Source organism: Lepisma saccharinum, chromosome 5, assembly GCF_977018435.1.
Source record: "Lepisma saccharinum chromosome 5, izLepSacc3.1, whole genome shotgun sequence".
NCBI lineage: Eukaryota > Metazoa > Arthropoda > Insecta > Zygentoma > Lepismatidae > Lepisma > Lepisma saccharinum.
In genome coordinates this window covers 73,749,134-73,821,222 of record NC_139233.1, presented here as the reverse complement: position 1 = coordinate 73,821,222, position 72,089 = coordinate 73,749,134, and the positions used below count along the sequence as shown (strand labels likewise).

At 37.9% G+C, this 72,089-nt stretch overlaps 1 protein-coding gene across 1 annotated transcript; it reads right to left on the bottom strand.

Moving 5' to 3' along the window:
- Positions 1–11,610: 11,610 nt before the first annotated feature.
- LOC145988075 (long-chain-fatty-acid--CoA ligase 4-like) lies at positions 11,611–59,799 on the bottom strand. The gene is made up of 11 exons (XM_083122911.1): positions 59,523–59,799; positions 37,674–37,812; positions 33,659–33,874; positions 32,378–32,558; positions 31,096–31,347; positions 27,371–27,568; positions 26,875–27,011; positions 24,632–24,771; positions 20,576–20,748; positions 13,805–13,930; positions 11,611–11,672 (listed from the first exon to the last, which is right to left on the bottom strand). The coding sequence occupies exons 1-11, from the start codon at positions 59,531–59,533 to the stop codon at positions 11,611–11,613; spliced, it is 1,635 nt and encodes a 544-aa protein (XP_082979037.1). The 5' UTR covers positions 59,534–59,799.
- Between the last annotated feature and the right edge of the window lie 12,290 nt (positions 59,800–72,089).

Sequence of the window (72,089 nt, the reverse complement as noted above, 5' to 3'; positions counted from 1 at the left end):
GAAAGTTAAAAATGTACTTACGTATGTGAGTATAGTGCTCTTATTGTAGAACGACGTTTCAGAGATTGACTATCTCTTTCCTCAGGTTCGTATAAAAACTAAGTACTTGGCATAGTACTGCGTCAAAAATGTAATATGAGGATTGTGGTTAAGGGTTGGTTAGGGTACATTTAAAATATTAAGTTTTTGCTATTAGAAGTACGTAAAAACCAAGTCGTTCCCTAATAAAACTTGTACAGTAGACCTATTCACAGGTAAAAAAGTTTAAAAAGTTAAAATTCTAAAAAACCTGCATAAATCACAATGCAACCTGCAGGTTTGGCCTTTCCTACCCAACTGTGCTTATCTATCCACATGAAGGTCAATTCTCAACGAATATTTCCCCTCCCCTTAATTTTCTCGTTTCCCCTTATTACGTCACAAATCCAACGTGAATTCACGTTCCTCTCTTGCAGCTTGCATAACTTCCGGAGTGACGTGGAAACCGATATTGGGTTCAATCTTCCAGGCTTTATCCCATTTTTTGAGGAAATTGATCCACCCTTCTTCCAAATTTCCTTCGTCCCTATTAAGATTACTCTTCCCCCCCCTACAAATACTCGCTGTCTCATACACATTTCTTCCTAATTTCCTCCCCTCTTTTCTGATTACCTCTTTTTTTGCGATTCTATGCCCACTTTCCAAAATATGTTCTGAGAGACCCGTTTTGGGAACTTTTTCCCTTATGTCCTTTTCATGCTCGCTCCATCTTTTACCCATATTTCGGCCCGTCTGTCCTATGTACTCCTTCCCGCATTGGCATTCTATTCGATAAACCCCCTTCTGTTTTTCCGGTATTTCCCTAGTTGTCTTTCCTTTCTTATAATCGGTGAAGTATTTTTCTACATTCTTTGGTGCTTTCATCCCGCAAACGATTCCAAAATCTCTCGTTATTTTTCCGATTTTTTCCGATACGGATTGATGGTAAGGGATGCCAACGTACTTTACCCTCCTATTTTCGATTTTTTCCCCTTCTTTTTGATCCCCTTCTTTCCTAATAATTTTCCGTGCTCTCTCCGCTATCTTATCCATTTCTCTATTTGTGTATCCATTTTTTAATCCTGTTTTTCTTATCCACCGAATTTCGTTGTCTTTTTCTTTTTCATTATTGCATAGTCTACCGGCCCTAATAAAAAAGTTGAGGAATACGTTTTTCTTTGTTATTTCGGGGTGCGCCGATTCCTTGTTAATATATAAGTTCCCCGATAGGGGTTTATGATGTACCCCTGTTCTAATCCTATTCCCTTCTTTCAAGATACTAAGATCCAGGAAATTGATTTTTCCATCGCTTAAGTTTTCCCTAGTGAAGTTTATTCTTTCGTCTTGTTTTTCTAATTCTTCAAAAACCTTGTTCAGTGCTACCCCCTTTCCTATAATCAAGATATCATCAACGTATCTCCCATAATATTTAATACCCATTCCTGTTTTTTCCAAAGCTGCCTTCTCAATGAAGTGCATAAAAATGCTCGCTACTATACCCGAAATGGGGTTTCCCATCGCCAAGCCTTCTTTTTGTCTATAAATACTGTCATTGACATAGAAAAAGTTATATTCCGTTACAAGGTTATACCATCGTACATATTCCCAAGCAGTTAGGATGTCTATTCCTTTTTCTAACAGCCACCTTAGTAAACAATCTCCCGCCCGCCCCCTCGGTACACTTGGGTATAAGTTAACAACATCAAAACTACTTATTGTATCCTCGTCATCAATTTCCAGATTTTCTATACATTCTTTAACTTCTACGGCATTCCTAACGCTATATTGGGTGTTCTCATTTACCTTCCTTATTCTTTTTACCAGCAATTTTGCTAGCCCATATCCAGGATGTTCGTATGTTGGTATAATAGGTCTAAGTGGTATGCCTTGTTTGTGTGTCTTAGGTATTCCAAAAGCAATTGGTATGTTGCCAACTTTAATTTCCTTAATAAGGATTTTCTTTTCGCTTGTGCCCAATGTAATGCTTGTCTCTACCCCTTTTTTGATCTCTCTTCTAATCTTATTAATAGGGTCTTTCTCTATTTTCTCAAAATCGTTACCTTTAAAGCTATCTTCTAATTTTTGGTGATATTCCTCTCTGTCCATGATAACCATCTTGTTTTCTTTATCAGACCTAATTAGAAATACGTTATTCGCCTTCACCCATTTTCTTACATTTTTTAAATCGCGTCTTAGGTTTTCGTTTACTTTCTCTTTCCATGTTCTATCTCCCCCTTTCATGTTCGTTTCCTTTTTAATTTCTTTTTGCAAGTGTTGTTCTACAATATTACGTATCCTTTGTCTAACCTCAGTTTTATCCTCCCTTTCGTCAATAGTTGTTACGATCGTTTCTGCTGCTATTATGAATTCCTCTTTTTCAAGTTTCTCTACCCCTATTGCAAATTTCTGCCCCTTGTTCATAATCCTAATCAACTCTTTAGGTGGTTCGTGGGTGGTTAAATTTAAAATGTTCTCATTATTTCCCCACTCCTCTGTTTTTTGTTTCTTATTCTCTAGATTATCCTTCCTATTCAATTTTAATTTCATCAATTTCCTCTCTATAGTATTACTATCCCTAAATTTGGCTTTATCCACAGCTCTAAAGTGTCTCTCTTCAATGCGGTTCCACGTCACTTCGTCTAGTTCCCCACTAACTTCCAAATGTAATCTATAGCATTCTTTATTAAGACGTTCGACTTGTCCATGTGCCTCCCTAATACATTTCCCTAGTATTTTAAACTGTATTTCTTGTTTTTGTTCAATCATGCCTACACTCAACGGTTTATACCCCCATTTTAAAAAGTTTGGTAAAACCCCCATTTTCCTGCATTGTTTTAAAAATCTAATCCTGATTAAACCCTTATTCAACTTAATCCTCTTATTTTCTAGTGCACGCACTTTTCTCCCCGTATCGGAGATCAATAGCATTTTATAGGTTTGTCGCGTGTTACTCACAAATCCAGAATATAGAAAAGGAAAGTTAAAAATGTACTTACGTATGTGAGTATAGTGCTCTTATTGTAGAACGACGTTTCAGAGATTGACTATCTCTTTCCTCAGGTTCGTATAAAAACTAAGTACTTGGCATAGTACTGCGTCAAAAATGTAATATGAGGATTGTGGTTAAGGGTTGGTTAGGGTACATTTAAAATATTAAGTTTTTGCTATTAGAAGTACGTAAAAACCAAGTCGTTCCCTAATAAAACTTGTACAGTAGACCTATTCACAGGTAAAAAAGTTTAAAAAGTTAAAATTCTAAAAAACCTGCATAAATCACAATGCAACCTGCAGGTTTGGCCTTTCCTACCCAACTGTGCTTATCTATCCACATGAAGGTCAATTCTCAACGAATATTTCCCCTCCCCTTAATTTTCTCGTTTCCCCTTATTACGTCACAAATCCAACGTGAATTCACGTTCCTCTCTTGCAGCTTGCATAACTTCCGGAGTGACGTGGAAACCGATATTGGGTTCAATCTTCCAGGCTTTATCCCATTTTTTGAGGAAATTGATCCACCCTTCTTCCAAATTTCCTTCGTCCCTATTAAGATTACTCTTCCCCCCCCTACAAATACTCGCTGTCTCATACACATTTCTTCCTAATTTCCTCCCCTCTTTTCTGATTACCTCTTTTTTTGCGATTCTATGCCCACTTTCCAAAATATGTTCTGAGAGACCCGTTTTGGGAACTTTTTCCCTTATGTCCTTTTCATGCTCGCTCCATCTTTTACCCATATTTCGGCCCGTCTGTCCTATGTACTCCTTCCCGCATTGGCATTCTATTCGATAAACCCCCTTCTGTTTTTCCGGTATTTCCCTAGTTGTCTTTCCTTTCTTATAATCGGTGAAGTATTTTTCTACATTCTTTGGTGCTTTCATCCCGCAAACGATTCCAAAATCTCTCGTTATTTTTCCGATTTTTTCCGATACGGATTGATGGTAAGGGATGCCAACGTACTTTACCCTCCTATTTTCGATTTTTTCCCCTTCTTTTTGATCCCCTTCTTTCCTAATAATTTTCCGTGCTCTCTCCGCTATCTTATCCATTTCTCTATTTGTGTATCCATTTTTTAATCCTGTTTTTCTTATCCACCGAATTTCGTTGTCTTTTTCTTTTTCATTATTGCATAGTCTACCGGCCCTAATAAAAAAGTTGAGGAATACGTTTTTCTTTGTTATTTCGGGGTGCGCCGATTCCTTGTTAATATATAAGTTCCCCGATAGGGGTTTATGATGTACCCCTGTTCTAATCCTATTCCCTTCTTTCAAGATACTAAGATCCAGGAAATTGATTTTTCCATCGCTTAAGTTTTCCCTAGTGAAGTTTATTCTTTCGTCTTGTTTTTCTAATTCTTCAAAAACCTTGTTCAGTGCTACCCCCTTTCCTATAATCAAGATATCATCAACGTATCTCCCATAATATTTAATACCCATTCCTGTTTTTTCCAAAGCTGCCTTCTCAATGAAGTGCATAAAAATGCTCGCTACTATACCCGAAATGGGGTTTCCCATCGCCAAGCCTTCTTTTTGTCTATAAATACTGTCATTGACATAGAAAAAGTTATATTCCGTTACAAGGTTATACCATCGTACATATTCCCAAGCAGTTAGGATGTCTATTCCTTTTTCTAACAGCCACCTTAGTAAACAATCTCCCGCCCGCCCCCTCGGTACACTTGGGTATAAGTTAACAACATCAAAACTACTTATTGTATCCTCGTCATCAATTTCCAGATTTTCTATACATTCTTTAACTTCTACGGCATTCCTAACGCTATATTGGGTGTTCTCATTTACCTTCCTTATTCTTTTTACCAGCAATTTTGCTAGCCCATATCCAGGATGTTCGTATGTTGGTATAATAGGTCTAAGTGGTATGCCTTGTTTGTGTGTCTTAGGTATTCCAAAAGCAATTGGTATGTTGCCAACTTTAATTTCCTTAATAAGGATTTTCTTTTCGCTTGTGCCCAATGTAATGCTTGTCTCTACCCCTTTTTTGATCTCTCTTCTAATCTTATTAATAGGGTCTTTCTCTATTTTCTCAAAATCGTTACCTTTAAAGCTATCTTCTAATTTTTGGTGATATTCCTCTCTGTCCATGATAACCATCTTGTTTTCTTTATCAGACCTAATTAGAAATACGTTATTCGCCTTCACCCATTTTCTTACATTTTTTAAATCGCGTCTTAGGTTTTCGTTTACTTTCTCTTTCCATGTTCTATCTCCCCCTTTCATGTTCGTTTCCTTTTTAATTTCTTTTTGCAAGTGTTGTTCTACAATATTACGTATCCTTTGTCTAACCTCAGTTTTATCCTCCCTTTCGTCAATAGTTGTTACGATCGTTTCTGCTGCTATTATGAATTCCTCTTTTTCAAGTTTCTCTACCCCTATTGCAAATTTCTGCCCCTTGTTCATAATCCTAATCAACTCTTTAGGTGGTTCGTGGGTGGTTAAATTTAAAATGTTCTCATTATTTCCCCACTCCTCTGTTTTTTGTTTCTTATTCTCTAGATTATCCTTCCTATTCAATTTTAATTTCATCAATTTCCTCTCTATAGTATTACTATCCCTAAATTTGGCTTTATCCACAGCTCTAAAGTGTCTCTCTTCAATGCGGTTCCACGTCACTTCGTCTAGTTCCCCACTAACTTCCAAATGTAATCTATAGCATTCTTTATTAAGACGTTCGACTTGTCCATGTGCCTCCCTAATACATTTCCCTAGTATTTTAAACTGTATTTCTTGTTTTTGTTCAATCATGCCTACACTCAACGGTTTATACCCCCATTTTAAAAAGTTTGGTAAAACCCCCATTTTCCTGCATTGTTTTAAAAATCTAATCCTGATTAAACCCTTATTCAACTTAATCCTCTTATTTTCTAGTGCACGCACTTTTCTCCCCGTATCGGAGATCAATAGCATTTTATAGGTTTGTCGCGTGTTACTCACAAATCCAGAATATAGAAAAGGAAAGTTAAAAATGTACTTACGTATGTGAGTATAGTGCTCTTATTGTAGAACGACGTTTCAGAGATTGACTATCTCTTTCCTCAGGTTCGTATAAAAACTAAGTACTTGGCATAGTACTGCGTCAAAAATGTAATATGAGGATTGTGGTTAAGGGTTGGTTAGGGTACATTTAAAATATTAAGTTTTTGCTATTAGAAGTACGTAAAAACCAAGTCGTTCCCTAATAAAACTTGTACAGTAGACCTATTCACAGGTAAAAAAGTTTAAAAAGTTAAAATTCTAAAAAACCTGCATAAATCACAATGCAACCTGCAGGTTTGGCCTTTCCTACCCAACTGTGCTTATCTATCCACATGAAGGTCAATTCTCAACGAATATTTCCCCTCCCCTTAATTTTCTCGTTTCCCCTTATTACGTCACAAATCCAACGTGAATTCACGTTCCTCTCTTGCAGCTTGCATAACTTCCGGAGTGACGTGGAAACCGATATTGGGTTCAATCTTCCAGGCTTTATCCCATTTTTTGAGGAAATTGATCCACCCTTCTTCCAAATTTCCTTCGTCCCTATTAAGATTACTCTTCCCCCCCCTACAAATACTCGCTGTCTCATACACATTTCTTCCTAATTTCCTCCCCTCTTTTCTGATTACCTCTTTTTTTGCGATTCTATGCCCACTTTCCAAAATATGTTCTGAGAGACCCGTTTTGGGAACTTTTTCCCTTATGTCCTTTTCATGCTCGCTCCATCTTTTACCCATATTTCGGCCCGTCTGTCCTATGTACTCCTTCCCGCATTGGCATTCTATTCGATAAACCCCCTTCTGTTTTTCCGGTATTTCCCTAGTTGTCTTTCCTTTCTTATAATCGGTGAAGTATTTTTCTACATTCTTTGGTGCTTTCATCCCGCAAACGATTCCAAAATCTCTCGTTATTTTTCCGATTTTTTCCGATACGGATTGATGGTAAGGGATGCCAACGTACTTTACCCTCCTATTTTCGATTTTTTCCCCTTCTTTTTGATCCCCTTCTTTCCTAATAATTTTCCGTGCTCTCTCCGCTATCTTATCCATTTCTCTATTTGTGTATCCATTTTTTAATCCTGTTTTTCTTATCCACCGAATTTCGTTGTCTTTTTCTTTTTCATTATTGCATAGTCTACCGGCCCTAATAAAAAAGTTGAGGAATACGTTTTTCTTTGTTATTTCGGGGTGCGCCGATTCCTTGTTAATATATAAGTTCCCCGATAGGGGTTTATGATGTACCCCTGTTCTAATCCTATTCCCTTCTTTCAAGATACTAAGATCCAGGAAATTGATTTTTCCATCGCTTAAGTTTTCCCTAGTGAAGTTTATTCTTTCGTCTTGTTTTTCTAATTCTTCAAAAACCTTGTTCAGTGCTACCCCCTTTCCTATAATCAAGATATCATCAACGTATCTCCCATAATATTTAATACCCATTCCTGTTTTTTCCAAAGCTGCCTTCTCAATGAAGTGCATAAAAATGCTCGCTACTATACCCGAAATGGGGTTTCCCATCGCCAAGCCTTCTTTTTGTCTATAAATACTGTCATTGACATAGAAAAAGTTATATTCCGTTACAAGGTTATACCATCGTACATATTCCCAAGCAGTTAGGATGTCTATTCCTTTTTCTAACAGCCACCTTAGTAAACAATCTCCCGCCCGCCCCCTCGGTACACTTGGGTATAAGTTAACAACATCAAAACTACTTATTGTATCCTCGTCATCAATTTCCAGATTTTCTATACATTCTTTAACTTCTACGGCATTCCTAACGCTATATTGGGTGTTCTCATTTACCTTCCTTATTCTTTTTACCAGCAATTTTGCTAGCCCATATCCAGGATGTTCGTATGTTGGTATAATAGGTCTAAGTGGTATGCCTTGTTTGTGTGTCTTAGGTATTCCAAAAGCAATTGGTATGTTGCCAACTTTAATTTCCTTAATAAGGATTTTCTTTTCGCTTGTGCCCAATGTAATGCTTGTCTCTACCCCTTTTTTGATCTCTCTTCTAATCTTATTAATAGGGTCTTTCTCTATTTTCTCAAAATCGTTACCTTTAAAGCTATCTTCTAATTTTTGGTGATATTCCTCTCTGTCCATGATAACCATCTTGTTTTCTTTATCAGACCTAATTAGAAATACGTTATTCGCCTTCACCCATTTTCTTACATTTTTTAAATCGCGTCTTAGGTTTTCGTTTACTTTCTCTTTCCATGTTCTATCTCCCCCTTTCATGTTCGTTTCCTTTTTAATTTCTTTTTGCAAGTGTTGTTCTACAATATTACGTATCCTTTGTCTAACCTCAGTTTTATCCTCCCTTTCGTCAATAGTTGTTACGATCGTTTCTGCTGCTATTATGAATTCCTCTTTTTCAAGTTTCTCTACCCCTATTGCAAATTTCTGCCCCTTGTTCATAATCCTAATCAACTCTTTAGGTGGTTCGTGGGTGGTTAAATTTAAAATGTTCTCATTATTTCCCCACTCCTCTGTTTTTTGTTTCTTATTCTCTAGATTATCCTTCCTATTCAATTTTAATTTCATCAATTTCCTCTCTATAGTATTACTATCCCTAAATTTGGCTTTATCCACAGCTCTAAAGTGTCTCTCTTCAATGCGGTTCCACGTCACTTCGTCTAGTTCCCCACTAACTTCCAAATGTAATCTATAGCATTCTTTATTAAGACGTTCGACTTGTCCATGTGCCTCCCTAATACATTTCCCTAGTATTTTAAACTGTATTTCTTGTTTTTGTTCAATCATGCCTACACTCAACGGTTTATACCCCCATTTTAAAAAGTTTGGTAAAACCCCCATTTTCCTGCATTGTTTTAAAAATCTAATCCTGATTAAACCCTTATTCAACTTAATCCTCTTATTTTCTAGTGCACGCACTTTTCTCCCCGTATCGGAGATCAATAGCATTTTATAGGTTTGTCGCGTGTTACTCACAAATCCAGAATATAGAAAAGGAAAGTTAAAAATGTACTTACGTATGTGAGTATAGTGCTCTTATTGTAGAACGACGTTTCAGAGATTGACTATCTCTTTCCTCAGGTTCGTATAAAAACTAAGTACTTGGCATAGTACTGCGTCAAAAATGTAATATGAGGATTGTGGTTAAGGGTTGGTTAGGGTACATTTAAAATATTAAGTTTTTGCTATTAGAAGTACGTAAAAACCAAGTCGTTCCCTAATAAAACTTGTACAGTAGACCTATTCACAGGTAAAAAAGTTTAAAAAGTTAAAATTCTAAAAAACCTGCATAAATCACAATGCAACCTGCAGGTTTGGCCTTTCCTACCCAACTGTGCTTATCTATCCACATGAAGGTCAATTCTCAACGAATATTTCCCCTCCCCTTAATTTTCTCGTTTCCCCTTATTACGTCACAAATCCAACGTGAATTCACGTTCCTCTCTTGCAGCTTGCATAACTTCCGGAGTGACGTGGAAACCGATATTGGGTTCAATCTTCCAGGCTTTATCCCATTTTTTGAGGAAATTGATCCACCCTTCTTCCAAATTTCCTTCGTCCCTATTAAGATTACTCTTCCCCCCCCTACAAATACTCGCTGTCTCATACACATTTCTTCCTAATTTCCTCCCCTCTTTTCTGATTACCTCTTTTTTTGCGATTCTATGCCCACTTTCCAAAATATGTTCTGAGAGACCCGTTTTGGGAACTTTTTCCCTTATGTCCTTTTCATGCTCATATTACATTTTTGACGCAGTACTATGCCAAGTACTTAGTTTTTATACGAACCTGAGGAAAGAGATAGTCAATCTCTGAAACGTCGTTCTACAATAAGAGCACTATACTCACATACGTAAGTACATTTTTAACTTTCCTTTTCTATAATTGTGCGCTGAGCGATTATTTTGTTGAAGTACGAACTATTCCGCAATAATTACAATCGCCAAGTATCATTTGTAGTAATCATAATGTCTTATAAGAAAATTGCTTTTACCACAAAAAAAAAATCAAACAAAAATCTGGACAACAAAGAATCTTTAAAAGGAAAAGAAGAATTGTTCCACTAGAAGAGCAATCACTGGAAAACTACAGCAGGATACCACTCAAAATCCAAATTGTTGGTCACTATCTGTTCCTTGGAGCATCCATGAAAGGAAGGAAAAAATGTGTAAAGCAAATCGCGAAAGAAGTAACAAATTTATGACAAAATTATTTAAATTTCCAAATCTTATCAATTCAAGTCGTAGAAGCACATCGCGCTGCGACGCCAAGGGTCCCGGGTTCAAATCCTGGTCGGGCTTGGTTGTTTGTGAATGTCCATTCATCAATTTCATCATTTCATCACTCATCCCCATCTTCGCAAATTAGCCAAGAGGCACAAAATGCGAAGTAAAATAAACTAAATCAATCAAATCAATCAATCAAGTCGTAGAAGCAAAACTGAATAAGGTGCTGAACACCATGATTAATCTGTAAAATGAGGAAAATATAATCAATTGAATTTAGTTTTTGACATCACAAAAGAAAATTTTGAATGGCTGCGCAGTGAGGACAGAAGGTTATATCATCTTCAGATTGAAAGCAAAGGACATGTTGGTTATACAACTGGGAAGGCTGAGAGTTCCAAAACTATCCATCCATCCAAAAGAAGAGAAATGCCCTTGCAGCCTACTTCAACAACAACAGCAACAACAACAACAACTACTACTACTACTACTATGCCAACTTCCAAAACATCAGAGAGTGAATATGAAGAGTCTAAAAATTCAGATGAACAGTCTACAAGGACAAGGAAGAAGTATAACAAAACCAAATTAGTAACATCTTCAAAGTTATCAACCAGCAAAGAAGAAACCATTTGCCGACAGTTATCTCAAGTTGGGATCGACATTGAGACACTTTCACACTCTGGTATTTACAGGTCCACCATTAAAGAAGCTGTTAAACTTAAAGAAGAAATCAAGAAAAAACAACACTTAGAAAACTGGTCATTGCATTTTGATGGCAAATGTATTGATGACCAAGAATATCAAGTGCTCGTGTTGAAGAATGAACGAAGAGAAGTTAAGTTAGCAGCACTAGATCTACCAGACGGGAAAGCGGATACTGTTGTCAAAGGAATAATAGCTGTTCTCGATGAATACAATTTATGGAAGAGTATAAAGATGATTGTTGCGGACACTACGAATGTGAACACTGGAAGAAAGAATGGGATTGTAATTCAGTTACAAAGACTGTTTGCTCAAAAGAAACTGGAAGAACCACAATTCATTGTTTGTCAACATCATGTTCTTGACAGTGTTTCGCATAATAATGGATGAGGAACCTTGGAGGAAACACCACAATGTCCAATATTGAATATCCATTTATCCCAGAATTTGTAAAGAACTACGAGTAGCTCAAGATTAATTTCGAGAATGGTAAAAAAGAAATTACTGAAACCACAGGATGGCGTGATGATATGAAATGTTATTTCATTTAACTTGGATTTTCTGCTTTTTTGAAGAAACTGGAGGATTTCCTAAGTGAAGTTTCAGAAAATACCTAAATTAAGTAATGCAAGATGAAATTCCCAAGCAATACTGGTTCTTTTGGCATTTATTCTTCTACCAGAGAGAAGAGACGCACTACGTGAACTTTGTAGATTCATCTCTTACAGATGGGCTGACCATTGGTTTACTGACCAAATCTACAATGCAGATGATTATCAGATGCTATGTAGCAGCTTGCAGGTTCATGAAAAAACATTAAACTGTGTGAAAAAGTTTTAGAATCAAGAACCATCGAGACTGCAAACTTGCAGAACAGGTAATTAAGTGTTTTCAAGATCTTAATAATGTTTGTAAAATGAAGGAGAAACTTCAGCTCAGATTTATTTTGACTAACAAGACATGATAATCATGTATTATGCTATTCCAACTTGTAAGTTTGTAATTGTGTATGTTATGTTATAACAATAAACTACATATAGGCTTACGCGTATATGGTAAAATAGATTTTTTGGTTTGGGGGTGACCTTTTTCCCAAACTAAATCAAATTATTTCCTTTCATTACCTTTCAACAAAAGTTCATCAATTTATGACCCAAACATAGGGTTACAAAAAAAGGCAGAACCCTGTGAATAAGTTGAATATGGTTTCAGATTTTTAAATTTTCTTTTAGTATGTTACACTTACATGTATTACACACAAACAGCACCAATAGCACCAATCAGTTTTCAAAATGTCCACGTTTTGCCCTCACACAGGCTCAAAATTTCGATGGCTAGGCATCTATTGCAGCACAGATGGTCTCGATGAGAAAGTCTGCCACTTCTGCCATCAAGGTGCACTTTCAACTTTCAATTATAGGATGCCTCTTCTTGTAGACAGTCCCCTTTAGCACTGGTCACAGTTTGCAGTCCAGGGTATTGAAATCACGGCTATCAGATGGCCTATCAACAGTGGACATGAAATCGAGTACAATGGTCTCCAGTGACCATCCTATAATCCTCGCCTTATGAGCTGGGGTAGAATCTTTCTGGAACCTCCTGGGTTCATTGTGAAACACTGTTTGGTTCACGAGAGGGTCCAGGACAATTTCCATACACTTTTGCAAGGGTTTTTAAACCCTTTTTACAAAAATGAGAGCTGGTGGAACTCTCATAGCTGGTGGAATCTCTAAACTTTGGGAACTCTCTCTCGAGAGCTTGAAGCATACACCCTTCAATTTTGGCGGTTAAAACTTTCTTCCGTGGTAAACACTTCCTCATCAGTGAACAGAATCCTGCGATGACCATTGGCTCCATACCACTGCAGGAGCATTCTCGATTTCAGTTCCCTCTGCTTCTTCAGGTGTGGCATCGGGAAATGTTTAGTACTCCACCGGGAAGCTCCAATTCTGATACACAAACCTTTTGTGGATCTTCAAGGTTTTTAGAGGCTGGAAAATGTTAGTGGGTGACTTTCCAACCATATGCAGAGCAATTACGGCTACTCTGTTTTCATTTTCGCCCCACTCCATGCTAAGCACAAGAAGATACACACTTACTCTTCCACAGCTGAACAAACAATGGTTAGGAGAGAGCATCAGCATAAGCATGGTTCATGAGCCTGACTACCGTATGTACAGTCCAAGCCAAAAGGTAACAGTATTTATGGCCAGACTAGGTATATACAAGTGTGTTTTATTATAACTACTTTTAATAAACTTTTGTTTATCTCTGAAGATACTGGACACTGCTCTGAAATGCAGGAGAAGAAGAAGTAGAAGTCAAAACACTTGTAACTACACCTCTTTTATATATTCTAGACTTAGTCTTTTTCTTTCTATTTTTAATGTTAACATCAGCCATTATGCAAATATAAAGTGTTACACTAATCAGTTGGCCGTTTCAACTGACACTTCAGACTTCAACTGACTAATCAGATCAATAATCAAACCTAAGACACCCTGATCAATGTTACAAACTTGATTACAGTTTCAGTTGACTGAAAATTTTTCCAGGATCTAGTACTCAGGATGGAGGGTTAGATAGAGTTGTCAGAGTGGTGGTGCTATGTCGTACTACTCCTGCCATTTCAGTTACCATGGAGCAGTGGAATGCTATGCATAGTGTGTTTTCCGTGGACACTTTTTTTTTAAAAAAGTAACTAATCTTCTGAGAATATTCAGGTAATCTTGATATTCACTGTGAACCAAAACCTTGTCAGTCTGCATCTATTTTTCAGCATGAACATGAAGTGAGGTTGAAATTGGCATGCACTCCTGTAAATGTAAAGACCTTACACATGTATATTATCGAGACAGAATAACAAGGCAACTCCTGCACTGAAACTCACCAATTACAATCTCACCACGTGGATATGGTTTATCAGCAACTCTGTAATTTCCTTCTTCCCAGTCTACAAGTTTAATATCGCACATTGTTGTTGGAGGACCAACTCTTCCCATGCTTCTGTCATCTCCTAAAAAAGGAAACTTCATGTTCAGACAATATCTCAAAATTAGTAAAGCTGTGTTTCTTGCAAGTAAAAACATACTCTCATGACTGGCACTTCAATCACAGCAGACATTAGGGATAGGAAAAATAAATCTGTTTTGGTCAATATCAGTAAAATTGTCAATAATTTGATCAATCTGATATACCTATAAATAGCATGTAATTTAATGTTAGTTTCTGTCATTTTGTTATTATTTTTATCTCCAGACACTAGACATCCTGGGGCTAATGAAAAAATACAAAAAAGTAATAGTATCTCAAAGAGTGGTACATAAATTCATGTAACTAGCTTTATACCATTGCATAAATCAATAACCTAATTTTCAATATTAACATACAACATTAGTTTTGCTATTGGGTAATACCTATTAATTATTTATTTTATGATAAACTATGGGACAATATTCAAGTATTCAGCATGATTGTAGGTACATCATAGTACTAAGTTTCGAATTTTTCTATTCACTTCAGATTAATGTGGTGGTGACATGGGGATCCCCAAAAAGGGATTTCTTGAGTAAATTACCTTTTTTCTTCTTGTGAATGCACCTGCATTGATTGAATTAATTGATTTTACTTCACTTTTTTAATTGTGAAGATGAGAATGAATGGTGATAAGATGGATACACATAGGACACAAAATGCGCCCACAGAGAATTATGCTGACCGAGTCCAGATGCCACAGCCTTGTTAGTCTAAAATGTAGTCCAGGATGTACTAAATGGAAGAAAGGTTGATATTTGGGTGCCTTCCAAGAAGGTCATCTCTTACACTCCTACTGCCTGTATCCAGATGGAATGCCAACATTGTACCTCCAGTGAAAGCACTAATAGGCATAGTAGGCAGCTTGTGACTTTTCTGTAGGTGATGCTGTTTCTTTCTTGCATTTACAATGACCCCCTGCCTGCCCCCCCCCCCCCTCACTCACTCACTCACTTGGAACCATTAGTAAATGTAGGATTTTTTTTTCCCCTCTGAGGGCTCTGTGATTGTAAAAGTTGATATCACATTGCTGCTTTCTAGGTAGAGGCAAGATACACTATAAAATATATCCTGGTGGAAGCACCCAAAATTTCCAGGTTGACCTGGCATCTTGAGGACAATTGAGGAGCTACTTCAAAAGAAGTAGCAGCTCCAATCTCAAAACCTAGAAAATTGCAGTGATCGGGCTTGATGTGTTGCCCATGCATGAACCAATTAAAAATACATTGGCAGGCCCTGAACCTTAGAGGGCTGTTGCACTGTGAGTATTTATTTAGGCCTCTATAACTTCTGAAGTATGGAACACTATTCAAGTTCCGGTGAAGAGATGCGCTTGTTTAGTTACAGATGTAGAGCTGAAATGTGTAATAAACCAATACATGCTCCATTAAAAATTAAAACTGCTGATGAGAGAGCTGAACTTTTTTCTTTCACGGAAAGACTCTTGTGGGAAGTGAAATATTTAATCTTCGAACAAATGCAGTTAGAAAAAGAAAATTTAAATTTTACCTGAATACATTAATTTGGCAAGTCAGTATTGCTCACTCAAATCTAACTGCTTTTGTATGAAGGTGTGCGTGTGTGCTCCAATGGAGAACATGCAGTGCCTTCCAATCTTTATGCTGTGCTGTGATTACTTTTACATTGGGTTTCATTTTTCAATATGGCTACTACTACAACCATGCATGCATTTTATTTACGGCTGAGGTCACTCTAAACAATATCAATGATTGAACTTCAAAACTCCAAAATAAAAGTAAAACTTACATTAAATATACATTGTATATATAACACATGCACAAAGGGTGATTCCAAAGCACAGGGCAATTCTTATGAGTGCACATAGTGAAAAATGGAAAGAGGGGAAAGTTGCTTGAAATATGTCCTTTTCAATCAATGTGCTGAATTTTCAACGTAGCATGCACAATTAAGGCTGTAAACTCGTACCAGTCTCAATGGTAGCTGAAAGTGCCATGTTGCCACATGTTTCATTTAGAATACCATGTCATCGAAATATCATACAGTACTGAGCAAATTAAGAATTGACAACTATAATTATCGGTATAAAGAAAGGAATATGTGACATGAGCAGCCCTCTCATCCTAGACCATTAGAAAAGGCTGAACACATGTTTACATTATTTTAATTTGCAACATGGCATTTTCGGCTACCATTGAGGCTCATATGAGTATACATACAGCCTCAATGGTGCATGCTACATTGAAAATCACTTTAGATTGAAACCAAGATATTTTCAACAACTTTCCCTTCTTTCAATTTCATTCTTTTACTATATGCACTAATAAGGGAGCTGTCCTATGGGATCAGACTTTTGATTCAACCTGTGAACATACATGCACACGCACACATATTTTATGGATGAATTGATACAAGTTTTTGCCGATACCGATAGAGCCAAAGTGGTCTAGCCAGTGGAAAAATTGACTGCCAGATTTGATTCCCAGGATAGGTGATCTTGGTTGTGAATTTTTACAATTACATAAAGTGGGTACCTGGGGGGATGGGGTAAAGGCAGTCAAGAGCATGGTGCTGATCACATTATATTTGTTTAAAATAGCCGAGATCAAGAATGTTATCAGTACAATATAAAAAAAAAGACTTTATAAAATACTTAAAAGTACTTACGTTGGTGAGTATGTGATTTACGTGAAACTACATTTCGGGATATAACTAATCCCTTCATCAGGTAGACATACAATGCCAATTTAATTATGACATTGGCTGCGTCAGACAAGGTGTGGATCAAGAGGTATGGTAAAAATAGGTAAAAAGGTTTAAAAAAAAGCTGATTTTTTCCCTTGTTGTGTCCCACATTTTGAACATTTTTATCTACTTTTCGTCAATGTTCCCATCTTCTCTTATTTATTATCCCTCCCTTTGCAGATATAAGCTGCCTCGTATACATTTCTACTTAATGATTTATGATCAACCCTCCTAATTTTCCACTTCTGAATTTCATGCTCTTCAATTAAGTGTTCTGAAAGTACGGTTCTTGGTGTTCCTTCTTTTATATCTTTGTCATGTTCCCCCCATCTAATTTTCATGCTCCAGCCGGTTTGACCTATATATTCTTTATTACAGGAACATGTAATACTGTAAACTCCTTTTTCATCTTGTTTTATTTTTCCTTTCTTTTACATCCTTTTTATATTGTGTGAAATATTTCTCAATGGATCGTGGTGCCCTCATCCTGCATTTTACGCCGTATTCTTTGGCTACTCTTTCTATCTTTTCTGAAATTCCTTTAAAATACGGAATACCGATGTATTTGTGTTTCTTATTCTCAGAGTTGGTTTCGTTATCCTGCGTCTTTCCTCCCTTGTTATCATTCATTCTTTCCCAATCTTTTTTGCATATTTTATATACTTTCCTATGTATCTTATTCAAGTTTTCCTCTTTATATCCATTATTTTTCCAATTCTATAAATCCATTCTTCTTCTTTTCCTCTCTCCTTCTTTTGACTGCATAGTTGTATTCCCCGGATAAAAAAGTTATGTTTTGTTCTTTTGGAGTGTTCAGACTTGCTATGGCTGTATAAATTTCCGGCAAGGGTTTTACGAAAAACCCAGGTTCTAATTTTTGTTCCGGTTTTGATCATTTTAAGATCTCAAAAGCCCATTTCATCCTTTACCATTTCTTCCTTTGTGAATTTAATTCGGGCATCTTGTTTCCCCAGTTCGTTAAATAGTTTCAGAAGATCAGCCTTTCCCCCTATTACTAAAACATCATCGACGTATCTCCCGAAATATTTAATACTTCCTACCATTTGATCTAGGGCAGTTTTTTCTATGAAGTGCATGAATACCCCTGATGCGATACCCGAAATAGGGTTATCCATGGCTAATCCCTCTTTCTGGATGTATACTTCTTCGTTGAAACTGAAATAGTTAAATCTTGTACATAAGTCAAACCACTGTATATATTCCCAGGCTACAACTATGTTCACTCCTTTTTCTCTAAGCCATCTGAATAAACAGTCTTCAGCTTTGTCTTTTGGGACACTGGGATAGACGTGGTAAATCTCTATCCCAGCGCCCCTAGATGCACCGCACCGCACAACTTCAGACATTCCATAAGAGGCATCCTCAGTTTAGTGAACAGCATCTATCGAGCCACTCCTGAAAAAGTAGTTTTCAACATGTTCCCAAGTATAATTGTTTTAGTGTTTTCATGGATACCCTCATCAGGATTTTAACGTAATGGTAGGAATAAGGCACTATTACGCGTTCAGCAGCATTAACTCATTATTTTAACCTTTTTACCTGTTTTTTACCATACCTCATGGTCCACGCCTTGTCTGACACAGCCAATGTCATAATTAAATTGGCATAGTATGTCTACCTGATGAAGGGATTAATTATATCCCGATATGTAGTTTCACGTAAATTACATACTCACCAACGTAAGTACTTTTAAGTACTTTATAAAATCTTTTTTTTATTTATTGTACTGATAATTTATACTACGTGAGTAAGTCGCACCTGCATCAACATGAATCAAGAATGTGTGCCTGAGCACACCACCTATGCCTTCATGGCAAGGTGCAATATACAGGAGATAGATTAATAGATACAAAACTGGTGACCATATTGGAAGTGATGTGATCAGCACCAACTCCAGCCATCTTTAACTCCAGGTACCGATTACTGTAATGCTGATTGTCACAGATCCACTTTGCGAGACATTTTTGAAAAACTTGAATGAATGCCATGTGATTGATTTGGTTTATTTTATTTTGCTTTTCTGCCACTTTGGCTAATTGTGAAGATGAGAATGAGTGATAAGATCAAAACGATGAAGGGACACTCACAAAGAACACCCATGTCCAGGCTGGGATTCGAACCCAGGAACTCTGACATCATAGTATGCTGTGCTAACCACTCTGCCACAGAGGTCAGCAGTCTCTCATACGAGTAGGGAGCATCATTACCTACTGAATCATCACAGCATGCCAGAATAAAACTTATTAATCTTTTTAGACATATGTTACAGTACACACACACACAGATGTACATGCATGCAAAAAGATGTCCCTGCACTTACCCAAGGTATTACCCATGATATTTTCAAACAGTATGATATGCAATACATTTTTCTTCAAACATACAAATGTGTGTGGCTTGAAAATGCTAAAGATTTGGAGGAAGGACATAACGAATGCTTCTCACCAAATTCTCGCTAACTGATGCAGTATTTTCAGCAAATTTCCCCCCAACTCTTAACAATACAATCATGGAATTTGCAGAATGTTGGTGAAATGTGTTCAAGTGTTTTAGTACAAACACTGATCCACCAGTGCCTGCATATATCAGGCTCTTAAGTATCACTTCAGTTCAGATTCTGAATAACCTACGAGATATCCAAAATGACAAGTGACACTGTTCCAGAGAACAACTATTATCTAAAATATGCACAGAGCATACTTGAAATAAATGTTACAGGAAGTTCTAATGGAGGGTTCTCATTCATTTCAGTTAATCATAACTTTGAAAAAGCAAATTCCTAGACTTTCTTCAGGTAATTTTAAAATAACATTTCCAAACATTCTGTGGTGCATTAACATTCCAAGTGTTTTAAATTGCACTGCTCTTCAACAGAATAAGGTTTAAATCACCACTGTGTGAAATACATGATACATGAAGAAATATAAAACATTTCTATCTAGAATATCTCCCATCAAGAAGCTGCTTTGATTCCTGCATCCTGACAAGTACCCAAAAGCATGGATTTTCTGACTTTTGTAGGTTTCAGGGAGATTCTTTGGTGACAAAACAGTGTGCAGTCAATAAATGTACTCATCTATCTCAGTTTGGTTCTCCAGGATTGTTACTCATTTTGAAACGCACATCCAGACCTGAAGACTGTTTTAAGTTATAAAAACTGTTGTCGAATATTCTTAAGGTGGAAATATGAAAACCTTGTTTCCAAATACAAGTGATGCAATTTATGAAAGCATTTCTTTTTCATTGTATTTGTTGTTTTTTTTATTTCTCTCCGTATGTTTGAAGAAAACAAAATTGTAATTGCCATGACAGTACAACTTAGCTTCCAGACTGAAGTAGCAAGCATAAAGTAACAAGTAGGAAGTGATAAGACACACTTAAAACTTGGAAATTAACCTTTAAAAATAAATACAACCTTTCATACCAGAATGATGCAAGCTGCACACATCACTTGAATTGTGTAGCCTCAGTCTGTTGGTTGCACATAAAAGTTAAAAAAGTAAAGTGTTTCCCTGTGCTTAGCACCATGCCATGAAGGCGTATAGGGGGTGTGGGGGTAACGCCCCACACTTTCTTGATCCGGGTTGGTTGCACATACATGGTGAATCCTTTTTTACAGTTGGGAGGGGACCACGTCACTGTACCTTTGGTGTGAAACTCCCATGTTACATTATCACATGTCACGTGTAGCTTGTTACTTCAGTCTGAAATCTCCCTTAGACAAACAAACAAAAAAAAGTGAGTATGTTATGTAGTAACTCACAAGTGAGTTCTGCACTTCCGGTGGAATGAATAACATCATCTACTGTATCTACAAGGATTAGAACACTGATTAGAAAATAAAACATGCATCTACATGTTAGTACTACTTGAAAGAACTTACTATGCATCACAGTTGCACACGAGCATGTTTCTGTTAACCCATAACCTTGAACTACTTTAATACAGAGACAAAGCTGGACAAATTCATGTGTATCAGGTGAAAGTGGTGCACCTCCAGACAATATGAGTCGTGGCCTACCACCCAACAGTTGTTTCACTTTGCCAAATATAATCCTAGAATTAAGGGAAAATAAACAATGTAATGGAATAAATATCATCACAAAATTGTAACATCTTGAACAAACTGTAGCACACTTACCCACACGAACTTACATGTTATATGTACCCTTTACAAATATGGATGCTGAATATTTATGTTTAGTCAATTTAGTCAATTTGGAAAACTTTTAAGTATTTCATAACAAAAAGATTAAAATTACCGTAAATACTACTACAGATTTCTTCATTATATAACTCTAATACTGCTTAACTTTAACTCAGTACAGGAAATATTCATACAGATATCAACTGATCTGTTGATTACAGGCAAAAATTAAGTATTTAGACACTAATCAAAACTTAATTCATCACTTGTTTGAAACTACTTACAAATCAGAGTACTTAAGAGATTACCAACTTTAGGTAGTGCACGTTACTCTTTTATCCTCTCATCTAATACCAAAGAATCTAATGGTTCCAATACACAAAACAGTAATTTTGCTTACCACATTACACATATGTGAAAAACTAGCCTTTTAAACCTAAAACCTTTTAGCAATAATTTTTTTGGAAAAAGTATTTGTATAAAAAAATAATAAACAAGTGAATTGATAAAGTTATGTAATACTGAAGTGTACTGTTCTCTTACTATTATTAGAATAATTAAATCAAGAAATCTTTGATGGGTGTAGTTAATCATTCTTAGAAAAAAGACTGGAGTCATTAGTATGGTCTACAAACTTAACAAATTATTGGCACCCAGTTCTTATTGTTCAGTAAGGAAGGACTTCCAGTTTTCTGAACTAAGACTAGTTACTAGATTACAAAAATGTGTGTGCACACTTTGAGAGGAACTAGTAGGCCAATTTAAGATATGTAATATAATTATCAAGCTTATGTTTCCATAAACATAGTCAAATATTCATCCTTTGCCTGCATGTTCTATAAACACAGTCAAATATTAATCCTATGCCTGCATGTTGTCACACTATTTGGATGAACAACTGTATTCAGCAGCAACACACAAATGTCACATCCATTCACGGAGGCTGATACTACTGTGCAGACTCTACTAAAGTGAGAATCATAGAACTTAAGACCTTCTGTAAACAAAAGCTTTGTACCCTAACAGTGTTGCAAACTTATGAAAATAACCCACAGAGCCTACAATGTGCAAAAACATTCCATTTGTCATGACCTGTTGGAAGTTATTGTACGTATGTAAAAAATGAATAATGTACATCTTGCCTCGTGGCAGACTTTCTGACTTGCCACCAAAGTTTCCTGGCTCCAAATTCCAGCACGGGTGTTATTTGTGAGTATCACTTCATCAATTTTATCTAATGATCACTAAATCTCATTGTCGGGATTAGCCAAAAGTGGAATAAAAGCGACACTAAATTTAAAAAAATCAAATACAAAATTTGCATCTTATCCCCTAGGAGGTAACATGGTTCATTACCAAAGGATTAATTTTTCTCATCTTTTACTAAAAAAAAAAAAACCTTGCTAGAAGAATATGTTTTAAAACCGGAGTTTCTTCATTAAATGTATTTGAAGTTTGAAAGTATTATGATTTATTATTATAGATAATAAAAGTAAGCTAATACATATGATTTGATTGACTAAATTAATAATTACACTGGGGAACAGTGAAATTGCGGCACAGTGTTTGAGAGCTAATTTAGGGCAATTTCATGCTGCTGAATAATTATATAATAATACATTTCCTGAATTGGCTCTAATTTATGAAATAAATGCAACTAAACCAAAATGGCGGCAACATAAGATATACATATAAATGAACTTCCAACAACAATTTAATATTTCTTTTTGTGATTACAATCATTATTATAAAAATAAATGTATATAGGCCTATAATCAAAATAATTAATAAAATATGTACACAATGAAGTAACAAACTATGTGAAATGTTTTCTATACGATATCCTGCTGTATTGCTTTTTAGGACAATCCCTCTGTAAGCTCCAACAGTAGTCGGCCATCACGTGGCTATCCCACCATCCCTGGTACCTTTCTTCCATTATCTTTATATCCTGGTGGAACCTTTCTCCCCCGTCTTTCACTAAAATCACCAACGTTCTCAGGGAATCTGTCAATGTGGCTATGTAGAAAATGTATCTTCACACTCATATTAGCTCCCAATTTCTCAAAATTTTTCAACATATTTCCAACTATATCGGGGTACTTTTCTGCTCTGTGATTCTCCCAAAAGTTTTTGACGACGAACACAAAGCTCAGCCAGGCCTCAGATTCGATGTAAGACATGTAAGTTGTAAAATTGGCATCATTTATAAGTGTACGAATTTGTGGTGGTCCGTCAAAGATTCCTGCCTTCAATTTTTCAATACTTAGTAATGGAAAAGTGTGGCATATATATTTGAAACAATCACCACTTGTATCTAAGGCCTTGACAAACTGTTTTATCAACCCAAGTTTAATATGCAGTGGCGGAAGGATGATTTTGTCCCTATCTATCAGCGGTTCATGAATGATATAAGCTTTTTCCACTAATATTTTCCCTTGGGGGCCAAACTTTTATCGTCCAATGCTTTTCTCTGGCACGACTATTCCACAAACATAGCAAACAGGGATACTTTGTGTACCCACTTTGATGTCCTAGTAAAAAAATCACCATCTTCAAATCCACACACACACTTATGTTCAGCATATTCAATTTTTTTCTAAAACCATTTTTATGTTTTGGTATTCTTCCTTAAGGTTTGTTGAGTGTCCGATATTTTGCCTAGCAATGCTTCATAAGTTGCCTAGCAACAATTTACAAATAAATAAATAAGTTTCTTATGGGAATTTCAGCCCATTATCAAATTTTGATATTACCGAGAGAAGCGTAGAGTAATTTTACCTCCTACATTTTCCATGGTGTGTTTATTTTTATAACTGGAGTCAATTCAACTGAACCAATCATACAATTGGCAATCACAGCTGTTTTGTGTGCTGAAACTGTTGTTAAACTTTATGCCGCACAATAAAATCTTTTATTTGTTCCCCAGTGTTATTAATGAGAGTAAAAGAATGAAAATAACTAACTTGGTTTGATTGATTTTATTTATTTTGCTTCGCCTCTTGTGCCACTTTTGGCTAATTTGCGAAGATTGGGATGAGTGGTGATATGATGAAATTGATGAATGGACATTCACAAACATCCATGCCCAGGCCAGGATTCGAACCCAGGACCCCTGACATCATAGTACGTGCTAATCACTCCACCATGGGGGCAGGCTAACTAATTTACAATTCAAATATCACCTATCCTTGAATCATCTTCATCGTCTCTGTAACTAATGACAAATGTGCATGTCACAACGTGGTCGATCTACACCTCAATGTCGCACAATCCATTATCCTCCAGTGTACTTCATCTCTAAAGTTACTTAAGCACACTCGTATGTCCGTTTCATCCCGTTCAAAAATGCTGGATTATGCAGCAAAAACACCAAGGGAAACTAAAACTGCAACTTACACAAGCAGGATTATAGATCAGATTGGCTCCTCTGCATCCCCCTCCCCTGAAGGGTGGAGGAAGTGATGAAAATGAGGCATGCCTTGCACTGCAATTTGCTGTATTTATGGCCAGAGGGTGCTGGATGTGGGTGGCTTTAATTGATTGGTTCATTCAATTTCTTTAACTTATCTTTTCTGCCACTTTTGGCCAATTGGGAAGATGGTGATAAGATGAGATGGATGAATGGACAATCACACTCGCACAAGGACAGAACACAACACGAGCCCCACGGAGGACTATACTGGCCATGAGTCCAGATGCCAGAGACTCGCTAGTCTGAAAAATGCAGTCCAGGGTATACTATGTGGAAGGCAGGTTGACATTTGGGTGTCTTAATTAAATAAATCATACCTGTTTAAGATAGGTGTATCAAACCCTCTTCTCACCCATTTTTGCTTATATGTAAATGCAAATTCAAACAATGCTCTTCCAAACTGGCCTCCTTTGGATACTTTCTCATTGATTCCTTTGTATATGCGGTCCAATATAAGCTGCAAATAAAAATATTATCGCATTCAACACTTAGAAGGTAAAAAGTTAGAAATTTTCTTTTTGCACAAGATTTCAAATTTCAGAAACAAACAAAACACAGTGTTTAAATTAGGGCTGAGCTGATATCCGTACTGATGAAGATAAACAATTCCCATCAATAACTATGCTTGAATTTTGAAAAGCTTAAAGTTATTCAAAATATTGATTAATATTTTTGGGTGAGTATTTCTCCCCAATTAAAGTTTTGCTTTAAAATATTAAACAATTAAATTAGAATATAAAAATGGATTATGTAATCACAAAATACAGTTTCTACATATCGATACAAAATCAATGAAAACTCCAAATTCTGCATAATTTCAGGGCAGCTGTCATAACTCTTAAACAATAAAGGACATCTGTGAAGAGTTACATATGAGATAAAACCATCTTGTAACTTTCTCCTTCATTTAGGGGCCAAATGAAATTGCATATTATGTACTTCTGATATTTCATATCACCTTACTGGAAAGACATTAATGACTGTTTATATTTCTTTATAATTGTTTAACATGCACATGATTTTAATTCCTTCTGAAATAGTAGTGTTAAAAGTGTTAAAAGAAATATGTCACAAAATGTGTTCTCTTTAGAACAACATAAATGTCAGAATGTGTATATTGTCCCACTCCGTTATTAAGATTCATATAAAAATAACACTTGCAATTTGGAGCTTTTGTGATGGATAGATACCAAAGTTTATGAGAACTCAAATTATCTCCCTCAAAGTGCTTGATGACAGTTAATCACGTCATGAAATATCACATAATAAATTGCTAGTGTGTGTGTCAAGGTACCACATGTTGAAACTGAAAAAAGTGTAATTTAAAAATCTTGTCACTCCACTAGAGGTACTATACCATTGACGGAGCTCCAATTTTTTAACATATGACCAGACACAAACAATTTTGCCCAGCCACTCCAGCTGAGTAAACATTGGTAATTATTAGTTGCATCCAGAAAGTAAGTTTCCCATGCCCACAGGTGGCAGGCCATGTGTATTGAAACTGGTTTTGCGAATGCGTGAAAGGCACATGACCTGGCTAGTGAATGTCCTAGAAGATGTCTCCCGAAAAGTCCTCAGTAGCATCGCGGAAGCGATGAAACATGACAGCTCTTATTCCATCTCCTGCCACGTGCGAGGTTCATTCGGTGATCTAAATTCACCATCAGCTGTGCCAGGTGTATGGGCCAGACGTCATGAGCAAGCAGATGGTGCGTCATTGGTGCAGGATCTGGATCATTACAGGGGATGAAACGTGGGTTGCATACAGCACACCAGAAAGCAAGCAGTAGTCCATGGATTGGCGTCACAGTGGATCTCCATGCAGGATGAAGTTCAAACAGACTGTGTCGGCATGAAAAGTAATGTGCAAGGTGTTCTGGGACAGACAAGGCATTCTGCTCATTGAGTTTCTGCCCAGAGGTGAGACTGAACGCTAACTGTAACTGTGAAACACCGGGGACATTGCGACGAGCCATTCAAAATAAGCGACGCGGTAAGCTCAGTGCTGGGGTGATCTTGCTGCAGGACAATGGGAAGCTGCATATGACTAGGTGCACTGCAGCCCTTCTGGACAGGTTCGGTTGGGAGGTGTTCGATCGTCCATCGTACAGCCCGGATCTCACTCCCAGTGATTACCACCAGTTCTTGCACCTGAAAAAGTTCCTGTCCAGTCAACATTTTCCCAGCGACGAAGAGGTTCAGATGGCTGTCACACAGTGACTTGGCGGCCAGGGGGCGGACTTCTACGTCACAGGTATACCGAAGTTGGTCCCACGCTGACAAGTGTCTGAATACCAGGGGAAATTATGTTGACAAGTAACTGGACTGTGACTATAAATCATTGAATGAAATAAAGTTTCGTTTTTGTGCAAGACCCCAGGGAAACTTACTTTCTGGATACGTGTAATAAATCCATCAACCAGCTTACCAACCTTGATCTTCATACAACTTCACTGAAACTATACAAGAAAAATTACTGTTTTCTTTCATTCCAAGAAGTTCCCTTCATTAGTGTTACCCTGCAATGTTCAAATGATGGCATAAGAATGAAACTTACTGGAACAGAAGTCATGCATGTTGGCCGCAGGACCGATGCATCACCCTTGGTGCCTGGTTTAATTTTACTAGCAGTGTCTATCATTGTAAGTGGTGATGAGTATCCAATGGGAACTCCAACCAGAACGCACACGGACTCTGGAACAAAAACCAATATTAAGTCAGAAATATTTAAAATCCTAGACTTCAAAGCAGGACACTAGCCATGTTGAATCAAGTTCTGTACTTTTTACACACAATTGTCCCATCACTGCCTTCAAAAGCTTAGAATATAAATGCTTCTTATTCCACTACAGTTAAATTAAGTGATCGAAAAGAGACTAAATAGGTACGATTTACAACCCAACTAAGAAAGTCATTTCTTGAACCTGAATTGTACTGAATTGTACGAGATATAATGGTTTGTTGCATATTCCCCTCAAAAACCAGGGTGTGCATTATACACATGTAAATACAGTAAGTACTTAACCCCAAAAAAAGAAAAAAAAATAACTAACCTGTTAGTAGTTCATAGACATGGGCTAGTGGCAAATAACCAAGGAAGATATCATCCGGATAGACAGAGACTGCATCTGAAAATGCTTTCAGACATGCTAGCATGTTCTTGTGGGATAAAAGAACACCTTTAGGAACACCAGTTGAACCACTTGTATACATAATTATCGCTGTATCTTCAGGTGTAGGTGGAACTCCAACTAAAAAAAAAAATGCAGTGTGTGTTTAGAAAAACATGTGAATACACTTTTCATAAATATGTGTACTCCCTACGGGCTTCTCACTCATTCTACCTAAAATAATTCCATGACTTTCCAGGGTTGCAGGTATTTTTCAAATATGCTGGGTGTTTCAAAAAAATTGATATCATTTCATAATCTAACAACGTTACCAATTCTCATGCAAATTATCCGAAAATTTAACAGTCAAAAGTCAATGTGTAATGTGATATGAAGACAACTTTGATACATGTGTTGTATTTAGTGATGAGGCCACATTCCACACGAATGGCATAGTCAACAAGCATAATGTTTGCATTTGGGGCAAAGAAAATCCCCATGCCACACTCTAGCAACTGAGAGACTCGCCAAAAGTGGCTGTCTTCTGTGCCATCTCCAAGAATCTCATTGCAAACAAACATGAACACATCATTTTGCAACAGGAAGCTCACTGTGCAGGAGACTGCCAGGGTGATGGATCAGGCATGCTAGTGATAAAAGATAATGTGCTTTTGAAATGGCCGGCACACTCAACAGGACCTGACCCCTTCTAATATTTCTCTGGGGCTATGTGAAGGGCCTCTTCTATGTTCCCTCCCTTTGTACAAGCCTAGAGAACTCCAGCAGAGAATCACCGCCACACTGGAGACTGTACCACAGACATGCTGCAGAATGTTTGACAGGCACTGGACTACCGACTTGACGTGTCCTGTGCATAATAAACACTTGTGAACAATCATTTGTCACATCCACATACCTTTGAATTTATTAAAAATTTGTATGCATAAATCTTATTGAGTTGAGGATTACACCTGTGTAGTTTTCTTTATCTTGACTATGTAGTTACTCAGTTATTTACATCTGTAATTATATCAAATTTTTTGAAACACACTGTATTTCTCTACTATTCTGTAATGATTTTACTAACTTCAACTTGTTTCAGTGTATTTTTAGAGTGGAGGTACTAAAGCACTGGGTTCTGTTGTAGTAAAATAAAGTTTACAAACTTGAGAAAAACATTGTAATCAGAGTGTCTCGGGTGTCAGGTTCAATACCTGGTGCAGGCACAGTGATTCAGGTCAGACTTTACCTTCAGGTCCAATCCTGATAAGCCTTCTATGCATAAAATGGATTTAAAACGGAACTCTACAAACTAGAAAAAATCATAATTAATCTGTCCATGTAACATTATCTGACTTTTCCAAGTGTTTTATCTTTTTGTGAAAATCCAAGCTTCTTGGGCATATAAGTTGACTACCTTGACTGTTCCAGCTTTTTCCAGACCAGCGGAAACCTCCACAGAAATAGGGGAAGGGGTGTGCTAATTGATACACCTATTTGTAGTAAACACACAATAAAAATTTTAATACCAAAACAGATTACTAGTTCAGTCACAGATAACTTGTTGCCGAGTAAGTCTCCACTTTATGCTCAGATAGGCTAATTGGGACTGGACATACAGTTTAAAGATACATCTTCAGTCACAGTAGATGACACAGATTTATCTGTACTCTATCGATATTGGCCAATATAGATAAATTATAAACTGAAAGTAACATCTGTGACAAATATGTAACATCCATAACACCTATATTGTCATTTAAATAAAACTAAGGACACTATAGGGGATCTGCTTACTAGCTAACTGATAAAATCAAAAACTCCTCTAACAAAATCAGTACCTAAAATATTTATATTGCTTTTGATAAACTATTACTTAAGCCTTTAACATTTACACATACACCATGAACACATCAGATTAGTGGAACTCAAATTATGCAGTGAATCTTTTGAAAATGAGGCTGCAAACTTTTGTGGTGAAAATATATTATTTTGCTCCACAAAATTACTAAATTTCACGATGCTATTGAAACTGATCTGCGCAACTCGTGATGGAACCAAATGTAAACAAGACAAATACAATGGTTATTGGAAGGGAAACAGGAAATTGAGTTGCAAACAAAAGTCAGTGACAATGACAAATCTTTAAATGACGTTCTCAGTAGACGTTCTTTCAACAAAGAATTGAAGAAGAAACTAATGAAGCGTAACACTGCACAGTGTGGAAATCTTGATGCTATGAAGAAATGAGGAAGAGCAAAAGAAACTGTAGCTATGGAAAAGAATGGAGCAGGTGTAATGGGACACAGAAAGTAAGAAATGAAGCAGAGTTGAGAAAAGTTGAAATGAGAGCAATGCTGGGAAGTGATCAAGGAAAGAAAAATACATTTGCTGAGACGGAACTGCCTGGAAAGAATGGTAGAGGGTGAAAGGGTCCAGGAAAGAATATATTAGCTGATAATGATATTCTTAAAAGCATCCTGCACAGACATTAAGTGTCTGTGCAGGATGTGTGATCAGATCATAAAAGCCTAGAAGTTGCAGTGAAAAAACCAGTCCATTGGACAGAGCAGAGAACAACAAATGAATGAGTACATACTATCACTCAAAACTAATTGGATTCGCGAAACGTTGATCCAGTTTGTAACACGTACATATCAACAGGTGAAAATACAAATTACTCCCATGAATTTGTAAACGTTTGCAGGAAAATATTTTAAACATCTTGCTCAAAAATTGCTACCACGGCATTTTTTCGCCTTCTAAGAGAACATTTTGCGTCACTGAACAAAATGGTGCCATTCTGATGGAGTTCGAATGCAAACTTCCCATCACACGGGAGCCGAATCATTGGTATTTTTTGCACGAGAAATAATTGTTTCCGCATTAGAAAATTGTCATGAACAGATGTTAGTGATTCCTGGTCACTGCATATAACATGTATAATATATCAGCAGGCTTAAATGCAAATTACGCCCATAGATTTTTCAGTTTGCATGAAAACATAACGAAAATTCTTTAAAAATTGCTTTCTGCTGTATAACTGTTTACTATCAGGGTTACTACGTTCTTTTATAATCTTGTGCATGTGTGTTATGTTAGGCAGTCATGTTGGATTACTTTAGCAATAATAACTAAGAAAAAACAACATAAAAGTGAAATGGTATTTTGTCATGATTGTTCCACCTTCTATTCGAACGTTTTGAATCACAGAACAAAACTGTGCCATTTTGGCAGTGTTTGATGAAGTTGAATCTGCCAGTCTTAAATTTTCAGTATTAAGAACACGAATTCACGTGCTTCCATGGAAATAACTGCTTGTGTACTAGTTAAGCATCTCAGAATATGTATACATAACATGAAAACAGAATTTTTATACCAATTTATTTTTATCCTGCTGAAAATAACATTCCACACTTCTATCAAATAAGCTATGTTTCAGAATTGGTTCAAAAATTTATCAGGGACTACATCAGAATCAGTAAATTTTCTGCTTCGTCACATCACTAGTAAAAATAATAATACATTCACAATCTCAGCCATTTGAAGTGGTGATATGGCAGAAATACCCAAGTATCTGCATTGATAAGCACACACATCAGTACAAAATAAAAATTTTCGAAAAAAAAATACAACTGATATTAAAAGTCACCGGCTTATAGACTTACCTACGTCACACGTTGAGCCATCCTTGATTACTTGCTGAAATGGAATGATTGATACACCCGTCTTGAAGCCTGATGTGCTTGTTTTCTGCAGCTGATCTTCCATGTAAATTAGGATTTTTACTTTTGGAGTTTTCTCTAAAATTGCTTTGAACTTTGGAAGCAATTCATGACTTGTGACGACAACTTCAACTTCAGTTTCATTTATTCCATGGGCAATTGCCTCTTCTCCTAATGTAGCATATATTGTCACAACTGCAAGAAAAGGAATCATGCTGAAAAACATTTGTAAGCAACATGGAGAAACCAGGTATTCCTTTCTAGTGTATAGACTGTAAAACAGGTAGAAAAGACAGTAGAATTTGAATTTGATTTTAAAATTTTGGGTGCATCAGCACTTAGGCTATTTTGCACCAGTCACACAGGGTCCAGCCCCTTACCGTTACAAACAACAACTCTAACGTTGCATAACTAAAATCTTAGAATGACTTCCGTTAACGGCTGTAAATGAGCACTCAACATACATAAGGACAAAAAACAGGACAACACAGAATTATACTGGCCATAGGGACAGTCGCCAGAGTTTCTCCACGAGGCTACAGGACAAATGGAAAAAGATCCCACGAGAAAAAGCCTGCACCGAAGAGTAAATCCTGTAATAACAGTGAAGGGAGGTCAGACATCTTATTAGTTACCTGGCTGGTATCTTTGGAATGAACAACTAGGTGTCCGGTGACTTTTAGCTATATAGTGTCTATTGTGGGAAAATGTAAAATCGGGGTTCCACTGTATCTGCAATGTTGAAACATGGACTACCCCCTTCTTAATTCAAATTGTGTTCCTTAAACGTACAATTTTCTCTGTGAACTATAGCGAAAACACATACTGAAAATGGTACGCACATGTGGAATAAAATACAAATACTAATAAAGAAACTGGAAGCCAATGTTTCCAATATCCGTGTATCAATGTACACTGATTTAGTAACAGAAAATATGATACTAAATTTATGAGTTCTAGCACACCACAGAAACCACTTGTTATCCATAGAATTCCTTTCAGCAGAACATTCCAACTCTAGAGCTATTTTCATACTTGTTTTCACAGAATTCATTTAATTGTACCTCATACGTTAACTGCTGTGGCGTAAAACTAACAAAACTTTGTATCTGATTAAATAATATTAATTAAGACTAATAAAACTAATTTTTAGCTTGACAGTAATTTGATCACAATTTAAACTTCATACATAGTTTAATTGCAAATGTCCTGAAGATTAACATACCTGGTATGTTCTGTTTAAAACAACCATGTGCTGCTATCATCCATTCTGCTCTTGTTTCTGCAAATATGACAATGTTATCAGTACGTGATTTGATTCCTAATTTTCGAAGACCTCTGCCAAAACTTGCTGCCATTGCATTAATTTCTCTGTAGGTTTTCCATGTGTAGTCTCCCATGACATACTGAAAACAAATATACAAAGATATACACGTTGTTACAGTATTTTCCTATTTCATTACAACAAGCATAATGATGATGATTTCACAGTTGTTATGGGCACTGATGGGAGACTATTTCGTACATTCTCTTAAAAAATAGGAAGTTAGATTTCTTGAGATTTCACCATTTCAAAAACTGAAAAATACAATTTTGCAATTCTTGACTTAATATATAGTAGCCAAGTTTTAAAAACCTGAAAAATTAGAAAATTTGACTTTCTTTTCAATTTTTGGCTAAATCGCTTCTAAAATTGATTTTTTGTTGTACTTATGAAGCAGTATTGTGGCTCTTCAAATAAAAAAAACTGCTAGTCTTGATCTCTTTCCATTCCTTTATAGCATAGCTTTGAAGACAAGAATGCTTTATACTGTTTTCCACAATAACACACACTTCCGACTTTTTTACAGGCCTATAACTGTTATTGTACAGGAAAAATATTTCAAGTCTGTACACTCTATTGGGGCATTCCACGAAAAGTGGTCTTACTTCATGTAAATAAGAAAATGAATTATTAATATGAAAATTATTATTGTTTTTAATTCCATTAAGGTGTAGGTGTTTGTGAATGCATATAATTTGCACATTTCACCAATAAAAGTTACTAGCCTAGTATCTGCAGCCAATATGCTTCACACACAAATAAAGTCAAAATTTGCTGCACTTTTAAAGCATCACACATGTAACAGACGTTTGTTAATGCTATTCATGCATTCAGTCTATGCCAACATACTAAAGTTTTTTTCATTTGTTAGCAGATGCCACAAAGTACTTCATAATTCTATGAAATCAGTTCATTACGAGTATTTAAATCCAATCTCATGCCTAGAACCTTAACTTTTATGTGTAAAATGTCACACACTTAACGCTGGAATGTTCCTATTAGTTGTTTTTTTTTTCAGTGAAATCTCCAATGGTTATGACAAACATCTGCCACCTCACCTGTCTGATTTGAAATGCAATGCATCAACAGCACAATAATTTGAAATAAAATCTGATTAAAATCATAAATCTAGTGGATCGATAATATGCAAATTATACTTTAAAAACACATATGCATACACACCTTCTTAAATACTCGTCCATCTCGTTGTACATCATCCTCCTCTGACAAGACTTGTCTAGTGCCCAGGCAATTTGCATTACCATGGTTTGCTACAGCATGCAGCAATACCTTTTCCATGGTGTCAATTTTATTTCGAACAAGTTTGATGTGGATTTCCTTTGGTTGGTCAAGACTCCGGTAAATAACAAAATCTTTACCCTTTGCAATAGGTTGTGCCTGAAAGATAATGTGTGCAGAGCAGTTTAAACAACAGTTTAGAAATGCACATTCTTTTTTATACAGAAAAAATTGGATAACATTAATTCATGCTACTTCCACAAAAATGGGCAAGTACAAGTTCAGTATGACTGATGATCTTTCTACAATGTATGAAGAAAGCATTTCCAAGTTCCAAAATGAGGATGAATTTGTGTGTGAATTTTTATAGTGAAAAGTGACTGAAAAGTTATGCTTGTAATTAAACACAGAGTTTAATTCAGCACAGCTAAATATCTGGTGGTACTAAATCACTAGTCCATTATCAAAGTAACAATCAGCAAATGACCACTCAATATAACACATATAAAGGACATTTTAAAAAATAATTCTGAAAGAAAGTTGCCATAAACAGTCATTACACTTCTTTACTATGTGCAATTACATGTGTAGTGAATTCACACGATAAAGAAGAGGTGTTTGGTGCACAATGAATCAGTGATGAGATTGGCATGCAGGAATTAGAAGATGGGCCATCAAACATAACTATGATCAATGTGAAAAACTACATAATACTATTCGCATTCCATTAACTTCCATCTCAAATATACATGTAGCATGCACATGAATTCCAGTACAGCACGCAAAATACTTCTTTTTCTTGATTCTTTTTTATAATTATTTTCTACCATCTCAAAAGTATGAACTAGGAGTCCTCTCAGTCACAGTCAATTCATTTTCGAGAAGGAAACCCATCTTGTGGTGATTTGACAAAACATCTGTGAATTTTGCCCAACACCCCAGGCCAAGGAAGCAGGACATGAAAATGGGACTAGGTGACCTTGAACCATCCACTGAAATGTAGTTGCACTACACCAGCACTATCTACTTAAGTTTTGCCAGCTAAACATCTACATGCAGTAGATACGTGCATTCCATGTAATGCCATTACCAGCTTTGAAGTTGATCAGAGAAGAATTTTAACTATCATTAACAATTTTAGAGTAGACACACAGAACTATGATTTTTGACAGAAGAATAGCATATGATGTATGAAGGTGATCGACTGAAGAAGAGCTTTTCAAAACACTGAAAGCAAAGGACATGAGTTAACAAAGGCAGAGAGAAGCCACCTTTCACCTTCAAATAGCCACTAATTAAAGATCGTTTTGAAGGAAGACGGATCTTGCAGATTATTTACTTTCTTCTCAAAGGAAGTCACCGCACAGCACTGATATACATATATATGTGTGTGTGTGTGTGTGTGTGTGTGTGTGTGTGTAGTAAAATCCAAATCCAGTAATAATACTTTTCTTCTTTTGGTGGCACCAATATCTTAATCACAAAAAGAACAACACAAAATGAAAATGTAAAGTCGTTGTCTTCCAAGATTTAAGAAAAATTCCACTAACAAATCTCGGAATTTTAACCAGAAAAAGTACGATACATATGATGATGGTGTACTGCCGTATCGTGATGAGAAAGTGAAAAATTTGTATATATGAAGATCATGCTTTATATGAACATTTTCTGTTACTTTTCAGCTCATGGAGATGTGTTATAGTGAATTAATTATTTTTTTATGTGGTACTATTTATATACTCATGATGTCATTGCCAACTCCATTAATTATTATGTATTGTAAATTTGACTGTTGCTGACTTATAATATCATTGCTTTTGTAGTTCATGTTTGGAAGAATAGGAAAAACAATTTGCCTGTGGCTACATTATATTTCAGTTTATATTACATAGGGTTGTGTTGATCTGATGCCAACAGGAGGCAGCACTGCTCCTGCATCAGAGACTTGGTGTGACACAAACTCTGCAGTTGATGATGCTGTTGAGTATCATGCACAAGTGTGATTGCAGTATTGATGGTAATATGTCCTTGTTAGATTAGAAGTGCTAGGTTTAATTCTGTTAGAATTTCCATGTGTTTCTTTGACTTTTTATGTGTGCTTATATATGGATATGAAGTGCTTGAGGATGTGATGAACTGGACGAACACCGTCACATTCAGCATGTCGCTGAAAAATGCCCTATAGGTCTGTATGTGACTGTGTAGTACATAATTTGTATGCCCCTTGATACACTCCATTCCTGCAGCCACATACATAAAAATATACATCCTTAACCCCTTAAGTGTTAAATTCTCTGAACAAGTTGCTACTGGAACTTCTTTTTTTTTCTGTAAATCTGTTGAACAAAATTAACTGAAATAAAACACTTTTTCACAGAATGCTTTCACTTTCTACAAAATATGTAACTAATACATTGCATGTCGGCATGTATGTACTTCAGGTTCATGGAGAATAATCTTTCTGGTGTGGAAGTCATTCAAACAAGTGTAACTCAATGTCGACATTACACAAACTTCATTTTTGTGCCACATTTCAGTTTTCTATTATGCACGAACTACACATGAAAGTGCACAACCTTTCTTATTTCTTTTTTGGCTTTTAGTTTATTTGTCAGTATTCTTAACAGTTTTTGTTGCATTTTAAATGCATTTACTAGTAAAACTTACATATTTCGATTTCTTGACATTGTCCTTTTAGCAAATTCACTATGAATCGAAAATACGGTCAATGGAAAAGCATAATATAATTCCTAAATGAAATGTTTGGCAATGGATTTAAATACTTTGTGTGAAGACTACTTTGAGGTTCTTTTTGTGGACACTTATCGCTTTAATCTGTGGTTTTAAAGTAAAATTAGTCAAAATATTAAATGAAATTATACTCTGGCGTACACGAAGCATAACTGTATTTTCGGATTTTGGCAGACTACAGTAACGTAGAAGGCCCACTCTCAAAGGAGATGAATTGGTTGATTTGGTGTTTTAAGTCAACTTTATTCACAGTAAAGCTAATAGGGACTGGACCTACAGTTTAAAGTGTGATCCGAACCACTGTGCAATGAGCCTCCACCTGATATTAAAACGGAGACACCTTGATCACAACATGCTGTTTAAGAACATGTATTTATGATATATTGATTCTTAATGTATGTAAACATAGCTTCCGACAGCTAAACGAAAAGAAAGGTCACGCCAAAAATCCTGCCTATCACTGAAAAATCAAGAAGATGAGTAGAAACATTTCCGAGGTATGCATCACATAAATATTTACAGTGATTTAATGTCATCTATTATTACAACACTTCATACTATGTAAATAACAATAAAAAAAAAAAAAAGAATCAGGAGTGGGTGAGATTTGAACCTACGATGTTTCGGCCTAGCCGAAAAAGCAAAACGAGACGACCACTTAACCAACTACTCCAGTGATTGCTAACGTGAAAGCCTGTAAAACAAGTTGATCTAAGTTGAAATAACATTTTGCCGGAGTTCCGAACCATGTTTTGCCACAAATCAGGGAAAATACGCACTTTGTAGAATCATCCGGTATTGTGCAATTTATCTTTACTGTAATTGCCTAAAATCGAGAGAAATTTGCGTCATTGCATTGATATGTGATTTCAATTCTCTCCAGGTGGTGGAGAACGAGTTCAGTGTTTCCAATTGCACAGGACTTTGAATTTTTTCAGGGCGGTCAATTACGATGTTGCGAAGAGTACACATATTCTGGGGTATGAGAGATTTATCTTGTGCAGGCTATATTTCAGGACATAAATGATATTTGTGGTGTCCACACTTTGAAATAAACTTTATGTCACATAAAGCATAGGAATCTACCAACAAAAATCAACAATCTTTGAGGGGTGCACTTGGTCAGTTTCCACACACATATACAATCTGTCATTATATAAAATCAAGCAATGTAATTTATATCAATTTGAGCAAAAAATACACTCACCTTCATCTTCTTTGACAATCTTTTCTTCTCCCATGGCCTTTGTATTATAAAATATACTGGATAAGTTATTATGTCATACACAAAGGATAATGCCTGGATGGCCCCTAAGGCTCCCCTTATCCACATACTATCTATCTCCCTATAAAAAAAATTATATAAATCAGCCTTTACGGATGGACAAGTTTACATAAAAATTTAACTTTTCAATTATATGTAGTTATCACAATATGTTAACCAAAAAAATTAAATTAGATTTTACATAAAGTTGAAATAAATGCAATATACATGGTCATGTTCCAATATGCTATTTTACATACATTAATTCAATCATTTAAGACAATCAGATATGTGCTCGATTATGATAAAAATTTATTTTAACACTTTTCAATCAGAAAGTCAACATTGCTGCAAGCAGCTTTCTTTGCGAAGACACACTCAATTGTCTATTGTTGGATCACGTACACAGGCACTGTAGAGAACCTGAAAAAGGTGAAAACTTATTTCTTTGTGTTGACGGACTCTATGGCAGTGTGTTATAATGTGCCACACAGTCAGGGGTTCCAGGTATAAACCCTAGTTAAGGGATGCATTTCACATGTATACATGTCAAACATAATATTAAAAAATTATAAAAGTGACATATTTCATGTTAAAAATATCACAAGTTTCAGTTTCATTGTATGAACCAATGTTTCCACTAGTACATGGCTATATATATTTTTAACAAATGGCCCTACAACACTCACAAATTACAACTAATATGAGTAGACATAGTACTGTTAAAAATGTCAAATGCATGGAAGAAGGGTAACAGTAATGTAACCATATGCAATAGCTGCCTTTTTCATCATGTGATGTTGTGCAACATATTACTTTTTTTTCTACTTTCTGAGCAGGTGAGTGGCGATGGCAGTTATTTACTGTCCTCTTCTCCAACAATACCTAAATCATCAGAACACTCAACATAGTTTCACAGATATGGTCTACTTTGTGCCGTATGGTGCATTTGTCTGTTTACCCAACTTCTGAAAATCTTCAAACTTTTATAACTTTCAACAGTTTTGTTGCACAAGTCTAATTAATATATTTGTCATATTGGATCAACTATATCTATCTTTTAAAAAAAAATAGAAGCAACTTCAAGACTATGAAGCAACCTGCCCTGGGTTCACATAACTATTTTCACCAAGGTTTAAAATTTCTTCCAGCATCACCAATCGTTTGAAACAGAGATCATCCCCCACACACTAAACATTTGAAACCAGAAGAAGGGATGTCCCCTTATCCTCATCTATAGATAGACCACAAACAAAAGAGCCTTCAGTCAAAAGCCATTGCACATCATTCCTTCCATCCGTTCAACCCAGGCTATAAGGAAGAATGCTCCACTTTGCCTCTCCACATGCGAGTACGATACACGGAACACGTGGTTCTGCTTAGGTCAGGGGTATTCAACCCACAGAGCCCTTTGCTGTAGCCAGTGTACATTTGAAAAATTAAGTACTTAACAAAGTACCAGTTGGGGCTGGTAGAAGGCAGCATCTTACAGTGCTCAATACCAAAGTATAGCTTCGTGGCCCGCGAGCGTCATTGAAATTGTCAATGTGGCCAGCACGGTCTGACAAGTTGAAGATCCCTGGATTAGGTCCTTTTACCCGTGGTCTCAATACGCAACTACCATTCAAGACACTGGCACATACAGCTTTAGGAAGATATCGAATCAACAGTAAATCAATAAACAATGCCACTTCTGCTGCTGTCATTTCAGAAGGGTGATTTTCTCATGAATAGTTTCCAGGTTTGAAATGTCCTTGGCCCATCTATTGTCCACCATGTCAACATATGGTACTTTTGGTATTAAAAAAAAAAAGTTGCCCATTCGGCTCAAATATGCATTTATAACTTCACCAGTGGCTTCCAAACCTGTTAATTAAACTGTTGAAACCATACAGACTTTCACCAAGTAGAGTGGGTACCGTCGACACTTTGTACACCTGTGATACGGTGATGATTTTGTGCCATTTATGAAGATTATGTTTTACACAAACGACTTGTGTCGTTTTTAGCTTTAGATGTATTAAAGTGGAGTAATGAGAGTTTTTTGATGGGAATATTTATGACATCATTTTCATAGTTTCCATCTGCATGTGATATGAAGGAACATGTTGTTATGTTATTTGTGTTTTGTAACTTTGAGCAATGTTGGAAATATCAGAGATTGAAGGTTGGCAATTCTGGTGTTACGTCAGGCTGCGCGAGATTTACTACAGACGATGTTTCGGTTTATGTCACATGGTACTGGGATTTTGTTTACACGGTGGGTGTGTTTTTAGTGTGGTAAGTGATATTCATTGAAGATGCATATTGGGGTGTGTGGACATTTTCAGCATCATGGCGTTCTTCAGCAGGGAGCCGGATGTGTATATCCGTGAGTTGCAGGAGGATGGTTTAGTGACCGGAAAAAAGAAATGTGTCAAATGCAGTGAACAATATCGCAGGAAAGTGTGGATGAAGTTAAAAATACGGCAGCGGGCAGAGAGTGGTAGTTCAAAATACGGCAGCGGGCAGAGAGTGGTTTGGTGTAGTTCCTTTTTAAGTGTTACAAATGTAAGTTGGATTGCTTTGCTATGACCGGAACATTTTTTGAAAATATGAAACTGTCTCTTGCAACGCATTTTTTCAATTATATTTCTGTGGTCTTGCAGAGTTTCCCTTCGTCCTGTCTCCAGTATCGTGAATATAAGCAAGAATGTGGTGTGCCAGTTACTTCGCAATGTTCGAGATATTTGTTCCTGGAAGTTACTTAAGTCAGCTGACTGCTTCAAATTTGTATAGATTGATGAGAGCGTGTTCGTGAGGAGGAAATACAACAGAGGGAGGCTTGTTAGGGAAAGATGGGTTCTCTGATTGCAACACAAAAAGGGGCTTGCTTTTGTTCGTTGCCGATCGAACATCCGAAACTCTGATCCGTTGATTGAGAAGTATGTACTACCAGGAACAGAAATCTGGACAGATGAATGGGCATCTTATAAATGCCTATCCAGCCTTGGGAATGTTTCCCCTCATATTCCCAAGACTGTCAGGCATAAGACGCACTTCCGCAATCCAGTAACTGGGGTTTGTACAAACCAGGTGGGAGGTTTTTGGTCCAGCGTGAAGGGATACTTTAGGCAGAGAGGGGTTATGGGTTCGAAGTTTGTGGAGGAGCATGCAGATGAGTTTATGTGGAAACAACTGTGTGGGCCTACGAACACTGACATGTTCAAGAATATCTTGCAGCATATTCCTGAAAGATACCCTGTACATGTTTAGTGTTCGTACGGTGTGATTCGTCTGCCATTTGACACATTTTGTCCCTGCAACCACGTAGCAGAAAGTGCACTGTTTTAAGGTTAGTACTTTTTTAAAATTATATATTCTCATTCGTATTGGAAATTGTTGTGTCATGATTTTACAATACCGGTTCCCCAATTTTTTATTTTTTGCATAGTCAATAATTTAGGCCTCGCAATCACGAAACTGCAGTTAAAATCTGGCGGATGTCATGCACGCGTAGCTCCACGAACCATGCACGGTAAGGTAGGTTAGGCAAACCATTAAAATTTGGAGTCGTAGTAATGTCAGGATACACCAGGAGTGTTAGTTTTGCTGCTGTTTGGGAATTTTTTACGGGAAAAATGAGGGAGCGAATTTACAATACTGGACCTCTCCCCGATTTTCGTAATATTTTGCATACTCACTAATTGAGTCCTCCTAATCACAAATTTCAAGTTAAAATTTGGTCACGTCTAAAAATTGCAAAAGAAGTGAACTTGAGTGATCTGCGATCGGCACAATTGCTCATTATTTACCGGAAAATTTTGTAAATAATGAGCAATGATCACACACCATTCAATTTAGTTTGTTTTGCAAATTCTACACCTGACCGCCAAATTTTAACTTCAAATTCGTGATTGGGAGGCCTCAATTAGTGAGTATGCGAACTTCGAAGCACCCGTACCGATCGATGTATGTCGAAGTCTGTTTTTCATGGCTGTACCCCAAGAAATATCATGAAAATTGCTGACAAAATTTCCTGCCGATTTCGGGTTCTGCCCCTGGGGCAATAACCTGGCACCTGCAACCGCTATCGCGGCAATGGCTCCACTTCGCTACGCCTACCTGCTTGTCTCTATAGATATGTTGGTAAGGAATTTAAATATTAAAAAAAATTAAGTTTCGTAGCACGTAAACTCCAAAAATTACTTTCCGTGCTCCAGAATTTCTTTCTTCACACTTTTCTAACCTAACCTTACAGAGAATGTTCAGTGTGGCTATCCGTCAATGGTTTTCCGGTAATTGCAGCAAGGAACCTATAAAATATCTTATTTTCGTAGCACTTGAACCACAAACGTTACTCACTGGAGACGCAATTTTCGTATCTTGCAATTTAACGATTCTTGCACTGTTGCCAAACTTGCATGTAATCAAATCAGTTTGCATTCCACATCCTCTTCTTCGTGATTGTCACTTTCACTTTAGCCCTTCGTCCTCGACACATCTTCCTCCACACTGCATCTAACGATCTGTGCAAAATTCACAACTTCTTTACTGCTCTCTTCCACCATTCTTCTAACCTTAGAAGAACCACCGCGACTAAGTATTTCGTGACTATAATTAGTATTATGGAAATTACAGAAGGGTCCGGTATTGTAAATTCTAGCCAAAATGAGCAATAGTAGTCTGGAATAGGAGTTTCTTGTGCTTATGCGAACAAATATCTCAGTTATTTGTGGTTTCCTAACGTGGGATCCACTTTTATATTACGTAAAATGTTGAAATCTGTCGATTAAAAAAAAATCGACATAATTCTCGAGGGGGTACAGTGGGTCGACGGTCCCAGAGCGCGTATGGTATTAACCTGCTGGCAGAGTGGTCAGCAAGGTAACACTTTACTATACCGGAGACGGATTTCTTGAAATGTACAGGAGAAAGTACTTATGCAAATCATTTTCTGTAGCGTTGTTGATGTTCGGGAATGTAGTTTTGATCCATTTTAATGCTAAACCATGTGGTTTTCTACGAAAATCTATTTCCGACACACTATTGCTGCTCCTGCCATTTTCTTTCTGCACGAGCACAATACGCTCTCGTATTGTCCGTATATGCTAAATTGAACGAAAGGAGTGCTAATGGAACCTAACCTAACAGGCCTAACCTAGTAGGCATACCTCGTCCCTGTGATGGTTCGTGGGGCTATCGTGAACTTTTGGGCTAATGTCAATGGTTTTTGGGGCTGCCCGTGGAAGGTTTGTGGGAAATAAGGAACAGTAAGTACTAGTTATTGTAAGAAATATGCATTATTTCCATTAGAAATTCATTATTTCACCTAAAGAAATGTTCCGCAATGCAGAATAGTACGTTAGCAATGTAAAACATTGCGAAATAAATCATTGATAGGTGTCTCCGGTATAGTAAAGTAGTACCGTCAGCAAAATACATTATGAAGCCAAGAGCTCCAGGTTCGAACCCTGGGCAGGCATGGACGTATCCCTTGATTTGTCTCATCACTATTTCACAGTTCATCATCTATCCCCATTATTGCAATTAAAAAGAAGTAGAAAAGGATGTAAACAACCAAACCAGAAATAGTTTTCTTTCTTGCTATGGTACAGCAGTACCTGCATGCTGGGAACTTAAATGCAAAAATTAAAAGCATTTATGATATCCGATAACCAGAAGATAATTTACGCGTTTTTTGTAAAATGATTGAATTGAATAATCGGAACAAAGCTGGAGAGTAATATCTGATGATTCTCTATAAACGCCAACATTTGAGAATAGTCATCAATGACGAAATTAAGAATATTGTCATTTATCACTTTATACGATATTAATCTCATAGCAGATTTTCCGGTACGGTGCAAAATATGCAATTCAACCCGACCTACAACTGCGTACATCTTCCAACATATTGAAAAAAAAACATCTATACACACGCTACGTTTCTTACACAACTACTTATGTATTCAAATATTTTGGTTTCTTCCGCAAGTCTGCGTTAACTACATTGTTAATACTGTAGTACCGGTTTTACGCGGTAAATAACAAAATTGCAATTACCTCATTAGTGTCTTGTTTTATGAAGAAGTTTGGAATATCACCAATGAATATAAAATGTTGATTCAGTATCTTCTTGTGAGGCACTAGCTTACATCTTGTTCGTTCTTAAGAAAACCATTCTCTACAAAAGATAAAATAACAACTGTTCGAATTAATACTGTTACACCACTTGGTTTGACAGGAGCAAATGATATTGGCGTGCAAACCCGAGATCCTAGAACAAGACAACCAGGAGCCCCTCGTGTGCCGATCGTGGACCAATCAAAAGCTGACTATCCGAGGGTTGGAAGTGGCGTGATTGTTGACGAAAGCAAAACACGTGAGTAACGATCCGCGCAAGCTTAAAGCAGACGAATAAGTCCATTGATTTGGGTCAGACATGCGAAACTTCAAATTACTCATCGGATAAAATGTTGAGTAAACTTCTTAAATAAGCATTAGATTTATAGTAAATATAATATAGTCATGTAAATGTTATTACATGTAACATCAATGTAAATTAATATAGTAAGTATTTTCAAATGTCAATTTTCGCATTGACTTGGTTGATAAATTATTTCATTCGTTTGACTTGACCAAGAATCACATAATGCCCCGATAATCATTCCTTTGGCACTATTCTTTCTTCAATAATTCTTCAGTCTCCAAAGTCCATCAGTCAACTTAGCCCTATGGAAGAAGTTGTCGTTCTGGTATTGATTCGATTCTAAGAACATCATGGTTAATTTTTATCACCGCGGTTAGTATGACTGAACTTGCGTGAAACATATAAAATACTGAACATTTGATTTGAATTTTTGTTTTACTTTATGCACATATAAGATTAGAGGGACTGTGGACCTACAGTTTAAAGTGGGAATCCTTATGTGCCTCCACCAGGTATCGAACCCGGGACCCGTTGACTACAAGAGCCCATGACGTTATCACTACGCCATAGGTAAAGACACAGAATTTTGGTAAATAAAAAAGCAAAATTTCGGTATAAAAACGGAGTCAATTTCGGGTTCAAAAGCAGTAAATAAAATAAAATGTCGGTGTTAGAGAGGTGAAAAATCTGATGTAAAGTGGTATATAAAAAGACATTTTGGTTTTTAAATTTTGAATATAATCCTAAATTTGATTTAAAAACTATACTTATTACACAAAATTAACATTTCACTCCTAATACCATAATTATGTAGTTATCAGAGTATTAAGTTTATTTATATGTAAAGCAGTCCGTCCATATTTGCTTCTCGAATATTAACATCAGAATTAATCAATTTTTCGTGAATTGCATAACTCACAGGATAATTCACACCTCAGAAGGTGTCGTGTCGGTAAATAAACCCTAAATTTCGTGTTTAAGGGTTTATTTCGCATTTTGCAGTTCATTTCGCATTATTTCGTGACAAAACATGGTAGCAAAATGCCTCTCACACCTTTCAAAAACATGAAAAATTAACACTACAATGTTTTTTGGAATTTCGTTTTTTCGTCAAAAACGAAATATGCATGTCCCTAGCCATAGGGGAACCCCTAAAATATCCTGAAAAGTATGCTTCTAAGAAGCTTATTTCATAATATTTTGCAACTCTGTAATAATTCTTGCCGTGCGCAAAAAAATGTATGATTCGAAGGTTGGGGCTTTTTCTTTTTGGAATTCCGTGCTATATTTCCATTTTTCGTGTAATGTAACTATATTTTTAAAGGAAAACTGGACCAAAGGATTGATTGATTGATTGAGTTGGTGTTTAAGTCCACTTTATGCACAATAAGGCTATTCGGAACTGGACCTACAGTTTAAAGTGGGATCCGAACCACTGTGCCATGTGCCTCCACCGGGTATCGAACCCGGGACTCCTTGTGGACCAAAGGGGGAGGGGGTGTAACTCCACCAACACACCTTGGACATGCCACTGAGAGTATGTAAATGTTATTGAGGTTCAACAATAAATTAATGTTTAAATTTACTCCCTACCACCTTTTGCTAAAGAAGTTGAAGTTGGTATCCGACGGGCCGTTATATTTGATTGTAATTTGGGTTGTCTAATAACAGGGGCAGTGCTAGAAATTTTAAGCGGGCGGGATGAATTGTGGCGGGCAGCCGTGGTTGTTGAAAAGGTCAATCTACCCACCCTCGTCATAGCTTATTTTAAAATAGAAGAAAGCAAATACTTTTGTGTTTTTCTTTAGTCGATTAAGGAACTAACTACACTTAATTAGTTTCTCATCAGAATAATCAAAGTTAAGAATTTGTTGGACGAAAAAATGAACGCAAAATGAAGGAACCGTGTCAGAACATCATGTTTTCATTGACTAGCACTTAATCCAAATAACATTTGGTTCCATGAGTTTTCACAAAATTTAAAAAAATGAGGATTTTTGGTGAAAAGTCAGATAACATAACCTTCTAACTTTTGTGACTAAAATTCTCTCCCCATAATCTTTTTAAGTGAAATGTGTAAAAGTTAATGAAAAGTAGAATAAGTATGCATTTCAGTGGGCTAACTGTGTGAAATGTGTGTATATATATATATATATATATATATATATATATATATATATATATATATAATAATAGTAAAGAAAACAGTTGTAGTTAGTACTCGAAGTTAGTAGCGGCTTGTGCCTATTCGCACGTGCACACCCATATAAATCTGTAATGCAAATCATTATTATTATTATACTTATTTATTGAACTCTATCTCCCTCGAAACATCAAGTGTTCCCACACCGCTCCACCAAGAGAGATGATGGAGAAGCCTGCGATCACTGATATCAACCCGCGTAGACCGAGCCGCGCTCGGGGCTTGAGGCTTGAACACAATGTTAGTTTCGCTACCTATGACGTTGTTGCAGCAGTCGCGTAGAGGACGCTGATTGGGTCTTTTGTCTTGAGCACCGTGTGAGGGGTGGTTGCATCATTCAGGAAAGCCATGAACGCAGCGATCGGTGTGGTAGCAAATGTAGTGTTGCAAACCCATTTTATTGGAGATCGTGTGACAGAGTCCAGGCAAGCCATACATCATTGCAAATAGGTGGGTTTCATGTGAAGTCAGAATTCGCACCGCCGCCATGTTTGCGGCCGAGTTGTTTGTCGTCTGCAAGGAAATACCCACCACGTAGGAGAATGGGACCAATTCTCTTTTTGCACGTAACGTTCGTTATATCTGCACCAACTGTACGTTTGTTGTTAGTACTGTGTAAAATTTCGGTGACATTGCATACAATTAATGACAATGTTGTGCCATCTGGAAATCGCGGTAATATTTCGTGTTCAAGCTCCTTGCGCAGTCGACACAAAACGATATGGAGAAAAGGCGAAGTTTTGAGGTGTAGATCCATATGAACTGGACGATAACGAAATGAAATGGGGCCTAAACCTTTGTCCAATTCTGGTGCGCGTGTGTTAATGACTTGACCCAGCTACCTGGAATCAATTCGTTTTCGTATTTCTTAGTGGTTCGGATTCTGCTTGAAATATTTACATTCAGTACAGATTTACTAATATTTTCAAGGCTCTGCCATTATCGTCTCTGTTTCACTTTAAGGTGTGTTCAAGCGCTGTAACGTAAATGTTGAGTTGCTCAAGAACAGTAATTTCACTCCTTGCTTTAACAATTTTGGATATGATGTCCTCCTTGGAGGAGTGGTTAACATAGCGCGCTACGATGCCAGGGGTCCGGGTCCGAATCCTGGCTTGGGCATGAGTTTTCTTTGTGAGTTTCCCTTAATCAATTTCATCATATCATCATCACTCAGCCTTGTCTTCACCATTAGCCAAAACTGGCAGAAAAGCGAAGTAAAATAAACCAACTCAATTTGGGATACTTTGATGTATCATTAATATGTTTTAATCAAACAGTGCTTTTTTCCTGACAGTACGCAAAGCCTACTACCAGCACCTTTTCTCATGGATCGGCTAAAAAATTAATACTCCCTCTGTCCCATAATTATAGTCCGGTATGCCAAAATGGTGACATTTTATTTATGTCCTTTTGGATACTTGATCGGCCAATTTGTACTGATCCTTGAGTAATAACGTTGTAATTTTCTTCTTCTGTATACACCAATGTCACAGTTTGCGTATCGGACAATTATTATGGGACAACACACAAAATTGTACCGGACAATAATTATGGGACAGAGGGAGTAATAGTTTATGTTAAATAACGAAATATAAATAATCAAGTACAAACGTAAAATTATCAAGATGAATTAAACTTTGAAGATTATCATTTTTATCCCCAAATTTATCGGACAAACAAAAACAAAGAAACACTACTTGCAAGTATGATTAAACACACCAGATGGTTCCATTTGTACTAAAAGTCACAGAGAAAGGTGATGTATGAACTTACCTGAGAGGAAATGTTCACTCCACACTCTGTAATGTTTGCTTTGTTCATTAATGTTGGCACAATTTATTCTCGCCAATCTTCTGATTAACAATTACCGAGTTCTGTGACGTGAGCGCACCTTCTGTTCTTTCTCGGGAAATTGGAGGATAAAAGTGAGTTTCTGTTAAACAACCGAATACTGCACAATGTACCATCGTAAACAAGGTTCCAATTTCCCGCCCGCTTAAATTCCGTATGCTCACAAGAACCGGCCTCAATCATGGCTGCTCGATCCCACAATGCAACAGTTTGTGACGTAGGTGAAACACACCTATTGAGGTTTTTTTTTTTTAAAAAAAAAGAAGGGAAATTTCGGTGGTATATTGTCCCTCCGATTCTGTCCCGATCCGAGCATGACAGGGGAAGAAAAGGGGGAAGGTGAGGTGGGCAACTGAAAGCGAGACGGGTGTTTTAAACATGCCTGATATTGCCTTTGCTTAGTGCATCTTGGCCAAAATAAACGGTCTCTGTGGCGCAGTAGCCGAATTATCTACGCGGAGGGAACTTGCATCAATCAGCCAGCTGTTTGCATTGTGTGTTTCTGTTACTGAGTTGGAAAATTGTTTAGCGTTGTCAAAAGCTCGTACCTGTTTCAGTGCAAACTGTTTGATTTCATGATGGATAGAGAAACTGTACATAGCGAAAGCAGACACTTAATATTTAACGTTGTTGAATTTTTGGAGGGAAGTTAGCTACAAAATCTGTAGCAACTGCAGTAATATATGGATACGGTGGAAGGGATGGGAAAAATTCTGATTTACAAAGCAGGGCAGTGTGAACTGAGTGAGTACTGTAATTTTCTTTAAGATTTATTATTCTCTTTATTTCGCTTGATTTGCTTGGTTCGATCCAGTGCCGGATCTACAACCCGCAAAACCCCAAAGTGCGGGGGGAGGGGGGGAGTTGGAGACAAGTAAGTCTTTAGGGGGTCCTCAGCCATAGACATAGTAGAGGGTTGACGTATGTAAAAAATAAACGTTAGTTACTCAGGGGTACAGAAACGAATACAATATATACAGTGGCGTATGCTGGGTTCAAAACCTGGGCTATCTCTTTTTATCATAATGTTCAAATGGGACGCTCTTTTTCGTTCAATTTCTTGGACATTAAGGTGATGTGATATTGCGATTAAAAATACATACATTACAATTTACTAATAATTATAAAAATATCACTGTTTCATTAATATAAAACAATAAGGAAAACATTTCAAATATTTCATGGTTATTTATAAAATATAGAGGCCCATATTGTGAAATATTTATGTAGGCCTACGTGCGAGAATAAAATATACGCGTATAATAAATTGCTTACCTTGAATATTTAATTTGGACAGGAACTCCATTCTTCTCTTGGCAACCTCTGTGGTAAAATGGTTATTAGCACAGCGCACTACGACGCCAGGGGTCCCGGGCTCAAATCCAGGCATGGGCATGGGTATTCTTTGTGAATGACCCTTCATGAATTTAATCGTATCGTCAATCATTCTCATCGTCGTGATTAGCTAAAGTGGCAGAAGAGCAACGCAAAATAACAAATCAAATCCATTCTTCTCTTCTTTGCGATGCCAGAGGCCTGCATATTTTCACGATTTGAAGTTTATCCTCATGCCAAAGCAGAGTAAATTGTTTCGGCAATAGTTCGTTAATTATGTTATTCATTTTCGTTCACTACACGACGCAGCACAGATCATTCAAAACATATATACGTAATTCACTCACTCAATACATTTAAGAAAATCCACACAGTAAGCAGGCGCGTCGCCTGATAATGTTCGCATGAGCACATGAACACTCATGTACATGTCTTAAATTACGTACATATTAAATGCACACACTCATAGGCCTACGTATATTTATTCGAAAAAATTCTATGTTTGATGTACGAGTATATATACACAATTTACTCTGACACGACTTCTTTCACGTCTGATAACTTCTCTAGATAGTTGGTAACACTGACTCCCACGGTGTTCCACGGAGGGCGTTGAACACAATTGCTGTGCGTGTTGCATAGAGCTGGCAGCTAAGGGGCTGTTGTCCACTATACCCCGAATATGTTCACTTCGCTGTGCGAACACTGATGCAAGCGGAAATACTTCTTGCATTCGGCACAGAGTGCAGCATATACAAGGCATGTCTAGGGAGACTAGAAAATGTCTGTGCTACATAGTTCAAACTTTAGCGAGAATTCACTAAACCTGGCGGATTTTAAGGGGGAGAGGGACATTATCCCCATGGTCCTTCTTGTATTACTTCAAATATAGCGTAAATTTGGGGGAAAATTGTTGAAAGTAAATTAAACTGTTATTCTCACTTTTTCAATTGAAGATGAAGTTACAAGGGAGAGGAGTAAATCTGCATTCAGTACAAAAACATTATTGTGAACACTCGTATGCGAACCGCACGCAACGCCACTGACAGTAAGAAACCTAATTTTCTTAAACTTCCTCTCGCAAAATGCCCTTTGTCATCTCCGGTCAGTCAGTCTACCCCAGCCAGTCATAAAAAAAAGCAGCAGAGGGGTTGAAAGAAAAACGTTGTAAAACGAAGAGTTCCCTGTCTAAGAAGCCACTACAAATACGTCACCGACCGCCTCCAGGCGATGGTCGGGGAAGAATTTAACCGCTGAAGTCTGGTGGTAGTTTTAAAGGAAAGGAGTCCATTCCCATGTATAGAGCGAGCACAAGGAAAACAAACCATGGACGAAAAATCCCCGCGCAGCCTTTTCTTACGTTCAGCTCGGGCCATAAGGAAGCATGGTCCACTCTCCCCCTCCTCTCCTCGCGGGAGTACGGTGCACAGGAGTTGCGGGTTTTATACTATCATTTTTTCCCGAGGTCGTTGTTTGAGAGTGAAGCATTAGTCGCATTTGATAGTCGATTATTTTCTGTATTTAATCTGGGCTTCGGCGATAGCCTAGAATATACGCGCCTAAATATATACAGGTAAAGGCAAAGTTAAAGCTCACTGCGCATATAGCACCGTGCCATGAAGGCACATTTAGGGTATGTAGGAGTAGGGCTCCACAAATTTCCGATATCGGAAATCTTGGAAGTGATGTGATCAGCGGCAGGCTCCGCCCGCCTTTACTCCCCACCGGGTACCATTTAATTTGAGGCTGGGTGGGCCCTGGAGCTGCTTTATGCGGGGGAAAAGCCGGGAAAATCCCGACCTTAGATCACCCACCTAGGGTCTCCAGAGGCCTGCACAAGACCTGGAGCAGACCCGTTCGCGAGACATCGCTCCTGAAATGCCATGCAACCTGCGCAACACCCTCGCTTGAGCAGCTTGTCTGACCACCTGCCCAGATCGTTCCTGGCAGGCATTGTAGACCCGCCGGGTACCCGCAGTCTTACGATACCTAGTAGGTCTCAGTTCGTTCTTTCCATCAACTGCAGACCCCTCCCTCTGCATGACGTAGTTGCTTCGAGTAGAAACTGCACCGCGCCCACACCGTTCTGCGGTGTTGCGAACTGCAATAGATTTTCACTACTTAAGAAAGGGAACTCAAAACTTCGTAAGCCACATCACCAATGAAATGAGATTTACGAATGTTGCTACCCCCCCCCCCACACACACACACATTCATTGAAATAGGTTTTCCGTGGCACAGGATCCATAAGTATATGTCGTAAACAACCAATTTACGTATATATAGTGATATAGGGCAGGACTGAAACATGTCACGTTCGACGCCGAGGTCGCGAGTCGAAAAACACACTGTTCTACTGCGAACACCAGGGCCGTAGCCAGCCAGGGGCATTGCCGTTACCCTCGTTTGGGGAGGGGGGTTTCAAGTACTTGGATAAACGTGCCAACAACAACAATCACAATAATAGTAATAAAGTAGCATGAAAGGCATTATTTTCCTCATAAATCACGCAAAGAAGGGGTAGAAGTCCGTTCTCACGTATTTGTGTTGAAACAGAGGATTAGAAATATTTTTTTTCAACACGTCAATTTCACATTAGCTAATAATGGAAAACAAGCACACAATTGTTTTTGAAAGAAAGAAAGTGCATGATAAATGCATTCCGAACGTACATACATATGGCATGTAAAATTTCCATCTACAATATTTTCTTTTCACATGGAGCGACGTATTACATAATCAATTCATCCAACTCGTAACAAACCAACATTAATAGCAAATAATATCACGGGCCGCCATAGCATTCTCTGTTTTAAAACTTTTCTCACTTAGATCGTTCGGTGCTCAGGGCCGACTCCCGCTACCCCTTTGCTACGGCATTGAACTTGATGAGACTGTATAATATTTTATGATATATTTCTACTTTCGTAAAATTTGAAATCAAGGGGTTGCAATTACCTCTCCATCCCCCCCGCCCCTTGCAGGTGCCGTTGGCCGTCTGGAATGAAAATGCAAGAAAAATATGAAAATTAATTCCATCTTGAGTACCCTTTAGCCCTGCTACTCTTAAATTCTGCTAGCCTGTTTTTTCTTGTACTTTAATGTTTGACCCCCACCCTGACCTCTCCGCTAGACTTAATTTCCGTCCAAGGTTGTGAGCAATGCACCCTGCCCCCTCTGGTTGCGCCACTGCGTGCCTGGTTAAGGCACCATGCAATGAAAAACAATTAGTTTTCAGTGAGGAGATGTTTGTTTGCTCGATCATTCATTTAGATAAATGAAGCTGTAATACTGCGTGCATTTCCTGGCAATAAGATAAAAACTGCTTACGCTGAACTGAAATTGCTAAGTATATAAATTCTCCTTGGAGGAGAGAGCTCCTCCTAGGACTTCGTAGGATTTAGGAGCTACGTAAGTAGGCAACACTGGCTGCAGCCGTCCACGTGGTGATGAAACACCTGGAGCGACACGCTGCCGGAGGGCTGTTTCCTTCCAGCAGGTTTTGCAGGCGCCCGGGTCTTGTTGAATGCCCAGTTACCTTGTAAGCGCAGAGCGCCTTGAAGACCAAGAACCCGGGTAAAGACGCAAGTCGACTCGTTGCCGTGAGCAGGCAAGCAGGTATACCTGTCCTCGAGGGCAAGCGGGCAGTGGGTAGGTAAAAGGCAGACTATGCAGCCCTCTAAGGGTCTCCCGCGTGGCAGTTAGGGTAGAATTTCACGAGAAATGAAGTGGTGAAGGTTTCTTCAACAGGAAAAAGTTATGACTGCATGATTTTAACACATATATCATTTTCTAGGTATGAGAAAATAGTTATATATATAATATATATCACATTACCAAGGGCGCCGAAACCGGAGGGGCCGGGGGGACCCGGGCCCCTCCAGTTCTCCTCTCCCCCCTTCCGCGCCTATACGGGGCCCAATGTATAACTTTTAACATAATACATAACTTTTGCACACAGAAACTTCGCACACAACAAGTGGGAAATTACGCAGGATTCTGCTCTGAAATGGGCAGAATCGGTAATGTGGAACTATCAATCAGTTTGAGTATGGTTTGAGTGTCGTTCTTGTGCTTGTGTGTTTACTATTTCACTATTTCCTTTTTTCAAATCGACAATGAATTAAGGAAAACGTATTATGAATGAATATATGCGAGCATAGAGGAAGAAGCATGGGAATACTGTATACATGCTCTTGAATGAGTCAGTCCATTGGAAAATAGGCACCATTGTTTTCCTTCGAAAAAGTCAAGCAGAAGTTGAAAGTATTCTGTTTTCAATATGCCAGTTTTATATAATCAGCATTAGTATGTTTTTACATGTACCGGTAAACATGTGTGTGCTACTTCATACTGCATTGATGTGGCTGAAAGTTGCATTGTTACATATTTATACCAATGCTTAACCAGACCAGGGCCTCCCGATTTAGTAGAGCCAAACCCTTATTTCTGATTATAAATGTGGATATTTGTTTTATAAAGAGTTGGATTTGTGTAGAGAAAAAATAATTGAAGTTACTTCTCAGTGACCAATGTATATTGAAACATGTAGCAATTTAAGAGACTACTGTTATTTTGATATCACTCTACAATATACGCGTTCTTTGACATTAAGACATTGAAAATGCAAGGCTACTATTTATCGTTTTTAAAACCGTAAATATACAGCAAGGCCAAGTTTTTTATTGGTGGAAGGTAGTGGGATCAGGGTAGAAAGTTGAGGCGGGGTGACAGGGTGGACAGTTGGGGTGCCAAAAATCGACCTCGGCTGAATGAAAATTTTATCTTCGGCTTTCCTTCTTTATGTAAATATGTGTGAATACTCCTATAAAGGATTGTAGGAATAAGTATAAACCGAATATCGTAATCAAATTCTCAGTCAAAAGTTACATGTAAAGTATTATGTTGTATAATTACATAATCACAGTAGTACAGTGAAATTTTTGTCCGACTAATAAAGTTCAATGTACCCTGATATATATGTTTTGTTGTCAAAGCTATTGTAATTACAATTTTTCAAAGTCTAACTCAAGTGCATAAGGTCCCAACTTGAAAGAAAAAAACCTTTGCCCCCCGCAAACAGAAAGAAATCAGTATTTATGTTTTACTTAGCTTTGACGATGCACCCCCGCATCTCTGAAGAAATCTGGGCCTATGCACATCACCCCCTTCCCGTTATATATATATATATATATATATATATATATATATAATATGTATGTGTGTGTGTAATTCTTGATCTCATGTTGACAAAGACACATATAAGGGACTAGAGGGTGATTACCTATATGTATATCTGTGTGTGAGTGTGTGTGTGTGTGTGAAGGTAGGTAGAGGGGGGCCTCTGGTAATATTTTGCGATGGGGGCCCTAGATTTGTAGATCCGGCACTGGTTTGATCAGTCTGTCATTAGAAATAAACAACAGCTAGATATATTACAATTGATTTCCTCCATGTGGTAGTTGGATTGGCTTCTTTGGTGTACGCCAATGTTATTATTCTCGCCTTGTTCATTAATATCAGCGGAGCAGAGGAGGAAGTTTTTATGAAATAATTTACAAATCGACAATAGTATTGATATTGTAGATAGGTATTTCTATGTTTTGAGTTATTTTGTCAGGTTATCGATGCTGAATTACATATTGCACAATAACATCGCTCTTCTCGTGATTGGCTGGATAATTTCCGAAATATTTGAAATTTGTAAAAAAACAGTGTTAAAAAAAATCATGAAATGAAACTCTGTCATAGCCTCATTTTCAGTGAAAGGTGATCAAAACTTGGGTTACCAATATATTAAGCATCATTATGTACGCAAACACGGGTGCGAGTATTTGACAGGGGTGGACGCGAGACTAAAGTGCACACCCATAGAGCCAGACCACGGACCGCCACTGCTCGAAGTAGGAAATCCTAGCGAGGGAGAGGGTGCTTCGTCGAGTTTAGGGGGTTATTTGTATTGTGGATCAACATAGATTTAATGCAGTGGTTCCCAAAGTTTGCGCCGTGGCTGGCTTAGAGGGGCGCCGCGAAATGTTCCAACATTTTCACTCAAATGACACTAACTTGTTAGTCTACACAGGGGTGCCCAATCCCCCCCCCCCAAGACCCTGAACGCAATCCCCCTCAAATTTGTTCATCATAATCCCCCCCAAAATAATTTTGATAAATACATAGTAACTGATTTTAATTTGAATGCAATAGCCTGTCAAGTGGTCGACAGTTTTATCTTAAAATGTAAACTTTCGACATGCAGAAAGCGAGCACATTGTTTGGTTAGATAATTTGAAATCTCAGAAAATTAATTATGTGTAAACAGTGTTTTTGAACGGGCTAATGTTAGAAAGCCCGCAACTTAATGATAAGATAGAAAAATCTAACTGGACACACCAATGGCGTACGCAGGATTTTTTTTCGGAGGGGCCCTGCATTCTGGGAGGGGATGGGATACAGTATATATTCGCCAATATCATTTTTTACCTTCATTTTAAAAATTGTTCAAGGAAAAAATGGTAATCGGGGGTCGTTTGAAGAGGAGTTTGCATTTATCATTTTGCCTTTTCCCGAGTTTTTACTGCTTTCATTTGTAAAAATTGATTTTCTAAAAATTTCAGGAGCTGCAGCATCATCACCTTCCTCAAATCCTGCCTACGCCAGTGGGGCACACAAAATATTCGAACTGGAGTTGTCTTAACCAAAACTGGTTTGTTCGTTTGACTATTCAATTATTGTTTCACACACAGAGCCATAGACAGTGAAAATATAATTTGGTGCCTCCTGCAACAAATTCTCCTTCTATGCTTAGAGAATTGCAAAGTCGAAATTTTCTGGATTGTATCTCAAGTGCAAATATCACTTCATGCGACAAGTTACATTATTTATTTTTCTGTTGTATCTGGTTATTTACAATGCGTTACTATGTAGTATATTTAGTCAAATGATGCAGTTGCAGGAAGATATCGCACGAGCCGAGTCCTGTGAATAGGCTACATGGGGAATAAATACGAAGCAAAATTCGTGTAATTTTGTCATTGCGACGTTCGATTTGTGGAATGGCTTGACGCGTTCTCCTGTTGGAGAAACACTTTTTGGACTGTTTGGGGAAAATGATCTATTCACCTTATGAAGTGCGGCATCATCTGAAAATTTACTAAAATATTCAAACAACCCTCGTACAGTACCGCCGGGCGAGGAACCGGCGCGGAGACCGCCTTTATGGCATTGACCCTCTGTTGCAGCGTTTACATACGAAAAAACTCGCGGTCAAACAACCAATTACGTTCACCACTTGAGCAAGAAGTGACAACGATAAAATTCCCTCTGCCCAAAGCAGCCATTAGGGTAACAGGACTTTTTCAAAATAACCGCTTTGCGCTGTGATTGCACACAGGTTAGTACGCCGACTCCACTGTTATAATTATATCTTTAAAACTGATGTTATTAATCGACATCAAGGATATTGTTCATATCTCGTAATGCAGCAGCCGACCTTCGTGGCGGACTGGTTAGCACAGCGCACTACGACGGCAGGGGTCCCGGGTTCGAATCCCGGGCTAGGGCATGGTATTCTTTGTTAGGTGTCCCTTCATCAATTTCATCATATCACCACTCATTCTCATCGTTGCGATCAACCAGTGGAATAAAAGCTACGGTAAGTAACAAAAATTAAATCAAATCGTAATGCAGCTGCAGTATAATCCTTGAAAATCATCTTATCAAGACGTCCAACACGGATAATTGGGAGCGAAGGGAGAAGGAAAATTTTTATATCTATATCTTGGCAAACTTACAAACTTACAAGAATATTTAATTTAGCGTCAATACTTTCACAGGGCGCCTAAACGAAAAAGGGTGAATCACTAAGAAATGGGGTGGAAAAGTGGGACAATATCAAGTAAATGGTAAGACAATCAAAAGCTTTTAATTACTTTCTCGTATATAATGTTATCACAAAATGAACCATGAAAATTATCCACCGTTATCTGTAAAAAATAATACAAGTTTTCGGGAGAGGACACTTCCAGAGCCCTGTTACCCCATTTATTTCCCCTTGTTCAGTGGGACCAGGAATGCGAGCGAAGCGAGCAAGAAAATATTTAGAAAATTTATTTCGAAACTGGCAATAATACTAAACTAGTTAATATTGGCACAAGGGGCCGCGACCATTACTCCTTCCAAATTTTCCTCTTTTTGCTCCATCAGCACCAATTTTGCCTCTGAGCTTTTGGGGCCACTTCGCCTTTCCACGTAGCTAATGGTGTGTCTAAAGTCACTCATCTTCATTATTCTAACGTGACAAAAAATTGACGTAAAATAACGAATATTTACCCGTGGACGTCTTGTGTAATAGTCGGTGCTATATTTTACTTCACTACGTTTTCATGTATCAGATGTTTGTTTTAGGAGTGAAGGAACGAAGGCGGATGGTTATAACACCCACCACTATCCCGCTTAATGAATAATTCAGAGTAAAATTCACTTGATAGCATGCAACTTCCAAATGGTATAGAATAATGACACCCTAAATAATGATCATCATACACATTTTATACCAAAGCGCTAAATATTGCCCCCGCTGAACTTTAAAGTTCGATTCCCCCTTACTTTAGAAATTCTGTGCCAATCTAAGACTTAACATTGATATCCATTACCTCGATATCCCCCCCCTCAAGAGTTCCCCCAATTTAATGTTCAATCCCCCCGTAGTAGAATTCAGTGATAATTTCAAGAGTTTTATTGAGTCCCCCCAAAAAATTAATGCTCAATCTCCCTAAAATAGCCTTGCAATCAAGGGGTCCCGGGTGGAGGCACATAGTGGTTCGGATCCCACTTTAAACTGTAGGTTCAGTCCCGATTAGCCTTACTGTGCATAAAATGGACTTCAAACACCAATTTAATCAATCAATCCCTACAAGAATTCGCCTGATAAGTTAAAACTCAATAAGAACTGGGCACTGTCACCCCCAAATAATACTTATTACACGTCCCTTAGCAGTATATTAGAATACGAAGTGATTATTTATTACATGTTAACGAAGGTGAACTTCTGTCGAATGCTGAAAACTTTATTCAGTCAAATTTCTATTGCAAAAAAGCAAATTAAAAAATCCCCTCCAAAAAAATTTTGGTGGACGCAACCTGCGTCCGCAAACCCGACCGTGGTCATCTCTGAGTCTACACATGGTTTTAGTAGTTTTTACATGTAAAATGTTTCTGAATTTGAAATATGTGTTTATTTTTTAACTTAAGGAAGCAAGCTAACCACACTAAGTGTTGCAAGTGTTAGATAGGCCTACATTCTGATTCGGGCGCCGCGGAACAATTTTGAAACACTGAGGGAGCCGTGAAACGAAAAAGTTTGGGAACCACTATGCATTTTTGGTACCCCAATTTAGTCGTGATTAGAAAAAAGTGCCGGAAAAAGCGACGTAATATTACGAAAATACATACATACATACATGCGTATACCACTAATTTCAAGTTACTATTTTAGAGATTGATAATTATGTCTCTTTTATAACATCAAATACAGGAAGACGGAGCAAAATAGAACTGATTGCTTTTGAACTGAAATTTACGTCATTGAAAATTCTAGTCTTGTTATCAAAATCAAAGGATCCCGAGTTCGATGCACGGGTAGAGGCACATTGTAGTACAATAGCTCGGATTCCACTTTAAAACTGTTCGGATTCCTATTCGTATTGTCTTATCCAAACTTTGCAAATTTTTGAAAATCCTGGTTAAACCCCGTGAAATAGACATAGCCTATATGACCCTTGATTGCAAGGAGACAGCGTTAACCAGTACTCTATCGATGCTCGGAAGACATAACAGCATGACTATTCCAATCCATGATTCTTTTTACAGCGCTAAAATGTTAAGGAACTTTGTTCTAATTATATGCTTAATTACGTAAATGAAAGTAATTAATATGTATATAAAACATTTGGATATACAACTAAAACTACTGACACAGAACGATGAAACTTACTGCGGGTACATGTTTCTTTCCCCCTTCTGAGATTGAACCCAACTCACTCTCACTGAAGCCGATCACCAACTGAACTCTTAAAACGAGAAAGCACACTTTGTTGATTGTCCTTCGTTTACCCCCTCGTCACTGTCCGTCCATACTTGTAAGCAATTAATTATTCGTAGTTGCGTAATGAAGTATGCTCAATTTGTCTGGTCATGAATTTCCATCATATTGGAATGTGGGAACCGTACGTGCAAGCTGCCCGTTAGGGAACTGTGAAACTTTGATAGCTTTTGCTGGGCTGCTTTCTTCTCTTCTAGAGAGACACCGAAAGACTTGGATGCGCTTGCTCACCTCTAAACAACAAAGCGTTATATAACTCGTAATAACCACATTGTGCTTCACGTGCTACAAGCGGTTTCAAGGACACGAGTCTGTTGGACACTGCAAAGATGAAGAAGCCTGCGGGAAGCTGCTGTTTGGTTTCAGAAGACAACGCATTGTACGTACGTACAAGGGACGGTATCTAGACCTAGACGAGACGAGAAAAAACTCGGCAGTCTGGTCTCGAATTTTCAATGACTGTCTCGTTCTCGGTCTCGTCTCGAAAATTAAGGGGGCCTCCCCGATGGCGTAGTGGTAGCGTCGTCGCCTTGCAATCAAGGGGTCCCGGGTTCGATACCCGGAGGAGGCACGTAGTGGTTCGGATCCTACATTCAACCGTAGGTCCAGTCCCGATTAGCCTTATTGTGCATAAAGTGGACTTAAAACACCAACTCAATCAATCGAAAATTAAGTATAGGATATGCAACACACACAAGCGCGTGTATATATCCATGTATGCAGCATTGAAGTGGAAATTCCTAGCTAGCTAGGGTGATGCTTGGTCGAATTTAAGAATAGCATGTAATCATTTTAGACAATGCAGTATGTGGAGGAAGCTTATGCAAATCCCTAGCTGTGGGATGCTTTATGAACAATTTCTTAACTGGGGGAGCACTGTATGTACATATGTATACGTATGTTTGTACGTATGTGTGTACGTACTGTACGTGGCCTCCCGAATGGCGCAGTGGTAGGTAGCGTCGTCGCCTTGTAAGGAAGAGGTTCTGGGTTTGATACCCGGTGGTTCGGATCCCACTTTAAACTGAAGGTCCAGTCCCGACTAGCCTCATTGTGCATAAAGTGGACTTAAAACACAAACTCAACCAATCAACCAACCAGTCCCGATTAGCCTTATTGTGCATAAAGTGGACTTAAAACACAAACTCAACCAATCAACCAACCAGTCCCGATTAGCCTTATTGTGCATAACGTGGACTTAAAACACCAAATCAATCAAACGAAATGTCCAATTATTTTTTGAAACAACGCAGTTGTCTGCAGGGTCTATGTTTTCAACTCTACACTTTCATCATATTTTTAAAATACTTATATTAATTTTGAATTAATATCTTAGCATTATCGAATGCAGCGGAAAGATTGCCATAAAAATCAGACGACAACACAATTATTACAGGCGGCCTTTGACATAATCGACTTAAATGGTAGAGAACACAAGACAAAAAGTAATACTGTATTCAAGATACGAAGTAATTGATGAAAGGACAATCACAAACGCACATGGACAGGACACAACACATGTCCCACAGAGGAGTATACTGGCCCTGAGTTCAGACGCCAGAGCCTCGTTAGTCTGGCAAATACAGTCCAGAGAGAACGTGGAATGTAGTTGACATTTTGGTGTCGTCACGAAGTCTCACCCCCTTACGCCACTGTTGAATATACGTATTGGGTTGGGTGGGTAGTGGTTTCCAGGTGGGGCCAGCTGCCACCCTCTACTCCTCTGCGAGTGTCGCTTCAGAGCACACCCAAACAATCCACATGAAGGTCACCAGGGTAGGAAATCGCCGTTCGATCGTAGTACACAAGCTGCGCATATTAAAGGATCTGAGTGAGGGCCGTGAGTCACGACAACACTTGCGTGGCGCAGTGGGAGAATATAGATCTTGCGTGTTGTGGTGGGGGAGAGAGCAGGTGATAGGCGAAGACATCTGCACCGCACTGCCTAGGAACTGATCGGCGAGCCTTCGCATTTAGGTCAATTGCGCACTGAAATGGGTCAGGATCAAAAACGTTCGAAAAGAAAGCGAGTTGGTCATGGAACTGGTGCACATCAAACAAAGAATTTGACAGAGCCCAAGGATAGACCTTGAACCGAGGATTAGTGTATAATGTACGAGGTCAAGTGCTAAATGTATGGATTCTTCTGCGTAGCCTAAACAGAGACAAATCGATAGATGAAATGGAGCAATTTGACTTCCGAACGTATAGAATCCTAACTACATCTACGTAGCCAATGGCAAATCCATTATCGTGTCTATTAATTCTGGTTTAAGCAACGTGGGATAGAATAATTAAAGCAAAGGGCAGAGGATAACCTGTGCTTCACCACAAGCAGAAACAAATTCCGTAAAAACACGTAGGCTGAAGAAGAAAAAACAAAGAAATTTGCAATGGACAATTGGCCCATTCTTATCGTTACGTTCATTGTACAGTCATGGACATGTCTGGGTTGTAACGACTACAGTTACTTTCAATAGGATCAATTCAACTCAGAAGTGTCCGTGACTGTACAAGAGGCAGTGTTTATAGAAGCAACACATGTTTTTTGAAGTAACGGTAACTAACTACTTTTGGAAATAAATAATCACAAATCGCTTCTTTCTTAGGAAACGAGTAACGTTAGCAATAGTTACTTTTATAGTCACGTTTTGTACATTTTAGCAGTAATGAACAAAATTATGATTTGCTAAAAAAGGGACTAAAATGTTAATCTTCATTTTACTTTGTAACGAGCAAGTATATTGCTTCATATATTTTCAGCTTCAAGTAAAAGGATTTACCGTCAATTTTATTTACATGAAGTGTATTATATTTAAGTGTACCCCTTTTGGTACATCCCCTCCCCAGGCATCCATTTATTAGTGGCTGGGCGAACCCCAGATCCGCTCCATACAGGAAGAAGATAAAATTTCCCGCACGAAATCACATTTTAATATGAAGGAATGTATTGTTAATTGTATATGACAAGATATCATAGAAGAAAAAGGTATGGATGGAGATATGCGAAAGGGGGGCAAGGTGAGCACGTCCCATGAAAGGTAGCCGCCCAATTAGACCCCAGTTTGTATACAAATAATTTCACTGTCATTATGTTATTATATCATTATTAACATATGCGTGATATTCTATGTTAACTTTCGAAATTCTGAGAATTTTTGTGCACCCTTCACCTGCCATTTCGGACCTCTGGTATCATTCTTGAGAGAGATAGGTAAAAAGAGGGGGTGAACAAGGTATATGGAAACATTTCTGCCAAAGTGTGCAATAAATAGTTCGAGAAGATTGAGGAACACCGGAGCAAGAATAACCAGATTTTTCGTCTGAATGGGAATTTCCCGTTGTCCTGTTGTCCCGCTTTCGGAAAGTAAGGGAATTTAAAGTGCCTAGTTGAATTGTGAAATAAATTAAAGCAAACTCACTATGAAATGCAATCCGGGAATCGAACGAACTCGAATTCGTGAGTGCAACACTCAATGTGCTCGTTTGTACGTGGTTTATTTAATTATGCACAGTTTAAACAAATAAGTAATCGCTGAAATATTTGAGGAAGTGAATCTTTACACATGTTAAATTTGGGGGAAGGGAAACAGAGGAAGAAGATAAGGAGATATAGAAAGAAAAGGAGAGAGCGAGAGAATGAAAGAGAGGGAAAATATAGGACGACAAAGAAACTTGAAGACAGACAAGAGGTAGAGAAAGAGAGAGAGAGAGAAAGAAAAACGAAAAAGCGAGAGAAAGATAGAAAATGAAGAAGAGAAATAGAAAGAAAGAAAGCGGGAACGAATGACTGAGAGAGAGAGAGAGAGAGAGAGAGTAGCATACAAAGGTGGGATAGGGAAAGAGGAGGTATTTTGTGTGATATTATAAATAAAATACTGGATATTGAAGCAGAATAAAATAAAACACGTTGCTCATAAAAACTAGCTGTCTCAAACGAGAAGGAATGATTCGATCATGAATCAGTTTCACACAAAATCATTCATTCAATCAAATAACAACTTTCCAGCTAAACGGCAAACACAATGTATGGAATGTTCGTGCCATTGATAACAATGTAACACACTAAACTTTGCCACCATTATCATTTTCACTTTTAAGTAAAATAACTAGTCGAAACTGATTTGTCACTATTCACAATAAGCTCTCCCCGATGACTTATTCGTAGCGCTGTCGGCTTATGAATTCGATCCCTGGTGGTCGGATCAAACTTTAAACTGGCTCTGTAGGTTCCCTGGCTTTTAGGCACGTCGCACTTATCAGGCAAAATGTCAGAGATTGATTTAAATCTAGTTTTACTGTAGGCATCATAGGCAGCGCCAGGTGGGTGCAAGAGAGATCTCGCCCACTTCAGGTACAGCTCAGCACCCTCTTTTTTTTTTTTTTTTTTTAACAAAAAGCTCCTACATCTTCGGTTGCGAGACACATGTCCAAAGTGTAATATTACTATAGCTAATTGCGTGATATCATTTTTTTTCTACGAACCAATGAAAACTTAAAATCAACCACAGACATTTTTGAAGTACTCTATATAGTTTATTCTAATAAATTACCAATATAAACTAGTTAAAAATTTACTTATATTATGTTTTTGATTACGCATCCCTAGATCACAGATCCTGGTTTCACCTATAATATGAAACCAGTCGTAACTTCATCATGAATATTACTATTTCGAAGGTATTTCGGACCAACTCTCGATTGAGCAAGTTCTTGTGCGTCACAAAGGCGGAAGGGAAGAAAAAAGAGTGTATATAAAGAGCTTTGAACTGAGATAGGAGCCACTTACATGATAACAGAACCCTTAATCCTCTGCCTTCATTCTCTTATCACTATCAGCAAGGGATGGCGCGACGCGACGCTACGGTGTTGAAAGTCAAACGAGATTCACACAGACCACTCGTCTCACGTGGTCGCCCTAAAGACGACGGAATGAAATCGGGGCACTCGGTTCAAGAGCCTCGCTAAGTAAATTAGGAAGAGAAGTTTAATTATAAAAGTTGGCCGTCTGCCAGGAACACCTTTTTACGTGTGGACAATGGTGACGTGCAGTTTCGCTGCACCTGGCGAGCAGCCACGTGACGTGCGAATTACATAACCAAATGTGAATTTTGCGTCTCCGAGATTCTTCTGCGATACTTGCACTTGAGCGTCAGGCTCAAAGCAGCCGTCTCTTCACCGGCTGGGTGAGGGTCAAATATACGTAAAGTAAAGTTCCTTGTGCATATAGCAACGTACCATGAAGGCACATTTAGGAGATGTGGGGGTAGGGCCATCACGTTCCGGCCATCTTCACCCCCTCCCCAGGTTACCCATTGATTAGAGGCTGGGTGAGTCACAGAGCGGCTTTAAAATTCCGACCTTAGATTATTACCACACCGGGAACAGACGCCCTACCAAGTAGACCACCGCGACGCTACTGTCCTAAACAGAGCTGGCAAGATTTGGTTTTTTTAAATGTACAAATGAAACGTTAACTTTTATGTCTTAAATATGTTTCAAATGTTTTAAACAGTGTTTTAATAAAGAACAAAATCGTGTTTGAAACAAATAAAATGATTAAAACATATGTCAAGAAAACTTATTTTCTATTCTCCATTCACTACAAGATTGAAGTTAAGGTAAACAAATCACGTGACTTCTGAGAAATAATTCATATCCTATGTATTTCCTCTGGTGTTATGTTGTCCATGAATGTGTGTACATAGGCCTATGCATTGGTATTAGCCTTACGTTGAGTAGCGTGCGTTTATCACATGAACTACGTTCATACGCGTAAGATTCCTACATAATTGCCATTGGAATAGGGTGACATTAAAATGTTGACCCCAAAACGGGACATCCCAAGGAGATCAGTTTACCCCCCCCCCCCAACTTTCCTGAAAAATCGGTTAGGCCTAATTATAAAGTTATTGAAAAGGTTTTCTCGGGCAATCAGCCAAGTGATTTCCGGAAAGGCTTCCGAGCTTTCGAGAGCTAACGTCACTCTCATCTTAAGGGTAGGGATGGCCAAACGGATCCGGATCCGGGTCTGAAAGTTTCGAATCTATATCCGGATCCGAAAGTTCCGGATCTGGATCCGGGTCCGAAAGTTTCGTATCTCAATCCCATTATAATATTACCACACCTTAAAAGGTATTATGATCTTCGATTACAAAGAAATTTTTCATTAGTTAGTCCTACAAGAATTTTTTTCAAGTGTTGTTCCTAAAATACTTTGCTACGCATCGGCTAACACACTCGTGCACAAAAATAATCTTACTTGTTTAACATAAAATGTCAGAGGTGATTTTGTAAATGCCATTGAAACGAATATGTATTCATTCGAATGTATTGGAAATGAAAACACACATAAATGTGAGACATTCCATTCCAGGATGAAACCTTTAACACATATAACAAGATAGAAATGTTATACAAAAATTATACAATTGTTCTACAGTTACAGTTTTACAAATTAAAATAAAACATTATAATATATGCAGTGTTATATAATTACAAAGTGTAAGACTAACAAGGGAGGTTATCTAAGTGTCCTCCTCCGATTTCCATGAAACTTGGCAGGCGTGTAGTGGGGCCCAAAGGAAGAATTCCGTGTTTTTTTGTTTCAGTTAAAAAAACGGTTTTAGGGGACAAAACCCTCTCAAATGTCAAGATGAGGACAAATTGCAGTGAGGATCTGACCCCTGTGTCCCCCTCCGATTTCCATGATACTTGGCAGGTGTGTGTATAAACGGGCCCAAATGAAGAAATACGTTTTTTTTTTGTTTCGGCTAAAAAACTGTTTTAGGGAGCAACCCCCCCCCCCTCAAATGTCAAGATGAGGACAAATTGAAGTGAGGATCTGACCCCTGTGTCCCCCTCCGATTTCCATGAAACTTGGCAGGTGTGTGTATAAACGGGCCCAAATGAAGAAATACGTGTTTTTTTGTTTCGGCTAAAAATCTGTTCTAGGGGGCAACCTCCCCTCAAATGTCAAGATGAGGACAAATTCAAGTGGGGATTTGATCCCTGTGTCCCCCTCCGATTCCCATGATTTTTGACAGGTGTATAGAGAGGCCCTATGCCCCCTGTGTCTTCCTATGCCATATTTACGTGGTTTCGGAGTCAGATCCCCACTTCAATTTCTCCTCATCTTGACATTTATACACCTGCCAAGTTTCATGGAAATCGGAGGGGGAGACTTAGACCTCCCTTGTATGTGTATTAATTAATTACAAATCGCGCACGCGCGCACACACACTATATATATATGTGTATGTATGTTATATATATATATATATATATATATATATATATGTATATTAGCAGGTAACAATATGTTATAAGTACATTCTTACTTTCCAAGGAAGCGCATGTAGGATGGCAAAATTCCGGATCCGGATCCCAAAGTTTTGGATCCGGATCCGAAAATTCTGGATCCGGATCTGAAAATTCCGGATCCGAAAAATTTTAGGATCCGGATCCCTAGGATACGGAACCGACCGGATCCGGATTTCGGATCCGCCAGGATCCGGATCTGGCCATCCCTACTTCAGGGCTGATTGCCCGAGAAAACCTTTTCAATATTCGCCGCCAGGAAAGCTTCAAGAATTATTTATAAAGTTATTGTTATAATGAACGTATTGTTATTATTTATTAAAGGATGGATCGCATAAATGATACATCATAACTCTTTCTTTCTGATCAACCTTTGATGTTAGTCCTATGCTGAAGTTGAGTAATGCCAGAAGTCAGTGGCGGCAATGAAGGGGGGCGAGGCGGACAGTTGCCATCCCCCACTTTTTTGCCATTTTGGCTTCCACACTATGCTAAGCCCTATATATCAATGGAATGTAAACTGTCCTTGCTCCCACCCCACTTTTGACACCTTGCCCTCCCAGTTTTGGAACCAAATCGCATCCACTGCCAGAAGTATTTAGCAGAAGAATTGGTTTCATTCTTCATCAATCGTTTCATAAATCTCCCAGAAATACCCCACATATCAGACACACAGATCTAGATATTTCTTTTGAGTTTTTGTGTAAAGATGCAGGAACTTTAAAATCTTGTTACAATTCCGCAAAGAAACTGCATGCTTATTCACAGCTCTACAAACAACAGAACACACATTGTTTTGTATTTACAAAACAATACTTTTTTTTTTTTTTGCATGAAATGTCTCTCAAATTTAGACTTTGCTTTCAAGATGTCTCCTAGACTTTTATAAAACGGGACAAATAATGGCTTTTTAATAATATGGATGGGACGACCGGGACGCGCCTCTGAAACGCTACTGTCCCGGTCAAAACGCCTACATTGGAATAACCAATAGGGTTTCTCACAAACAACTTGTATTCGTTTGCATTGATTCCGTTCTTATGACGGGCAAAGAATAAGAAGACTTTGTCAGTAGGAAACTGTTGATGACCAAATGAAGGACTGTGTTTCTAGTTGTATTTTAAACTTAAACCTTAGCTAACTTTACGTACTCGAAAAGCTCTCATGTAAGCAGGCGAATCCAGAAGTTTCCCATTACGTATTTTATAGCTTCCAGTCTCCACTCTGTCCCCGTGGTGGCTACGCCATTTTCCGAAACATCACATTTTGTGTTAAATGCAATTTTTAGACATTATTAACAACGTACCTTACGTACCGAACAATGGTGTTTCATCTAATTACAAGTAAATATAAAAATGTGGTATAAGCACAAAAACCATAGGCGCATGATTTAAACGTTTAGAACATGACGTCTTAAACCCGAACCCAATTGATTGATTGATTGATTTGGAGTCCACTTTATGCACATCATGGCTAATCTGGACTGAACCTACAGCTTAAAGTGGGATCCGAACCACTATGAGCCTCCACCGGGTATCGAACCCGGGACCCCTTGATTAAAAGGCGACGACGCTACCACTGCACCATCGGGAAGGCCAAACTCGAGCCCAAATATGCATTTTTATATGGTATTTGAATAAGGTTTAAAGGTCAATACTTTTGAAGCTTTATCCATCCAACACCGTTTGATTAGAAGCTGCTAACTAAGAGATGTTCTTTATTTATGCTAATGTTACTAATCAATACATTTCACTACTGGCGTAGGCAGAATTTCTTTTCGGATTGGAGCTGGACTTTAAAAATTGGATAGTGGATAGCTGTATTCAGTGGCGCAGGAACGTTTTTCGTTTTGTATTTGTAACAACTTTTCAGATTTATTAAAATTTTCATGTTAATGGCACTTTTTCTATCTCCTGAGACACGAGGCGGAAAGTAATTCATTCACTTATCACTCTGGGTTTGCACTTACCACCCTGGAATTTCCCTTCTTTACTTCTTTATGTGATACGGATCTTTATTGTTTTTATTTCATTTTTTTATTTTCTCAAAAATTCTGGAGGGTTGTAGAACCATCAGCCCCCTATGCATACGCCAGTGCATTTCAATCACCTTATTATCTATTACTAGGTCATGGTTACTCTAAATACCATTTGAAGGAAACAAATATTTTTGTACGCAGCAATGATGCATACGTCCCTTATTTTCTGCTTTACAACCGTCCTCTATTTTTTATTTCCTGCTGATAGACAATGCTTTAATGGTAGATATCAATGTATCGACAATAGAAGAGACAATACTTCGTTACTGCCTCATTTTTCATGTAACTTCACACAGCTGCAACAGCAATTTTGACGCTAAGATGACCGTAAGATTATAAGACAGGTAAAAACAATCCCGAGGATTCAGTTAAATGCATTGGAATGGAATTCAGGCTTCTTTGGCAGAGTATAAAATATAATCTTGTTAGTACTTATCAGTCGCGCCATTCACTGGCTATTTAACGCAACTGTTATCGACATATAAATTTAAGAGTGGAAACTATATACACGGAGTTTGTAGCCATTCAACAACACCAAATAACTTTCACAGCATGGAGAACATCAAGGCGAACAACTCTTCTTAAGAAAGAATGGTTATCATTTTCACACTGAAGTGTAGGCGATGACTTAGGAATCAAGAAGCACCTTATGCCCCCAAGTCTGTGGGTACCGATTTGCCCCTCCAACAGTGGCGAATGAGTACATCTTCCCAAACATTTCGATACAAATAGCATCCGTTGAAATACTCATTGAAGTGAACACAATTTTGTTTTATCTCCATTATATTGCTACCCAGAATAAGTCACACTACCAGAAACGTACTACAGGCTACTACGTAGTACATTGTGGTAACTAACTAACTAACTCTCTAGCCTTCTTAAACCAGAAGGTTCATGGCTGCAGCAACATAGGCCTTCCACCTGTCCCTATCCTGAGCAAGATCTATATACTCTTATCCGTCCCTACGTACATTGTGGTGTGGTGTTTAATTGATTCGTGCTTATGAAAAGCTTTTAAAGGCGGCAGTAAACGGTCGGGAGATAAGCATCTCTAAAATTTATGTGTAACATTCAAGTTTTTTTTTTAAATTGAAGGTTCAGTGGTTTTGTAATTTAGGCAATAAGCAAGGTATTAGGAGGAGCAATTGTGTGTTGTTCAGACACAGAATGGCTCATGCAATACAACTCCCCCATTGTTGAGTACGAATTTGCCATCGAAGGTGATCAGATCTCGCTTTCATACTCTTGCGTTATTCGGGTTGATTTTGTACTGAAATCGGGTATTGCTATAGTGTAGCTGAGGTACTAGAATTTGAGTTACGGTAGTTTCGATACTATCTGTGAGTGCTTGCGAGCGAAATTCATACGACTGAGTTCTGCAATCTGCATCACCCACCAACTTTGACCATTTTCCCCACACAATACGTTATGTTTACGACACCCTTGATTGACACGGTGCTCTTGATTCTCTCGACTTCCTCCATAACATGGCCTCGGTAATGAATACAGAGGATGTCTACATGACAGATACAAGAGAATCCCGTGCTCAGAAGAGATCAGCGACGAAATTGGCAACAGAACAACATGATACGCTCGGCAAACCAGAAACCTCTCCACCACCTCAGTGCACAAATGACACCACGCACAATCAGATCCGTATGTAGTTCTACTAGAAGGTGTAGGCCGAAACATCGGCAAACTATCAGAGGACAGCCTCGGATATAAATTTTGAAAGTCTGGAATAGACGTAGAGCTGGTTGATCAGTGTTGAAAATTGTGTGCGTACAGTATTCACGCAAAATCTAATTTATCAGAACTAATGTTCCAGCGGGACTGTCTCATATTCAAAATGGAGCTCGATTTCAAACAGGACATGATGAACGGTGGTAAATCGGCTTTTCGGGTCATTAGCGCGAGACGAATGAAACATAATCTAGAAAAACAATGGTATTTTTTAACTCAAGGATACAAAACTAATTTGCATCACATTCACGGGCAGTAACTTGCCACATAAAATTATAGGAGACAGTGGGATCCATGAAGTCCTTCCTCGTACGAGGGCTGTCTTACAGTGGCAAAACTATTTCCACTTTGCACATCAAAGGAAGGATTTGTAGATCGAAAACCATATGCGTCGCCTGTGAGAAGGGAAAAAAGCGGAGATTCACGTTCAGAAGAACCGTAGACCATATATGTAGCTATATCTCGCGAGTGCCCGCAGAGACGAACGAAACAACAAACTCAGACGCAAATGACTCAAGAAAACTTGTCGTATTTCGAGGCGAAAGCAAAATCTTGGGTACATATACTCCACCTTTGATAGAGGAAAGATTTTTGAACTACCCTACACATCAAATCATTTCCCGCCGCTACATTCCATGAGGAGGTCATCCAGCTACCCAGGACCATCGTTAGGGAACGTGAGGCTCTGTGCGAACTATATCCGTGAGGCCCTTGTATTATGTAATGTTAAAATATCGGTAACATCCGTTTCTCGTAAAATTCTTCTCTAACGCCAACCTGGTTATTAGAATTGTGCAATTATTATCTATTGTTAAGCACGAGTGTGCGTTCACAGTATCGCCGTTTAGCACCAATAACATTTAAAATTTGGCAACCAGCTTTTCTTCATGACTTTTGCTGATTGAGACCTTGTTTTAGCGATACAAACGCTAGAAAGAAATATTTTATCCTGTGTGTTCGCAGCCATGTACTGTAAATTTACCCTCCTTGTTGATATTTATTTTTTCTGCCAGAAAACGCACTAAATACGGAAAGGGGATCATGACAGCCAGAGCCGGCCTTAGGGGGTGGCAACTCAGGCACTCGCCCGAGTGCCGCGCTCCAGGGGACACCGCGCTAGATAAAAATAATAGTTTGTGTTCATTTTTTTTACGAGTTTATAGGATGATGTTGCTCCCAATTAAGTAACTAATCTGATGTAGCCTGCATTCGTGTCTTATTTTGACATACTTAAACATATTCAAAATTACTGAAATCATAAACAAGTAGCTATTGTATAAAGAAAGTGTTCCCAATATTTGTATCAAAAATACTTAACATATATTGTTTGTTTACTTACAGAATGAAATATGATTTGA

Coding starts and splice junctions, on each gene's coding strand:
- LOC145988075 (XM_083122911.1), bottom strand. Junction 27,012..27,370: donor TGTCTATGAACTACTAACAG/GTTAGTTATTTT, acceptor TTTTTGTTCCAG/AGTCCGTGTGCGTTCTGGTT. Junction 20,749..24,631: donor GATACACCTATCTTAAACAG/GTATGATTTATT, acceptor CCTTAATTCTAG/GATTATATTTGGCAAAGTGA.